This window comes from Ranitomeya imitator, chromosome 2 (assembly GCF_032444005.1).
Source record: "Ranitomeya imitator isolate aRanImi1 chromosome 2, aRanImi1.pri, whole genome shotgun sequence".
NCBI classification, from domain to species: domain Eukaryota; kingdom Metazoa; phylum Chordata; class Amphibia; order Anura; family Dendrobatidae; genus Ranitomeya; species Ranitomeya imitator.
In genome coordinates this window covers 630,130,178-630,202,266 of record NC_091283.1, presented here as the reverse complement: position 1 = coordinate 630,202,266, position 72,089 = coordinate 630,130,178, and the positions used below count along the sequence as shown (strand labels likewise).

Sequence of the window (72,089 nt, the reverse complement as noted above, 5' to 3'; positions counted from 1 at the left end):
GGGGGGGGGGGGGGGAAGAGGAACCACCGTTTGGATGCATGGGAGGGCTCGGAAGGGAAGGAGCGCCATTTGGAATGCAGACTTAGATGGAATGGTCTGCAGGCGTCACATTGCGTTTGCAGAGCCCCTAATGTACCTAAACAGTAGAAACCCCCCACAAGTGACCCCATATTGGAAACTAGACCCCCCCAAGGAACTTATCTAGATGTGTTGTGAGAACTTTGAGCCCCCAAGTGTTTCACTACAGTTTATAACTCAGAGCCGTGCAAATAAAAAATATTTTTTTCTTCCACAAAATTTTTTTAGCCCCCAGTTTTGTATTTTTCCAAGGGTAACAGGAGAAATTGGACCCCAAAGTTGTTGTCCAATTTGTCCTGCGTACGCCGATATCCCATATGTTGGGGTAAACCCCTGTTTGGGCACACGGGAGAGCTCGGAAGGGAAGGAGCACTGTTTTACTTTTTCAACGCAGAATTGGCTGAAATTGAGATCGGACGCCATGTCGCGTTTGGAGAGCCCCTGATGTACCTAAACAGTGGAAACCCCCCAATTATAACTGAAACCCTAATCCAAACACACCCCTAACCTAATCCCAACAGTAACCCTAACCACACCTCTAACCCAGACACACCCCTAACCCTAATCCCAACCCTATTCTCAACCGTAAATGTAATCCAAACCCTAACCCTAACTTTAGCCCCAACCCCAACTGTAGCCTTAACCCTAGCCTTAACCCTAGCCCCAACCCTAACCCTAACCCTAGCCCGAAAGGGAAAATGGAAATAAATACATTTTTTTTTATTTTTCCCATAACTATGGGGGTGATTAAGGGGGGTTTGATTTACTTTTATAGCGGGTTTTTTTAGCGGATTTTTATGATTGGCAGCCGTCACACACATGCGTTACCACATTGAGAGCTATAATTTTTCCATATTTGAGTCCACAGAGTCATGTGAGGTCTTGTTTTTTGCGGGACGAGTTGACGTTTTTATTGGTAACATTTTCGGGCACATGACATTTTTTGATCGCTTTTTATTCCGATTTTTGTGAGGCAGAATGACCAAAAACCAGCTTTTCATGAATTTCTTTTGGGTGAGGTGTTTATACCGTTCCGCGTTTGGTAAAATTGATAAAGCAGTTTTATTCTTCTGGTCAGTACGATTACAGCGATACCTCATTTATCATGTTTTGGCGCTTTTATACGATAAAAACTATTTTATAAAAAGAAATATTTTTGCATCGCTTTATTCTCAGGACTATAATTTTTTTATATTTTTACTGATGATGCTATATGGCGGCTCGTTTTTTGCGGGACAAGATGACGTTTTCAGCGGTACCATGGTTATTTATATCTGTCTTTTTGATCGTGTGTTATTCCACTTTTTGTTCGGCGGTATGATAAAGCGTTGTTTTTTGCCTCTTATCTTACGGTGTTTACTGAAGGGGTTAACTAGTGGAACAGTTTTATAGGTTGGGTCGTTACGGACGCGGCGATACTAAATATGCGTACTTTTATGGTTTGTTTTTTTATTTTGATACATTTCTTCATTTATGGGAATATTTTTTTTTCTTTATTTAGGAATTTATTTATTTTTTTACACATGTGGAAATTTTTTTTTTTAAACTTTTTTACTTTGTCCCAGGGGGGGGGACATCACAGATCGCTGATCTGACAGTTTGCACAGCACTCTGTCAGATCAGCGATCTGACTTTGCAGTGCTGCTGGCTTACCAAGCGCCTGCTCGCTGATAATCCACCTCCTTCCCTGCAGGACCCGGATGCCGCGGCCATTTTGGATCCGGGGCTGCTGCAGGGAGGAAGGTAAGAGACCCTCGCAGCAACGCGATCACATCGCGTTGCTGCGGGGGTCTCAGGGAAGCACGCAGGTAGCCCCCTCCCTCTGTGATGCTTCCCTATACCACCGGCACACCGCGATCATGTTTGATCGCGGTGTGCCGGGGGTTAATGTGCCGGGGGCGGTCCGTGACCGCTCCTGGCACATAGTGCCGGATGTCAGCTGCGATAGGCAGCTGACACCCGGCCGCGATCAGCCGAGCTCCCCCCGTGAGCGCGGCCGACCCCTCTGGACGTACTATTCCGTTCGTGGGAATTAAGGCCCACCCCACATGGACGGAATAATACGTCCAATGACAAAGGGGTCAAAAACGTCAGCTCGGCACGCAAAAAAATAAGCCTTCAACTGACCCCAGACCATAGAAAAATGGCACAATTTTTTTTTTTGTTTTAGCAAAGTTCGGAATTTTTTAAAAATAAACCTAGACATTTTGGTGTCTATGAACTGGTAATGACCTGGAGAATCATAATGGCAGGTCAGTTTTGTATAAATCAGGTTTATTGAAGCAAATAAACAATACAGCAATGAAACAACGCTGAAACACAGTTGGTTAAAACATTAGGGTACAACCCGTAATTCAGACAGTCCCAGCGGTTTCCGGGTGCTATTGGCCAATGCCAATGTAATCACTTTCGATATAATAATAATAACTTTCAACATTGTATCAAGTAAACAATGAAGAAAACTAATCATTACTCACTATGTAGTAATTTATTTTAATAGAAAACGTCACTAAATAGAAAAGGCGATTAGAAAGAGAAAGTTAAAGAAAAGAAGAAGAGGGGAATGCGGGTAAAAAAAATAGAAGGGTGTGATAATAACAGGGAACGTGGCCCCTCCCACGGGTGGGTCCCAGTCCCCATGCAGCAGTGGATAAGCCAATATATCGTTGACATTGATTTAAAGCCATGGTGGCAGGTTGGGGCAAAGGGGCAGCATTCATATCATGGACGCGACCTGAGCGGTATCGGATGTATGTTAAGATCTGGATAGCCATGTGTCCAGTTCTGGGGTCTCCCTGAATACAATCCATGGAGCCCAAACGTTGTAAAATTTATCGGAATCCCCAGTGGACTGGTTTATCAATTGTTCCATTCTGTAGATATCATTCAGTTCCGCAACAAAATCGGAGCCCGAGGGGTATCAATCCTGCTTCCAATATCGGGGGATCAAGTTCCTAACTCCCGTGAGAAAATGTCTAAGACTCCTCTTGAACCCAGAGATCGACACGTCGCACAGAGATAAAAGGGCCAGCTCTACCGTGGGCAGTATTTTGCGAATGGATAATTTATTAAAGAGATCAAAGATTAACGTCCACAGCTTTTTTATAGGTGGGTATTCCCACCAGGTATGGACATATGTCCCCTTCTCTGCTCTACGTCTCCAGCAGACATCTGGTATCACCGGAAACATAGCATGAACCTGGTAAGGACATCTATACCAACTCGACAGAATCTTGTAGCTCCTCTCCTGACACAGCAGACAATGAGGTCCTAGAAGTAAATAGTAGAATCTTGTCCCTCTCCTCCCGAGACAAGGATATCCCTAAGTCACTTTCCCATCTTGAAAAAAACGTTGGAAAATCATGTGTTGGGGTTTGACTCTCCTGAAAAAGATTATATAACAGGGATACCTTGCGGACCGGGGGCTCCCCCGCCAAATTTTTTCAAAAGGGGTCAACACTCCCATTGACTTGTTGTGTTTGAATGTCGCGCCTATAAACCTTTTTAACTGCTCATAAAAAAACCAGGAGCCCTCAGGAGGATCCTTCCCCTGGTATATTTCATGTAGGGGCTTGATGCCAGTCTGATTGATAAAGTCATGTATGATAGGCCTTGAAGCCCTGTTCTTACTCAGATAGGTCTCCCCACGAAGTCCTGCAGGAAAGTGAGGATTGTCATATATTGGGGTTAACGGTCCCGGGGATGTAGAGGTTTTTATGTTCCTGCCACTCTGTCGGATGAACAAGAGCATGTTCCTAGTCATGAAGGGTAGGCTAGACCCCCCCCCCCCCCTCCTCCCGCGTTCCATAATATTGTCTGAGGATCCCCACCAATAAGGTCACCCTCCAGGTTGACCCACTTTTTATTATTTCTGCTGTGATATAGATCTAAAATGCAGGTTCCGATTTAGGCGCGACTATAAACCAGGAAGCTCTGCTCTCTGTAACACCATTTTGAAGTTTGCATCATACAAACCGGAGATTTTGGCTGTTATCCTGACCCCTAGATACGTAAGTGAATCAAAACACCACCCAAATGGGAAGGAGGCGCGCAACTGGCCCACCTCAGATAGTGGTAATGATATATTTAAAATCACAGATTTATGGGAATTAATTTTAAAATTGCTTAGATGTCCAAATTTTGTTAATTCTGATACAATGTTTGGTATACGTGTTATAGGGGAAGTAATATATAAAAGAACATAGTCGGCAAAAAGCGCTAACTTATGTTCCTCCGATCTTAGTTTAACTCCCCTAATAGAGGGATTATTACGTATTGCGGTGGCCAGATATTCCATCGACAAGATGTACAAGAGAGGGGAAAGCGGGCACCCCTGCCTCATGCCATTCCTAATTGCAAATGCATCCGAAAGGATTGTCATATGTTGGGGTTAACGGTCCCGGGGATGTAGAGGTTTATATGTTCCTGCCACTCTGTCAGATGAACAAGAGCATGTTCTTAGTCATGAAGGGTAGGCTAGACCCCCCCCCTCCTCCCGTGTTCCATAATATTGTCTACCAATTCCCCCTTCCTTCTTGGATCTGCTTAAAACAAAATATGATGTTCGTGGTTTAGTGTGGGACCAGACTAATCGGATGACCGCCTTCTTAAGTCGCGAGAAAAAGGAGGCAGGAAGGTATAATGGGATTGTCTGGAAGTAATATAAAAGACGTAGCAATAAGTCCATCTTAATTACGTTAACTCTACCAAACCAGGACAATTGAAGCTTATGCCACCTCTCCAGATCCAGCTCTGCGCTCTGTAACACCGTTTTGAAGTTTGCATCATACAAACCAGAGATTTTGGCTGTTATCCTGACCCCTAGATACGTAAGTGAATCAAAGCACCACCCAAACGGGAAGGAGGCGCGCAACTGGCCCACCTCAGATAGTGGTAATGATATATTTAAAATCACAGATTTATGGGAATTAATTTTAAAATTGCTTAGATGTCCAAATTTTGTTAATTCTGATACAATGTTTGGTATACGTGTTATAGGGGAAGGAATATATAAAAGAACATAGTCGGCAAAAAGCACTAACTTATGTTCCTCCGATCTTAGTTTAACTCCCCTAATGGAGGGAATATTACGTATTGCGGTGGCCAGATATTCCATCGACAAGATGTACAAGAGAGGGGAAAGCGGGCACCCCTGCCTCGTGCCATTCCTAATTGCAAACGCATCCGAAAGGGCGCCGTTTACCTTTACCTGGGCACTAGGAGAGGCGTACAGGGCCTTAATTCTATGCAGCATATTTTCTCCCAAACCAATCCCCCTCAGAGCCTGGAATAAAAACTCCCAGTGCACCCGGTTGAAGGCCTTTTCGGCACCAATCGACAGGATGCACATAGGATCTCCTCCCTCCCGCCCCATCTATTAAAGAGATGGTCCACATGGTATTATCCCGCGCCTCCCTACCCGGGACAAAGCCCACCTGGTCCTGGTTTATCACGTCCAGAAGGAGAGGACCCAGTCTATTTGCAATCATTTTTGCATCTAGATTTATTAGGGATATTGGACGGAAGTTATTACACACCGAGGGATCACAGGTAAGACCGTGATGTGAGCGGCCAGAGCCTGAGGAGGAAAGGAACCGCCGGAGGAAATAGAATTGCACATTGCGAGAAAGACTGGGCTCAATGGTGTGGAGAATAGTTTATAAAAGCCAGCTGAATACCCATCTGGACCTGGGCTTTTCCCCTGCTTCAAATCTTTAATAGTTTCCAAAACCTCCTCCAGTGTAAAGTCCCTTTCTAGATCCAGTACCTTGTCTTCCGATAGGAGGGGTATATTATTTTGGCGTAAATACGTATTAATTTTATTATGGAGTGAGGATGTGGATATATCTTTGTAGTGACCCTCTATGTTGTATATGTCTTTATAATAGTCACTGAAGACCAAAATGATGTCCCTGGTGTTGTGTACCTTCTCCCCTCTCCTATTTTTAATAAAGGGAATAAATGTATTTGGGCTAATATATCTAGCCAAAATCTTGCCGCTTTTATTTCCAAATTGATAAAAGCGATTTCGGAGCCTGTCCCTGAGGCGTCGCGATTTTTGATCCAATAAGGCGAGCAACTTTTGCCTTGCTGTAGACAGGTGAGCAAACGTAACATCATCAAGATCTCTTTTATGTTGAGTTTCTAATTTATAAATTTGGTCTGATAGTTTGATTATTTCCGCAACCCTCTCCCTCTTCAGGCGCGCACCTTGCGAAATGAGAACTCCCCGTATTACGCTTTTTAGAGCCTCCCATCTCACAGGAGGAGATGTGGTATCCCCCTCGTGGTCTGTTACAAAGTTAGAAATCATTTTCACTACATCGGCTTTGCATAGTGTATCCTGAAGTAAATTCTCATTTAAGCGCCATGAAAATCCCGGTTTAATGTTAGAATGAAGCCGAATTGAGAAATAAATCGCGGCATGATCTGACCACAGGATCGAACCCACCTCTGCCTCCACTGGAAGATCCAATAAGTTATGTGAGATAAAGAAATAATCAATTCTGCTATATGTGTTGTGTACTTGTGAAAAAAAGCTGTAATCCCTTGTGTCAGGATGGAGAACCCTCCATACGTCTACTAGCCTCATGTTACGCATTTGCCCTCGGATCCGACTAAGGGTATGTGCACACGATGCAGAGTTAGTGCAGAATTGGTGCAGAACTGCAGCAGATTTTTCTGCTGCAGAAACGCTGCAGAACTGTACTGTGATTTACAGTACAATGTAAATCAATGTGAAAAAAAAAGCTGTGCACATGGTGCAGAAAAATCTGCGCAGAAACGCTGCAGATTTCAAAGAAGTGCAGGTCACTTCTTTTGTGCGTTTCTGCAGCGTTTCTGCACCCCTCCATTAATAGAAATCTGCAGTGGTAAAATCCGCACTAAAAACGCACCTGCGGATTCTGCCAGGAGATGCAGATTTAGTGCAGAAAATTCTGCACCACATTTCCTACGTGTGCACATAGCCTAATGGAAGAAAGTGAGTAAGAAGTCTTACCCGAGGAGACGTCTACCGCTGGATTCATGGGAATGTTGAAATCGCCCCCCAGTATCACAGGAGAGGAGCCAGCAAACTCCGCAAGGCGCCTCCCACACTCCGCACCGAAACTCTGCTGACCTTGATTCGGAAAATAAACATTAGCTAAGACCAACTGGCGAGCATCACAAGAGATTTTTAAAAACACATATCGACCATCTGGGTCCATTAAGGAATCCAGCACCTCAGGCATAAATTTTTTGTGAAAGGCTATCGAAACCCCCTTGGACTTGGCATATGGATTGGAACGGTGATACCTTTTGGGATAGTATTTTGAGATACATATAGGAACGACCCCAGTTTTAAAATGGGTCTCCTTGAGCATTAAGACCGAAACTAGCTGTTTGTGGCTTGTATACAGAACCTGCCTTCTTTTTTCAGGGATATTTAGCCCCTTTACATTAAAGGAGCAAAACTTTATTTTACCCATAGTCCGAATACTTCATACTGCAACAAATTTTCAACGATCCACCCGAGAGAGGCACCCGCATGGTTGAGAGACATTTAGGAAGGAGAAGAAAAGGGAAGAGCACAGAGTAGAAAAAGAGAGAAACAGAGAAAAAACTAAATACATCCATAGTCAATGGAGCCAAGGCTCAGCAATTCTTGCAACGCTAAGATGCGTTCTGGTAGCGTACTATCCGAGAACCCAGCCAAAGGGAAGGAAGCCCAAAAAGGAGCCATGAACCCCCCTCCCCCGATCCAAGAAAACATGAAGGATAACAATTAGACACATGTCAACACTACTAATTGTAAATATTGTATATGAAAACAAGGCGATTAACTAACTGTGCAGATATCAAGGAATAAAGTCGAGGCTGTCTTATATGCTATAGAAAATATTAATATAAGCCTATTTATGCAGGCAAATCTCCCGTATGGATGAGAAAAGGAGAGGGGGGGGGGGGGAGGGGAGGGAGAGGAGGGAGGGGGAGAAAAAAAAAAAGGGGGGGGGGGGAGTAGAGGGGTGAACGAGGGAAAAACCTGGGGGGGGGGGGGGGGTGAGATGGTTTGGAGGGAGAACTCCTGCTGCGATCCTATGACTTCCCATGGTCCGCAATAGGCAGGTCAGTTTTAACATTTAGTGGACCTAGCAAAAACGCCAAACCAAAAAACAAGTGTGGGAGTACACTTTTTTTTGCAATTTCACCGCACTTGGAATTTTTTTCCCATCTTCTGTTACACAAAATGGTAAAACCAATGGTATCGTTCAAAAGTACAACTCGTACCGCAAAAAAAATAAGCCCTCACATGGCCATATTGATGGAAAAAAAAAAAAATTTTTAAAAAGTTGTTATGGCTCTGGAAAGAAGGGGGAACGAAAAACGAACGTGTAAAACCGAAAACCGCTCCGGTCATGAAGGGGTTAAACTTCCATTTTCACACCACATTAATTCGATTAATTAACATATGCAATAGTTCTTTTTCTTCATGGCTATCGTCTGTTTTACCCCGCATTACTAGCTATCATTAGGATGCAGCTACCAAGTTGAAATACATGCTCATCCTGCATTCAGAGACTGCTGCGCATGATCTATCTGCACAACAGCACCCTGACTACAAGCCGATTGCTACTGCGCATACACCGATCTGCCTCACCATCATGCAAGCGCCGACCTGACCAGGAGCCAAGCCTTCTCCTGGCCCTGCACACCAGCACATTCCCAAACGCTATTGCGCATGCGCTGGTCTTTCCACCCACTAAACCCCACTCTGGACATCACTGCGCAAGCGCCCAATTTTCTAACAACGAAGCCTCACTTTGGCTCTGCTCCACAGTTCATATGAACATATGGCAATACCTCACCTGACAAATTAAGTTATCAGAATTTTCTACATAGAATGAACACATGTAGCCCTTGCTTGTCATGTTGACTCAATGATCACTTCCCAGTGCGTTTGCACGGGTATTAAGTTGCTATCCAGATAGTAGATCATGCATTCATTAGGTCTAAACTTATGCTCCTATTGTTTTTCATGTGTTCGTTTACGTCACTATGAACTTCGAGCATATAATTTTGTCTGATTTTACAGGATTTTATATTCTTGGTTCTATTTTTGGATGTGATCAATTGTATATATTTGTACAGCACAGTATTACTTTATAGGTTTGGGGTTTTGTTTTTTTTACCAGTAAGGCTTGTAAAAGACCCAGTCCAAGTCAAAACGTTACCTATACCTAAGCTACCGTAATACACATCACCAACTATTCACTGTGGTGTAAAAACTTGTATTATAATAATATAAAAATAAATAAAATTATTTTGCACTAATCAAATGAGTGCGGCTGATTACTTACTTCGCATATCCATATATCGACACTGGCAAGTCATTTTAACCAGAAATGCTACACTATAAAGACTTTTAGTAATTGTAGAACCAAGGGCATTAGCTATAAAGCCATGTGTGCGAATGTGGCAAGGCATATGTTAGAATAACTATACAGGAAAAAGTTGGTGCAACATATTGGGGACACCAATAATAGTCATGATACATCCACTGCAAAACACATCAATAGTATACATGGTGGGGACACCTCACTCTTGAGGTTTACTGGGATCAATTTGGTCAGACCTCGTAAAAGATGTTGCAATTATGACAGACTCCTTCTCAAAAGGAAGACTAAATGGATCTATGGACTATAAACCTGCAGCCCCCAGGGGCTCAAAGAACAGCTGAACGTCAGCGGTTTTGTGTAATTTCCTTCTTGTCCGTCTCCCTTCCCTCCCTGCCTCCCCTTTGTCCCTAATTTTTTGGATTTCACGTCATTTTACTATTTTTTTTTCAGGCAGTCAATTATGTTTTATAGTCAGGTTATTTTACCCGGCATGAACAATGTTACTTGACAATGTACCGTACCTTCTTTCCATTTCAGTTTTTTTTTTTCAGACCGCATTCCAACTGTGAGGTTTAACAAGTGTCCCAACATAGCTAGGAATGGATTTATTTCCATGTTCATTGCAACCATTTCACTAGTGAGTGGTGTCTCCCTGCAGCAGGCATAGAAGCTGGGGAGAATATTCATTACCCATACCAGCGCGCCTCCCTAAATGTCCTATGGGCATTTACAACACCCTCTTAGGGGCGGGAGTTTCCTTGAGATAATGGAACTTATTTTGTGGTCATGCCCATCCTTTGAGCACGCCCCCGGCCACACGTTCTTACAGTGGGTAAGCTGGTTCATGCTTTCTTCGCTTCACTATCTGGTTTTGTTACCATGCACACTATCAGTTATTTGGGTTTTTTTTTCCAGACATGCAATTTTTGTAACAGCAGCATCAATTTTCGGGCTTGTGGTATTTTTCATTATTTAAAACCAGGAAGGCCGATGGTATACTTGACAGGCAGCGCAAAGCAGCACAAGTGTTTTCACTTAATTTGGACATTAACCCCTTCACCCTGAAACCTGTTTTCAACTTCCTGACCAGGCCATTTTTTTCAATTCTGACCACTGTCACTTTATGAGGATATAACTCTGAAACGCTTCAACAGATCCTAGTGATTCTGAGACGGTTTTCTCGTAGCATATTGTACTTTCTATGATAGTGGTAAAATTTCTCCGATATGACTTATAGTCATTTGTGAAAATAAATGGAACTTTGGCGAAAATTTGGAAAATTTAGCAATTTTTGAACTTTTAATTTTTATGCCCTTAAATCAGAGAGATATGTCACAAAAATTAGTTCATAAATAACATTTCTCACATGTGTACTATACATCAGCACAATTTTGGAACCAAAATATTTTTTATTCAGGAAGTTACAAGGGTTAAAAGTTGACCTGCGATTTTTCATTTTTTCAATAAAGTTTAGGAAACCATTTTTTAGGGACCACCTCACACTTGAAGTCACTTTGAGGGGTCTATATAACAGAAAATACCCAAAAGTGACACCATTCCAAAACCTGCACCCCTCAACGTACTCAAAACCACATTCAAGAAGTTTATTAACCCTTCGGGTGCCTCACAGGAGGATGGAAAAAATGAACATTTAACTTTTTAGTCACAAAAATGATCATTCGGCAACAATTTGTTTATTTTCACAAGGGTAAAAGGAGAAAATGAGCCACTAAAGTTGGTGAGCAATCTCTCCTGAATACGCCGATACCCCATATGTGGGTGAAAACCACTGTTTGGGCGCACAGCAGGGCTCGGAAGGGAAGGAGCGCCTTTTGACTTTTTGAACGCAAAATTGGCTGCGTATTGAGAGTGCATGCCATGTTGCGTTTGAAAGGCCCTGATTTGCCTAAACATTGAAAAACCCCCACAAGTGACCCCATTTTGGAAACTAGACCCTTTAAAGAACTTATGTAGCTGTGTGAGCACTTTGAACCCCCAGGTGCTTCACAGAAGTTTATAACGTAGAGCTGTAAAAAAAAAAAAACAAAACAAAACATTTTTCCACAAAAATGATCTTTCAGCCCCAATTTTTTTATTTTCACAAAGTAACGGGGCAAATTTCTGTGTGGGGAATTTTCCGTGTGGGGAATTATCCGTGTGGGCAATTTTCTGGTCACCAGAAAATAGACCACTTAAGTTGTTGCACATTTTCTCCTGAATACGCAGATACCCCATATGTGGGGGAACCACTATTTGCGCGCACGGCAGGGCTCAGAATGGAAGTAGTGCTGTTTTGGATTGCAGAATTTGATGGAATAGTCTGCGGGTGTCATGTTGCATTTGCAGAGTCCCTGATGTGCCTAAACAGTGGAAATCTCCCAAAAGTGACCCCATTTTGGAAAGTAGACCTCCCATGGAATTTTAGATATGTGGTGAGCACCGTAAACCTCCAAGTGCCTCACAGAAAATTATAACGTTGAGTCATGAAAATAAAAAAATTCCACAAAAATGATCTTTTAGTCCCAATTTTTTTTTAATTTTCACAAAGGTAACGGGAGAAAATAGACCACTAGAGTTGTTGCACATTTTCTCCCGAGTACGCAGATACCCCATATGCTATAGAATGCTGTAGATAAGTCCCTGATGCCAGTGGGCTTAGCTCATCTTCGATTGTGGGGGTGACCGGTTCCCTTTAAAATCCCTCAGTCTGCAGCAGTTCAGGAATTGAAGCAGATGTCTGAAATAACTATTAAAATGTCTGACAAAAGGTGGTCTTGTCGTGGTTATGGACACTGACACATACAGAGGTCAGATCAATTCTCTTTTGCAGGATGAAACAATTTATAGGAAACTTTCTATTGATTCTACTAAAAAAAATTCAGGTGGAAGTGCATAAATTGGTGGATGAGGGATTTTCATTGGGTGTACTTTCCAAGGCACAGGCGGATTTCCTGAAAGTTGATCACCCAGTGCTTCCTATTATGCATGCACTACCAAAAGTCCACAAGAATGTGTCACCACCACCAATGAGACCGATAATCTCTGGCATTGAGTCCATCACTGAACATTTGAGTGAATGGCTGGACTCACTTCTTCAACCATTATGTTTGAGAACTCAAGAGATGTCTTGGATCAATTTACCAACATCATCTGGAGTGATGATTTTTCATGGTTAAATTGTGATGTCACGGCTCTGTATACGTCCATTCCTCAAAATGTGACTATCGAGGCACTTGAATATCATTTTAAAAAAAATTGTTTTTTTTTCATCTGTTTTGTGCATGTATATGATCCAGGCTACATACTTCCTGATGAACCACAATTTTTGCTTTGACAGCCTGTGCTATTTACAATGCAGAGGAGTGTTGATGGGTGGGAAACACTCACCCTCACTTGCCAGTTTAGTGATGGCTTATTGGGAGGAGAAATTTTTGTACAAGATTGACAATCATTTTTTGTCACACATTTTCTAGTATGGCAGATACATTGATGACACATTGATCATTTGGTCTGATGTACCTGCCATACCAGAATTCATACGGTACCTTAATTGTAACCAATGCAAACCTTTTCCTTTACACGCACACACTGCTCATTTTTCTATTTCATTTTTGGATTTACAATTGGAAGGTGTGCATGGAAGGAATATTACCACATCTACATTTTCCAAGCCCTTATCGGGCAATACCATTTTACATGCAAAGAGTAGTCATCCCCAACATACAATTAAATCTATACCAGTAGGGGAATTAACTCACATTACTAGAAATTGTAATGAGGATGCCATTCTGGAGGAATAAGTTAAAAAATGCTGTGATAAATTAAAAAGAAGGGGTTATCCTCGATGGTTTTGTATAGAGCAGTGGATACAGAGCATAGACAAGACAGGCGAGATCTTGTTACACATAAGCATAGGACAAAGTCCCCAACGGGTAACAAGGCAGTTCTTTGTATTCAGTATAGCCCTCAATTTTCTAAAATTAGGCCAGGGTCAGACTAGCATATGGCATCCGATGGATGCAAGAGCATCGACTGCGATATGCTAATGACCCTCGGCTCCTGCTCTGCTGCGAACGGGAGCCGAGTGTTGCGAGTCTGTGCTCCGAGCCTCTCGCACAGACAGACAATCAGAGCACAGCTGCGGAGGAGGCGGAGAAATGAATTTCTCCATCTCCTCCACTGCAGACATCATCATATATCGCACATCACTTGGATGATATCCAAGTGATGTGCGTTGTCTCACTCACACCCATAGGCTTATATGGGTGCGAGTGAGCAGAGACTCGGCCAAGTGTCGGTGACAGTCTCAAAATGCTGCGATTTCACTCGCACGTTGAAAACGGCCGAGAACAAAAACGCTAATGTGAGCTGCCCCTTAGATGAATACTGGTCGGAGTGCAATGCGATGTTTTATCGCATAGCACTTGTCCGTCTTCATCGCTAGTGTGACCCCAGCCTTAAATCGCTAATTCAGAAACATTTTCCTATTTTAGATGAGGCTTCTACTTTATCTACTATTTTAGAATCGGGTTGTCACATAGTTGCCAAGAAAGCTGCGACATTGGGAAATATTATTTCACCCAGCTTCTTTAATCCCACAGCCAGACAAAAGACATGGTTAAACCATCCAGGTTTCTTTGCCTGCGGAGGATCTAGATGTAGAACATGTAAACATTCTGCAACAACTCGCACATTCTCCAATTTCAATAACACCCAACAATTCAAAATTCAGCAATATATAAACTGCAACTCACAATGTTGTATACATGATTAAGTGCACTGAATGCAATCTGATGTATATACTGTAGGGTGCACCATCCACAATTTAGACGGTCAGAATTTCTGAACACAAAACGGACATTGTTTCTCTTTCCAATTCACATCACACCATTTCATACGCATCCAGGCATTTTATTCATAGTCATCGAAGACGTACTGCTTCATTTAGGATTTCTGGAATAGAACGCATTGCACATCCATTATGAGGAGGAAACATCAAGAGACTTAGAATGACCAGAGAGGCATTTTGGATTTTTTTATTTTTTTATTTGGGAACATGCCATTCTGCAGATCTGAGTGGTCGCAAGGAACTTATGTTCCATTATTATTATTTTTTTCTCTCTTTATGTGTCTAAGTATATTCATGTAATGACATGATTTTATTTCGCTTTTTCTCTTTTCATCCCCCCCCCCCCCTCCTCTTCCTTTTTTGCACATGGAATTTTAATGTGATTAGCATGTTTGTCATGTGATTTGAGAGCGGTCTTTTATTGGTAACATTTTGTATAAAAGTTGTATAGGACCTGTTCATGTATAGCTTGATAAAGAACGCCTCAAGCGTTTGAAACAGGTAACTATATCTTGCCATGTGAACTTTGCCATAGTTTTTTAAGAAGCATTTTCTAATACATTTTTGGATTCAATGATGCTGGAACACATCTCCTTTCTCGCACACGTTCTTACTCCCTTCTGTGATTGGCTGATGTTATCACTGACTCAGGTATTAGCCGCACCTTGCACACACGCCCGACATTACGCACCACATCATTACGTTTCTGGCTGTAGTTTTAGATCTCTTTGGGACCCCCCCCCCCTTGGCCCTGGTACTTATACATGTGCCTCCAGTATTTATAATGTTAATTCTCCCACCCACACCCATCCTTAAACTTCAGATTCCCCAGATGAAGCCTATACATAGACGCTGAAATGCAGGGGGACTTTGGGGGTCATTTACAGTAGGACCACTCATGGGCAGGAGTCTATGCATGGGGCACGACAGGGGATATTAAGTTCAACTGATTACCTTCTCTCCTTCCTCCAGCACGTTCTTCTATGGGCTACATCCGCTACTAAGGATATGGGTGAGACCCTTATGTTTTGGTTTTTTTTTTACTTGCACCGTTGTGGTGATGTATATATTTGCACCATTTCATTTTAGCATTCCTACTTCTACACATTATGTGTGTGTGTTCATGAGCATGGCTGTGCTTCCGATCATTTAGTAAAGGGAAGGTTTTATTGGTACTCATTGCTTGATATATAGTAGAGTAAAATGAACTTAATCGTGTCCTAAACTGGGAATATGTCTAATTAGTTAAGTACTGGACGCTGCACTCCACCACAGAACCAACTTCTAGAGTACCATGTTATCAGACTCAACTTACCGAGATGGCACAACCCCTTTATAACCAATCCACAGGCTATATCAGCTCTAAAATGGCCTGTTAGAATGGACCAGTATCTGCATATGCATACCACTGCTACATTCAATGTCAATTAGCCTTCTAAAGAACTCTGCTCTCGAATTAGGACAAAGCTGTCTTTAAAACATTTTATAACATTAAAAGGGCTCTCTTCGATAACTAAGATATTCTGTTTACAAAAAGCATTTCCATTGTCTATGAGATGTTACAAACAAGATCAACCCCATTTAAACAGAGAAGCAAAATCTGTCCATGGACAGGAGAGGCACTGCTGCTGGAAACCAAGCAGATGTTTTCGTAATCTTAGACAAATATCTTCTGCCAAATTTTAAAGTATAAAGTCCAAGATCTTGAAGACTTCTAGGATTAGATAGGATGGAAGGATGATATATCTATACTGTGCCAGTTTTTATAGAAGAGCAATCATCTCCATCCATCGACTGTAGACCTATATAGGGGGCCTGTACCTGCATGAAATTGCACGGTTTCTTGTTGTTAAGAAAATATCATAATTAGCATTTCAGGGAATCCATGACTAATTTTCAAGTAACGCTATAATGCCATCTGTTGCGGTTGTCATATGTGATTTTCTTGATGTAGAATAAGTTCTGACAGTTGTGTAAAACATTTCCCACAGTCAGAACATGACAGTGGGTGCTCACCTAAATGAGTTTCCTGATGTTTGAGGAACATTGATCTCTTTGCAAACAGTTTACCACACAGTGGACATGAGAATTGCTTTTCCCCAGTGTGAACTGTCCAATGTTCTGAAAGACTTGATTTTCGTGTAAAACACTTCCCACATTCAGAACACACAAATGGCTTCTTTCCCGTGTGACTCCTTTGGTGATTAATGAGAGTAGATTTATGTTTAAAGCTGTTCCCACAAACAGAACATGAGAAAGGCCTATCTCCTTTATGAATAACTTGATGTTCAAAAAGACTCGATTTCCTGCTAAAACACTTTCCACATTCTGGACAAGAGAATGGCTTCTCTCCAGTGTGGCGTCTTTGATGGTTAATGAGTACAGACTTCTGACTAAATCCTCTCCCACATTCTATGCACAAAAATGGCTTCTCCCCTGTGTGGATTCGCAAGTGTTTCTCAAGCTGTGATCTCAATGTACAGGGTTTATTGCATTCTGGACAAGTAAAAATGTTCTTTCCCGTATGAAGTCTCTGGTGATTGCTTAGATGAGATTTCTGGGTAAAACATTTTCCACATTCCAAACAAGGAAATGATTTTAACCCTGTGTGACTTCTGTAATGTCTACTAAGTAGGGACTTCTGACTAAAACATCTTCCACATTCTGAGCATTTAAAAGCATCTACACTTGTATAGGTTTGTTGGTGGTTTAGAAAAGTTGCTTTAGTTGAAAAACATTTTTTACATGAAGAACATGTATATGGCTTCTCTTCCAAGTGGATTTGCTGATTGTCATGAAATTGATCAATGGCAGAAAAATAATTCCCACATTTATGACACGTGAAAATATTAAAGCTTTTATCAACTGAATGTGGGTTATGAGAAGATTCTGTGGGAAGGGGAAGATCAGAGGATTTTTCTATACTGTGACATACCGGGGAGCAATCTGAACTACATGTTTTTTTAAGTGTGTAATCTTGTGTTTCAAAGCTTGGAGAAGAAAAGAGATGTTCCTCTGAACTAGTACTTATCATGGTTCCATCTGCTGGGAGAACAATAAAAACAGTTCATAAGCGTTAAAGTCTTTATGACATAATCAATACAAGAGTTCAACAACATTCATTTTAAAGAGAACCTCAAAAAAAAAAAAAATTATAATATATATACATCATTGAATGAAATTTTCCAGTTGTAAATCTTTATTCATTACATAGTGGAATGTGTTGAGAACAATAAAACCTAAAAATGATCAATCACAACTAATATCCCACGGAGGTCTAGAGTTGGAATGATGCTCAAAATCAAAGTACAAAATGAAGTTATAGGCTGACCCAAATTCAGTGGAAATGCCTCAATACAAGAAAATTATGCTCAGTGTGTGTGGCCTCCACGTGCCTGTATGACCGCCCTACAACGCCTAGGCATGCTCCTGATGAGGCGGCGGATGGCCTCCTGAGGGATCTCCTCCCACACCTGGACTAAAGCATCCGTCAACTCCTGGACAGGTGCAATGCAACGTTGGTGGATGTGTGAGACATGATGTCCCAGGTGTGTTCAATCGTATTCAGGTCTGAGGAACAGGCTGGCCAGACCATAGCTTCAATGTCTTCATCTTGCAGGAACTGCTGACACACTACAGCCACATGAGGTATGGCATTGTCCTTCACTAGGGGGAATCCAGGGCCAACCGCACCAGCGTATGGGCTCACAGGGGGTCTAAAGATCTCATCTCGGTACCTAATGGCAGTCAGGCTACCTCTGGCGAGCACATGGAGGGCTGTGCAGCCCTCCAAAGAAATGCTACCCATGGCGTCTCCAGACTGTCACATGTGCTCAGTGTGAACCTGCTTTCATCTGTGATGAGCACAGGGCGCCGGTTGCAAATTTGCCAATCCTGGTGTTCTGTGGCAAATGCAAAGCGTCCTGCACGGTGTTGGGCTGTGAGCACAACCCCCATCTGTGGACGTCGGGCACTCAGACCATCCTCATGGAGTCGGTTTCTAACCGTTCGTGCAGACATAAGCACATTTGTGGCCTGCTGGAGGTCATTTTGCAGGGCTCTGGCAATGCTCCTCCTTGCACAAAGGCTGAGCTAGCGGTCCTGCTGCTGGGTTGTTGCCCTTCTACGGCCCCCTCCACGTATCCTGGTGTACTGATCTGTCTCCTGGTAGCGCCTCCAGCTTCTGGACACTACGCTGACAGACACAGCAAACCTTCTTGCCACAGCTCGCATTGATGTGCCATCCTGCATGAGCTGCACTACCTGAGCCACTTGTGTGGGTTGTAGAGTCCGCCTAATGCTATCCCGAGTGTGAAAGCACAACCAACATTCAAAAGTGACCAAATCAGCCAGAAAGCATTGGTACCGAGATGTGGTCTGTGGTCCCCACCTGCAGAACCACTCCTTGAGTGTGTCTTAAGTCTTGATAATTGCCAATATTTTCCATCTGTTGTCTATTCCATTTGCATAACAGCATGTGAAATTGATTGTCAAACAGTGTTGCTTCCTAAGTGGACAGTTTGATTTCACAGAAGTTTGATTTACTTGGAGTTGTGTGGTTTAAGTGATCCCTTTATTTTTTTGAGCAGTGTACTTAGCCAGCCACATGGCGAGACTAGAGAGGGAAAGAACATCACTTAACTCTTGAAGAACAAATTTTCTTAGACGTTTGCAGACTCCATATACAGAGCCCTAAGTGTTAAAAGAGCAGAATCCCCACTCAAGTGACCCCATTTTGGAAATTATATTTATCTACAGGTGTAGTGACTATTTCACTCTACAGGTGTTTTCCAGAACCAAGAGTCGTAAATGTTGCTGAGTGAAAATTGCAAAGCTGCCATTATAGTGTTCAGTACATTACGCCAAGCTTGTGCTTCTGGAGAAACACACACACCTGTAAATTAGGCTGGCATGACAATTGGGCCCTCGCAATACGCCGATGGGAAGAGGCTCACTCTACCATACTTCTGCAAGCCTCCTAAATGTTGTGATCAATATAGGCATTTAGGGGGTTAAACAGATGGGGGCGGTGCAGGAATCACTCCTGGCGGTGTTAAATGCTGGAACTTGGCCATCACCCAAACCGAGCACCCAGCTGTGATCACGCAGGCACAGCTCCTTTGCAGCGCATGATCGCCATAACGTACCTACAAGTCATGGTGGAATAGTTGGTTCTCGACCAATGACATATAGGTATATCAAGTGTTGTGAAGGGGAAAACAGCATTTATGCCTATTAGGGGGATACAGATTAAAGAAAGCCACTGTAAAAAAAACAACATGGGCCCTTAGCAGTCCATTTATTTTATCATACACAATTTCATCCGCTTTAGAAGTAGAAGTTGGTGTCCCCATCTCTTGGACCCCTTTGTGGCTGCAACGACAGGATTTTTTGTTGCTTACCGTAAAATCTGTTTCTTGGAGCCTCCATTGGGGGACACAGGAACCATGGGGTGTATGCTGCTGCCACTAGGAGGCTGACACTATGCAAATAAAAAAGATAGCTCCTCCTCTGCAGTGTACACCCCACCGACTGGCATTATACTCAGTAAGTGAGAAAGCAGTAGGAGATAATGAACAAGGTTGAAAACCATAAACACAAACTTGAGAACTGTAAACGTGAGAACAGTTATAGAACATAAAACAGAAAAATTGGGAGGGAGCGATGTCCCCCAATGGAGGCTCCAAGAGACAGATTTTACGGTAAGCAACCAAAAATCCTGTTTTCTCTATCACCTCATTGGGGGACACAGGAACCATGGGACGTCCCAAAGCAGTCCCACGGGCGGGAAAAACAGACTTCCATCAGGTCAGAGGACTCACCACTGCCACCTGCAAGATCCTTCTGCCTAGGCTGGCGTCCGCCGAAGCGTAGGTATGGATCTTGTAAAATTTGGCGAACGTGTGGATGGAAGACCACGTTGCCGCTTTGCAAAGCTGTAGGGCGGAAGCCCTGTGGTGTACCGCCCAGAAGGCGCCGACTGCCCGGGTAGAGTGATCCTTAATCCCAGGAGGGGGCACTCTGTTTTTGACCCGGTAAGCCTCCAAAATTGCCATTCTGATCCAGCGAGCAATAGTCGCCTTAGAAGCCGGTTGGCCTCTGTGCGTGCCATCAGGAATGACAAAAAAGAATCAGTCTTCCGGAAAGTGGACGTTCTATATACAGGTAGATCCTCACTGCCCTGACGAGGTCCAGCTTGTTCAACGATCGCTCCAGAGGATGAGTCGGAGATGGACAAAAGGAAGGTAGAACGATGTCCTCGTTGAGGTGGAAGGTGGAAACCACCTTAGGAAGAAGGTGGAGGCCAGAAGACCACCTTGTCCTGGTGAATGACCAAGAACGGAGGGCGGCAAGATAGGGCCGCCAACTCGGAAACGCGGCGAATAGACGTGATGGCCACAAGAAAGGGAGATTCCTCTATCAGTTCTATCTGGCCTAAGAGGCTCAAAAGGGGGAAACCCTCAGAACGTCCAGTACCAGGTTTAAATCCCATGCATCCACAGGGGCCCTGCACGGCGGGACAGCGTGGGCTACTCCTTGAAGGAAGGTCTTAACCTGTGGCCGAGAAGCTAAAGTCTTCTGAAAGAGGATGGAAAGCACAGAGACCTGGCCCTTCAGGGAGCCAAGAGCCAGGCCCGAATCCAGTCCTGCCTGAAGGAAGGCCAAAATAGAAGGCAGGGAAAAGGACATAGATGGAACGCGGTTGGACTCGCACCAACGGAAGTAAGCCTTCCAGGTACGGTAGTAGATCCTGGAAGACGAAGGCTTCCGAGCCTGAATCATTGTGTGAATCACCCGGTCGGAAAGGCCGGACACTTAGAACAGCGGTCTCAACGGTCACGCCGTTAAACTGAGCGACCGAAAATTCGGGTGGCAGATCGGACCCCGAGACAGCAGATCGGGCCTGTCTGGAAGGCACCAGGGAGCGTCCGTGAGAAGATTGACAAGCTCCACGAACCAAGCTCTCCTGGGCCAATCCGGGGCGATCAGAATGACCAGCACCCCTTCCACTTTGATCTTTTTCAACAGTTTGGGAAGTAATGGAAGGGGTGGGAACAGGTAGGGCAGCACGAACTGTGACCAAGGAATGGCCAGAGCGTCGACGCCCACTGCAAGAGGATCGCGAGACCTGGAGACGAACTGCGGAACCTTCCTGTTCAGTCGAGACGCCGTAAGATCCACGTCCGGAGTCCCCCATCAAAGACAAATCTGATGGAAGACCTCCGGATGGAAGGACCATTCCCCTGCCGCGAGGCCCTCGCGGCTAAGGATGTCAGCGGCCCAGTTGTCCATGCCGGGGATATGCATCGCAGATATCACCAGAACCGTTGCCTCTGCCCAAAGGAGGATCTTGGATACCTCGGCAAGGGCCAAGGAGCTCCGGGTCCCCCGCTGATGGTTGACATATGCCACAGCCGTGGCGTTGTCCATCTGGATCCGGATTGGCAGGCCCCCGAGAATCCTTTCCCAGTGGCGGAGGGACAGAAAGATGGCCCGAATCTCGAGGACATTGATTGGCAGAGATGACTCTTGCATCGACCATCGGCCCTGAACCGTCAGGTGGCGAAAAACCACACCCCAGCCGAGGAGGCTGGCGTCCGTCGTCACCACCTGCCAGTGAACTGGAAGGAAGGACCTGCCTTGGGAGATGAGAGGTGACATCAGCCACCAGTTGAGAGACCGTTGGACCCGAGAAGAGAGTCGGATCGGACGATCCAGGGAGAAGGCAGACCTGTCCCAAGGAGACAGAATGGCTTGCTGAAGGGGTCGCGAATGAAATTGGGCGAAGGGAATCGCTTCCAATGTTGCTACCATCCTCCCCAGAACCCTAATGGTCGATCAGAGGGAGAAAGGCAGAGGACCCTGGAGCAAGCCTATGTCCCGACAAAGAGTGGATCTCTTGTCTTTGGGAACGAAGACTCTGGTCTGACGAGTGTTGAAGAGCATACCCAGAAAGATGATGCGCTGAGAAAGAATAAGGCAGGACTTCTTCCGGTTGACCAGCCACCCGAAACAGGCTAAGGTGTCGAGGACGATGGACAGACTTTCGTGAGCCTGAGAAAAGGACAGAGCCTTGAGGATGTCGTCGAGGTATGGAAATAGGACCAGGCCTCTGACTCAAGATGGCCATCAGCACCGCCATGATCTTCTTGAACACCCTTGGAGTGGTTGCGAGACCGAACGGCAAGGCGACGAACTGAAAATGTTCCCGGAGCACCGCAAAGCGCAGGAATCTGTGATGTCCGGGAAATATCGGGACATGGAGGTAGGCATCCTGGATGTCTATGGAGCACAGAAATTCCTGAGCCTCCATGGAAGCAATTACTTAACGAAGGGATTCCATCCTGAAGTGTCTCAGACGAACTCTCCTGTTCAGCAATTTGAGGTCCAGAATGGGGCGAACCTTGCCGTCTTTTTCGGTACCCCAAAAAGGTTCGAGTAGAAACCCGTGAACCGTTCTTTTTCTGGGATGAGAACGATTACCCCGGCTTTGAGAAGAGAAGCGATGGCTGCGAAGAAACCCGGAACTGGAGCGGAATCTCTTGAAGGACGGGATACGAAGAAACGATCCGGGGGTCGTGAAACGAACTCTATCTTGTATCCCGAGGATACAACTTCCCTGACCCATGCGTCCTCTACTGCGGAAATCCAGACGTCCCTGAAAAAGAGAAGACGGCCGCCCAACCTGGGAGGTGAGAGTAGCAAGGACGCCAGGAAGGAGTGGCCCTAAAGCAGGGGTGTCAAACTGCATTCCTAGAGGGCTGCAAACAGGTCATGTTTTCAGGATTTCCTTGCATTGCACAGGTGATAATTTAATCACCTGCAGAGAATGATTCCAGCACCTTGTACAATGCTAAGGAAATCTTAAAAACACGCATGGTTTGAGGCCCTCGAGGAATGCAGTTTGACACCCCTGGCCTAAAGAACACCGCCATCTTCTCTTGACGTGCCTGTGGCCTCTGTTGCTGCTGGGAAAAGGAGTTTGATGCCGCGAAGAGACGAAAAGGCCGAAAGGACCGAAATTGCCGTCTAGGAGGAGGGCGACGAGGCTTAGCCTTGGGGGAGAAGAGAACTTGTACCCCCGGTGGCGTCCTTAATGATTTGGTCCAGCTGGGAACCAAAGAGACGAGAGCCCTGGAAGGGCAGACGGGTAAGGGACTTTTTGGAAGATAAGTCCGTCTGCCAGGCCTTGAGCCAAACAGTCCAGCGGATGGCAACAGCATTGCTGGAAGCCTAAGCCGCACAAGACGCAGCATCCAGGGAGGCGGAGACCAAGTATTCACCAGCGTGGGAAATCTGGTTGGCAAGCTCGCTAGTTGCACGGGAGGCGCCCCGTCCAGGATACCTCGACGGAGATCTTTGGCCCATTTGGAAATGGATTTTGAGACCCAAGTGGAAGCAAAAGCTGGGCATAGAGCCGCTGCAGCCGCTTCAAAGGCTGACTTCGCAAAGGATTCTATAACTATCGTTAGAATACTTCAGAGATTCTGCGCCGGACAGTGGAAGCACAGTGTTGGTGGACAGCCTGGAAACAGGGGGATCCACCGAGGGAGAGACAGTCCAATTGGCGGTAAGTTCTGGAGAAAAGGGATATAACACACCCAGGCGGTTTCCCCTCTGAAAACGTCTGGTCGGGTTCTCTCTCTCTCTCTCTCTCTCTGGACAAGATTTCCTCAAATTCAGGATGCGGAGCAAAAAACTTGGAAGGTGGTTTGGCCCGTCTAAACGAAACTGCCTGATCTGCGGGTTCCGTAGAGGGATCCTTGATGCCACAGGTTTGGTTTATAGCTCCAATGAGATTCTGGACAATATCCCTCATGGTGGCGATTTGGTTAGAATCCAGCTCTGAAATATCCTCCGAGGGCGCATCAGAGAATGCCTCGCCTGACTCAGGGGAGGAGGATCGGGTTCGGGGAGGGGGACGCCGACCGCAGAGGAGGGCCGTGAGGCGAGATGGAGTGAGAAGAGGACTCAGACCGACGTTCCTGTCTGGACCTTTTGTGGCTTATCAAGGAGGGCTCGGGCGGCGGCTCCTGCGACCCGCTGGCCACTGCGGAGGCCTGCAGGGGTAATCAATCCAGCACGGACACCAGGGTTTCAGACACCTGTGTTAAAATCGGCCGCTGATTGTGACAGAGGAGGCCCAGCCTGGGATGGGGGTATCACTCTCGGGCGGACCGGCCGGGTGATCCTGGGCGGTGGGAAGAATCGAGTTGCTGCAGGCCTGACATAGCGGAGAGGGCTGACCTGAGGGAAGTTTGCTGTTACAGGACGAACATTCTAAGTACTTGACTAAAGCAGAAGATGAAGATGAAGAAGTAGGGGGAGGAGAGCAGCCTCCTTTAGAGTTAGACATTTTGAGAGGTCCCTGAAGAAATGCCAGCGGGTTAGGGGACAGTGGGGCAGAGGGGGGTGTCAGTCTGCAGTGCAGAGCTACTCACGGCAGACAAAAAACGGAATCCGTAGGAAGCTGTCCGGCTTGATGGGATGGACCTCCGGCGAGAAGTAGTCCCTTAGGCAAGAGAGGTATGGGCTCCTGCCGCAATCTGGAACAGTGGAAGGACTGTGCCGAACTGCGGATGTGACCGCTTAAATGTGGCGACAGGTGTCTGTAGAGGGGAACTCGTGTTCAGGAGTACCAAGATGGCGCCGGTGGGCGGAGAAAAGGCGGAACTTGTGCCCCTGCCACAGTGAGATTGTCGGGCGGGAGAAAAGCCCGCCCGATGAAAGTGGAAAAGGGGCGGAGTCCGGCTTCTGCCGGGGCCTAGATTAGAGATAGGTGCCGGAGAAGGCCGCGGCGTCGGAGGGAGGAAGCGGTGCGGCAGCTGAGCAGCCGCATACAGCGGCAGACCCAAAGCGGTGTGGCCTGGCAAGCCTGTTATGAACAGGTAATTCAGAACCACAATGGACCTTGAAGTTCAGAGCACACAATGACCTGACAATTACCAAAAACGTAGGACGAGCTCTGAGACGTGGGAACTCTGCTGACCGCAATCCCTAATCCTATCACACCACACTAGAGGCAGCCGTGGATTGCGCCTAACGCTCCCTATGCAACTCGGCACAGCCTGAGAAACTAACTAGCCCTGAAGATAGAAAAATAAGCCTACCTTGCCTCAGAGAAATTCCCCAAAGGAAAAGGCAGCCCCCCACATATAATGACTGAGTAAAGATGAAATACAAACACAGAGATGAAATAGATTTAGCAAAGTGAGGCCCGACTTACTGAATAGACCGAGGATAGGAAAGATAGCTTTGCGGTCAACACAAAAACCTACAAACAACCACGCAGAGGGGCAAAAAGACCCTCCGCACCGACTAACGGTACGGAGGTGCTCCCTCTGCGTCTCAGAGCTTCCAGCAAGCAAGAAAAACCAATATAGCAAGCTGGACAGAAAATATAGGAAACAAAAGTAACACGCAGAACTTCGCTTATGCAGGCCACAGGAACGATCCAGGAGGAAGCAAGACCAATACTAGAACATTGACTGGAGGCCAGGATCAAAGCACCAGGTGGAGTTAAATAGAGCAGCACCTAACGACTTAACCTCATCACCTGAGGAAGTAAACTCAGAAGCCGCAGTACCACTCATCCACCAAAGGAAGCTCATAGACAGAACCAGCCGAAGTACCACTCTTGACCACAGGAGGGAGCTTGGCCACAGAATTCACAACACAAGCCGCCGTGCTGAAGACAGGCTGAACAGCCGCTTACAGCGGCCGGGGGAGCGCAGCTGCAGGGACCCGCAGCGATGCGGCAGCTTGGCAGAGCCACCGCACTGAAGAAAATAATGAACGGCCGCTTTGTTGTGAATTCTGTGGCAGAGCTCCCTCCTGTGGTCACAAGTGGTACTTCGGCTGATTCTCTCTGGGAGCTTCCGTTTGTGGAGGAAAGTGGTACTGCGGCTTCTGAGTTTCCTCCCTCAGGTGATCTGGTGAGGTCGTTAGGTGCTTCTCTACTTAACTCCACCTAATGCTTTGATCCATGCTTCCTGTCAATGTTCCAGTGTTGGACTTGTTTTTCCCTGGATCATTCCTGTGGCCTGCTGCTCTGCATAGCTAAGTTCTTCTTTGCTATTTGTTTGCTATTTTTTCTGTCCAGCTTGTCTAATTGTTTTGCTGGAAGCTCTGGGACGCAAAGGGTGTACCTCCGTGCCGTTAGTTCGGTACGGAGGGTCTTTTGGCTCCCTTTGCGTGGTTTTCTTTAGGGTTTTGTGTAGACCGCAAAGTTATCTTTCCTATCCTCGCTCTGTTAAGAAAGTCGGGCCTCACTTTGCTGAATCTATTTCATCCCTACGTTTGTCTTTTCATCTTAACTCACAGTCATTATATGTGGGGGGCTGCCTTTTCCTTTGGGGTATTTCTCTGAGGCAAGGTAGGCTTATTTTCTATCTTCAGGCTAGTTAGTTTCTCAGGCTGTGCCGAGTTGCATAGGCAGAGTTAGGCGCAATCCACGGCTGCCTCTAGTGTTGTTTGGAGAGGATTAGGGATTGCGGTCTGCAGAGTTCCCACGTCTCAGAGCTCGTTCTATTATTTTGGGTTATTGTCAGATCACTGTATGTGCTCTGACCGCTATCTCCATTGTGATACTGAATTGCCTATCACAACACCGCTTACAGCGGCCGGAGCAGGGTAGCCGCAGGCGGTGCGGCGGCTAGAGAAGGCCGCGCTGGTGGCAAGGAGGCCGCTGAGAGCGGCCGGAACAGCGCGGGCACGGTTTTAGAAGCGGCACGGTAATCAGTAAGGCAGCCGCGCCGGGAACAGGGGCAAGGCGGCCGCAGCCACGGAAGCAGTGCGGCGGCTAAAAGATGGGACCAAGCTTGGGAAAAGACCCCTTACCTCTGCCCAGCAGGTAAGGTGACCTGCACCTGAAACCCCTTAAATAAGGCACCTCCTTTGAGGATCTGAGTTGGGAGACAGTTAGGGAAAATACTCACCTTAAACATCCCACGCCGGTACTAACCTGGAAGGTATCAGACGTCCAGGGAGCTGATGGACGTCGTCTCCGCAACCGACAGGCTCTGGTGGGCGAGTGGCTAGGGGATGGATGCAGGACCGGACTTCTAAGCACGCTGGTGTGCTAGGCTCTTGGTCCTGCAGAAGGATCTATGAGCATACGGGGTGGCAGTACACACCGTACTCATAGTCCGCATTGTGGGAGTACAGGTGTGACTGTTCACCCTGTATCCCTCCGGAAAAACCTGAAAAGTAACTACGCACATTGAGGTAGATAAGGGTCTAATGAAAGACCCGTGTCCACCTCCTACTGACACTAAGCTAAACTGAAGAGTATAATGCCAGTCGGTGGGGTGTACACTGCAGAGGAGGAGCTAACTTTTTTGTTTGCATAGTGTCAGCCTCCTAGTGGCAGCAGCATACACCCCATGGTTCCTGTGTCCCCCAATGAGAGGCGATGAAGAAAATGGTACGTCCGCCTCTGGAGCCCATATACCACATTATCATAACGCTAACAGTCCTGTTATTAGACCCAACCTTTGGTCTAATAGCAGGACTAAAATGGCAGTGTGGAAGCCACTGTTAGCCCCTTCCTACCCCCCCCCCAGGGTAATATGGAGACCATTGTACCTTAACCCCTTAATGACCGCCAATACGTCTTAACTGACTTGCGATATAAGAGACTAGCATCCCCCATACAGGTGACAATCCAGCAGCTGTCGACTGTACACTATAGCTGACAACTTGCTGTAGCAGCCACGATCAGTGTTTGCACCGTCCATATCTTTTTAACCCCTTAGATGCTGCTGTCAATAGTGACTACATCATTATAAATGGTTAACAGTGTGGGGGCTCCCTCTTTATCCCAATTAGTGCCCTCAAATCATGATTGTGTGGTCCTGATGTTTGGGATGGCAATTCACGACCAAATAGAGGCTTTAGATTCTGACAGCTGTTGTAACCTGTTCTGAAGTTACCGACATTTAGGTGGTAAATATAAACATTTTCATTCCCGTCATGCCACTTTGCATCAATTCCTGTAAAGCACCTGAAGGGTTAATAAACTACCTGACAGCAATTTTCAATATGTCAGGGGGTGCTGTTTTTAAAATGGTATCACGTTTGAGGGTTTCCCACTATACGAGACCCCTAAAGTCACTTCAAACCTGGAAAGCTCCCTAAAAAAAATAAATGTTTTAAATTTCCTTGAAAAAATGAAAAATTGCTGCTACATTTTTTAACCTCCTAAAATTCTAACAAAATAAAATAACGTTTTACAAATAGTGCTGATGTAAAGCCGACAAGTGGGAAATGTTATTTATTAATGGTTTGCTGTGGTATGACTATCTGGATTAAAGGGATAATCATTCAAAGTTTGAAAATTGCAAATTTTTTAACATTTTTCTCAAATTTTTGATATTTTTTATAAATAAACACAAAACATATTGACCTAAATTTACCATTATCATAAAGTATAGTGTGTCACGAAAAAACAATCTCAAAATCACTGGGATTTGTTGAAGTGTTGCAGAGTTATTACCACAGAAAGTGACACTGGTCAGATTTCAAAAATTTGGCTCCGTCACTAAGGGGTTAAATTGTCACTAGCTAAGACAGATGTGGCCTTTTCAGTATGGTAAAAATTCGAGGTCAAATTTATAGTTTTCATTTTTGGTTTGCTGTAGGACAGAGAATGTCAACAATAATTGCCATGGCACAGTACACACAATGTTTACTAGCGATTACATACCTGCACTGACATTTGTAGAAATGTCCGCCTTTGCACAATAATGATTATCAGTCCAATTCGTCTCATTTTCTTCTGCTGTAGCATTAACATCACCGAGTTGTTCATCCTAACAGAGCAGAAATGGATAAAATAAGAGTGATGAACATCCTTACAAACTACGTTATGTGGCGCAAATATTACATGTGATAATGCTATGTACCTGCTGATCTGCAGTGTTAGTGGGATCTTCTTGCACATAACTCTGGTAATACAATGGACTCGGACATCTCTCTGAAGAATTTCTTTTATCGAATTGATCTGAAAAAAAAACAAACAAAAAAAACACAATGACAGAATACAATAAGAGGTAAAGTTAGGAGGACACCAACAAAACTATTCTCTCATTTACAATCAACTAAAAGGGGTTGTTGGAATTAATTTTTGCATTTGGGTTTAATAAAAATGAGCACAGATTATACTTTATAGGTTCTTTGATTTGCTACACATTCAACGTCAAAGTGGCCGGTGGTCATAAAATAGCTAGAAATTACCGTATATACTCGAGTATAAGCCGAGATTTTCAGCCCAAATTTTTGGGCTGAAAGTGCCCCTCTTGGCTTATACTCGAGTCACAGTGGGCGGCAGGGTCGGCGGGTGAGGGGGAGAGGGCGCCGAGGCATACTCACCTAGTCCCGGCGATCCTGACGCTGCCCCTGCCTGTCACACTGTCTCTGGGTGCTGCAGCTCTCCCCCTCTTCAGCGGTCACGTGGGACCGCTCATTAGAGAAATGAATATGGACTCCACTCCCATAGGGGTGGAGCCGCATATTCATTCCTCTGAGCGGTGCCAGTGACCGCTGACAGGAAGAGCTGCGGCACCCGGAGACAGTGTGACAGGCAAGGGCAGCGTCAGGAGCGCCGGGACTAGGTAAGTATTTTATATTCACCTGTCCGCGTTCCACACGCCGGGCGCAGCTCTGTCTTCTCGTCCTCTTGCACTGACTATTCAGGTCAGAGGGCGCGATGACGCATATAGTGTGCGCGCCGCCCTCTGCCTGATCAGTCAGTGCAGAGAGACGCTGGGACGAGACGCCGGGAGCTGCAAGCAAGAGAGGAGAGTATGGCATTTTTTTTTTTTATTATTGCAGCAGCAGCAATGGCACAGATATATACGGAGCATCTATGGGGCAAAAATGAACGGTGCAGAGCACTATATGGCACAGCTATGGGGCAATAATGAACTGTGCAGAGCACTATATGGCACAGTTATGGGGCAAGAATGAACGGTGCAGAGCACTATATGGCACAGCTATGGGGCAATAATGAACGGTGCAGAGTACTATATGGCACAGTTATGGGGCAATAATGAACGGTGCAGAGCACTATATGGCACACCTTTCTATGGTACACCTTTCTATGGTACATCTATGGGGCAATAATGAACGGTGCAGAGTACTATATGGCACAGCTATGGGGCCATAATGAACGGTATGGAGCATCTATTTTTATTTTTTAAATTCACCGGTAGCTGCTGCATTTTCCACCCTAGGCTTATACTCGAGTCAATAAGTTTTCCCAGTTTTTTGTGGCAAAATTAGGGGGGGGGGGGGGTCGGCTTATACTCGAGTATATACGGTAGCTCAGAAAAACACGTGGAAAAAAAAAAAGAAAAAAAATGCACCCAAAATCTATTCTTACCTTTTGATATTGGGGGCTTTTGGTCCTCCATCATGAGGTCCTTGTACAGATTCTTGTGTCCTTCTACATACTCCCACTCCTCCATGGAGAAATGGACAGTGACATCCTGACACCTTATAGGAACCTGACGCACAATGATACAGTCATCATCCAGACACATCATCCCTTGTGTTAGTGTATAATGCCCCAGTATTCCCAGCAGCGCTCACCTCTCCAGTCAGCAGCTCAATCATCTTGTTGGTGAGGTCCAGGATCATCTGATCATTGCATATCTCAGGTATCAGTGAGTGAGGTGGAGGCTCCATGATGGGGCTGTGGGTCTTGCTCCATGCTTTGGTCTTAGGAATACTGCAGGCTGTCAAAACTTCACCAGTAATCTTTTTAACTACTACGTATTCCTGCAAGTGTGAAAACAAGAATAATCACCACTAAACACAATGTGCAACGGATCTTGTCTATGGTCTGCCTTGCATATCTTTATTTAGTAAAGATAAAAATGGACAAAATTAGAATTAGAAAGAAAATGTAATAAGTGTTGCAGACTATGATAGGGCTATATAAGCATAATAAATGTTAGAATGCAGGCAAATAAATTTTCTTAAAAGAAAATGAGGCCTATAGACACTAAAAGGTGTCCATATACGGTACTTCAAATAACTTATCCATCTATCTCAAATTCATTTTCCCAAGGAGCCACATGAAACCCTGACTGTTGAGGAAGGCAGAAATGAATTCTCATTATTATTATTTATAAGTTTATCATTCAATATTGAGCAGAATTAAGTATGCTGAGCAGCAGCTACTGTTAAAACATGTTACAATAGGGCTTCTTTTAACAGGTTCTCTTACCTGTAGCATCTAACCAACAAAATATAATCTGCTGTTTATAAATCATACTGTTCCATTATTCAGCCCATTTAATAAGTATAGATGTACCTTGTTTAACAGCTTGGGGGCTCCATGCAGTATGATCCTCACACAGCTCCCTCCACACACACAGCATGATGTTCAAACAGCCAACCCACTCTCCTTCAACATGCATGATGTCTCTGTGCACAAGTATGCTGTCCCCACAAAACCCCACACACAGTACTATGGCCCCACAAACTCCCCCCCCACCACCCCCCCCCCCCCCCCCCCCAAAAAAAAAGAATGGCCCATTACAAAAATGTGAAGAATATGGGGGATATAATTTCATGTCCATCGACTGCATCATATCTGGTCCAAGATTATAGACCTCCTTCAAAATGTGAAGTTGAGACAGTGCACTTGGCTGAGTGGTCCAGTTTCCAAAGCTCCAAGTCGAAAAACCCACACCCCTAGCAGCCTAGCTGAGACCAAGGCCTTTCTGGCAGCCCAAGCTGCTTAACTGCTTCAAACCTCCCCCCCCCTCCCCCCCCCCCGCCTCCCACCCAAACGGATGGGAGCCATATTTTCATAAGAAATTTTATGTCCTAGCCAAATACCGGTTACATTTTCGAGATCTTGGGAATGGAAAGAACACCTGACGGGGTCTCAGCCCGTTGTAGCACCCAGGGGTGGGGCGATATGTAGAATGGCTAATAGAAGACAGGAAGCAAAGCAGTGTTAGGTCTCGAAATCTAACGGTGGCCCGGTCAAATCCGGTGGCACCAAAACCGCCTCCCTATGACTTTCTGTTGAGAAGTTAGGATCCATCGTAGGTTTTGGAGTTTCAGCTTCCAGACCCAAAGGGAGGGAAACTAGGACCGTCCCGGGGGCGGAAAAGGGAGTTACCGACCAATAGATTTATTGCTAGTGAAAGGCAGTGGCTCACTGTTCCCTTCTAAGGGAGGTCACGCCATCATATTGTGTTTGAAAAAAAAAAATGGAAACTGTTGACACCCCCACACCTCCCATGTGGCTGTGCAGCACCAAGGCCTAACATTCAACTGCTAACTGACTTTTGTAACACCTGCTTATACTTATTGTACTACCACCTGTATTTGCATATTTGATCATCGTATATGTGTATCCATGGTGTATATAGTGTTTTGTTTATTGTGCCCTTAAGGCGATTAAATATACAATTTAACCTTGAGCTGCTCTTTTACCTCGATCCCCGAATCCACACATGCCAAGGTCACATGCTACCTGGGCTGGTTTCTGGCCCAACATAATCCTGTTATCTATAGACGAATCCACACATTCATGTTCTCAGTTTAACCTCACATGCTGCTAAAGCTAGTTTCTGACCCAATATAATCCAGTTAACAGACCGAGAGTATATCCAACAAGGAACTTGTGGAAGTCCTACCAGGCTCTGTTTCCCTGGTGCTAGTGAAAGGAGTCTCTCAGCCAGTCAGGGTTGTGATCGAATGTTGAGCAATGCCAGCTGTCACGTGGGCCACCTTCTCTCACTGCCCATGCGGACATGGGATGTGCCAAGCAGACATTACTTATTAAAAAGGGGTGCGGAACGTCACATTGGTGGAAGTGGGGGGATTGTACCGTGTGACCACTGACATATTAGTGATGTCAGGCGGAAAAGTGACGTGCAGTTCTTCACACACAAGTACATAACTTCCAATTTTTGAAGAGCAGAAAGAGGGACAAATTATGCGTCACACACAGTGCCTGCAGAAAATATTGGCGACGCCACTAAATCCACAAACATTTACCATTTCTTTCTCCCCAGACAGGCGAAGATGTCAGAAGGGCGGTGGTAATGAGGGGAGGTGGAGCAGCATATTCATTACTGTAATGAGCAGTACCATGTGACCGCTCAGTACAGGAAGAAGCTGGGACGCCGGGGAGCCAAGGACCTGCAGGGACCGCTCCAGGAGCAGGTGAGTATAATTAGATAGCCCCCGCTTCCTCTCCCCTGCCGACCCCTGGGTATGACTCGAGTATAAGCCGAGAGGGGGACTTTCAGCCCCCCCAAAAAAATGGGCTGAAAATCTCGGCTTATACTTGAATATATACGGTAACTGCTGTTTTTAAGATGCATCTTTTTTAGGCTCCACATAGAAGCCTCCAGAGAAAAAAAAAAGCACCAAAACCGCACAGTTCAGCACATTCTCTTGATGCACAGATTTCATGAAATCTTTGCTTGAACAGTTAAAGGGAACCTGTCAGCAGGATTAAGCATAATAACCTACACACAGTGTCAGGTCGGTGCCGTTATCTACTATATAATTGTCTAAGGGTCACTTCCGTTTTTGTCTGTCCTTCTGTCACGGATATTCATTGGTCGCGGCCTCTGTCTGTTATGGAATCCAAGTCGCTGATTGGTCGTGGCAAAACGCCCACGACCATTGCCACGACCAATCAGCGACGGGCGCAGTCCCGCGGCAACATGGCCGCTCCTTCCTCCCAGCAGTCAGTGCCCGCTCCGTACTCTCTCCAGTCAGCCCTCACACAGGGTTAATGGCAGCGCTAATGGACCGCATTATGCCGCGGTGTAACGCTCTCCATTAACGCTGCTATTAACCTTGTGTGACCAACTTTTTTTTTTTTTTTTTACTATTGAGGCTGCCTATGCAGCCTCAATAGTAAAAAGATCTAATGTTATAAATACTAAAAAAAAAATATGAAAAAAATCATATACACTTACCTTCCGGCGCCTTTCCCGCTCCTCGCGATGCTCCGGTGGCCGCTCCATTCAAGCGGCAGGTTCCGGTGCTAAGGGTGGTATGAGACAAGGACCTGCCATGAAGTCACGGTCATGTGACCGCGACGTCATCACAGGTCCTGTGCCCATACCAACACTGGGACCATACGCTGCCGCGTGCACCGCACACAGGGCCAGAACTTCAACGGAGGGTGAGTATATGTTTATTTTTTATTTTAAGTCTGTATACTACGCGGGCTGGGCAATATACTACGCGGGCATGCATATTCTAGAATACCCGATGCGTTAGAATCGTGCCACCATCTAGTACTAAGTAAAATGATACCTTGGTTGATGAAATCTGTCTTGAGGTTGTTGTGCAATCTTTATTTTCAGTTTTGTGTTAATGATATGCTCGTGTCCTAAGGCGGGGTTGGTGCATGTGGTGCTCTGATTAGCTATCCATAATGCAGACTGCTGACAGGTCACTGATCCCTCACTGACCCACCCACTAGTTTGCGTAACGTGTACATAGTGGGGGAAAAAAAAAAAAAAAAACAAAAAAAAAAAAAACACGCTTCTACAGGCAGGTGCTGGCCGTATCATCTGCTCTGCAGCATTATCGCATGTGTACCTTGCACTGTATCCCTCTTGCTGATTTAATTGAGCGAGGACGGAGAAAAAAAAAAGGAATTTGAAAATGACGCCTGCAGCGTCTGCGCAGTAGTAGCCATCGGTGTGTATAGAGATCCGATAGCTGCTACTGGAGGCGAGGCAGGCGTCATTTTCAAATTGCCTTTTTTTTTCCCGTCCTCGCTCAATTAAAATCAGCAAAAGGTATTAAGTGAGGTATTAAGTGCAATGTAAATATGCGATTATGCTGAAGCGCAGGTGCAATGGCTGGCACCTGCCTGCAGAAGCGTTGTCTCTCCCTTCAGTATTGTTAGGTATTAATTATGCAAACTAGGGGGCAGGTCAGTGAGGGATCAGTGACCTGTCAGCAGTCTGCATTTTGAAAATATATTCAGAGCACCACATACCTCAGCCCCGCCTTTAGCTAGGTTCACATTGCGTTAGGACAATCCGTTTAACGGATCCATTTGTAAGCAGCACCAACGCAATGTAACGGACATGTAAGCGCACCCATAGACTTCCATTAGTGTAACGGATCCAAACGCATGTCAAAATCGGCATGCGTTTGCAATGGTCCGATAGTTTGTGACACACCTTCCAATGTGGACTACCACGTTTTCGGATCCGGTACGACGAACGCACAGTGAACGATAGCGTTCGTTCTGCCATAGAACTCTATTGCAAACGCAGGCAGATGCAATTCAACCAATTTGTACAAATTTTAGCCCTGCGTTGGATTGCGTTCATAAGAGCTTGCTTTGAACTAACTTTATTGACAATGTCTGAACGCATACAAACAGACACTTCTGGAACGGACACCATAAATTACCCAACGCAGCCACATGCGTTAACGCGATGGCAAAAATGCACCACAAAGAATTTTGGGCTCATTTTTAGCACATACGTACATTTAACAGATCCGTTAAGCAGACTGCCCTAACGCAATGTGAACCAAGCTTTAGAGCATGAGAATCTAATTAACTGCAAACTGAAAATAAAGATCAAACAACAACCACACGATGGATTTCATCACCCAGATATAATTTTAATCAGTATAACAGTGTCAACCTGACAGTGTGTAGGTTACTGTGCACAATCATGCTGACAAGTTCCCTTTAACCCCTTCATCACCCAGCCTATTTTGACCTTATTGACCTGGCCATTTTTTGCAATTCTGACCAGCGTCCCTTTATGAGGTAACAACTCAGGAACGCTTCAACGGATCCTAGCGGTTCGGAAAATATTTTCTTGTGACATATTGGGCTTCATCTTAGTGGTAAATTTAGGGCGATAATTTTATTTTGTGAAAAAAAAAAAAAAAAAAAAAAAAAAAAAAAAGGAGATTTGGCGAAAATTTTGCAATTTTCAAATTTTTCATTTTTATTCTGTTAAATCAGAGTTATGTGACACAAAATGGTTAATAAATAACATTACAACAGCACAATTTTGGAAGCTTTTTTTTTTTGCTAGGAAGTTATAGGGATTTTGACCAGCGATTTCTCATCTTAAAATTAAAAAAAAAAAAAAAAAAAAAGTTTTGTAAAAGGACCACCTCACATTTGAGGGGTCTATACGACTGAAAATACCCAAAAGTGACACCATTCTAAAAACTGCACCCCTCAAGGTGCTCAAAACCACATTCAAGAAGTTTATTAACCTTTCAGGTGCTTCACAGCAGCAGAAACAACATGGAAGGAAAAAAAAAAAATGAACATTTAACTTTAGTCACAAAAATGATCTTTTAGCAACAATTTTCTCATTTTCTCAAGAGTAAAAGGAGAAACTGGACCCCGAAAGTTATTGTACAATTTGTCCTGAGCACGCCGATACCCCATACGTGGGGGGGAAGCACTGTTTGGGCGCACGACAGGGCTCGGAAGGGAAGGAGTACCATTTGACTTTTTGAATTAAAAATTGGCTTCAATCTTTAGCGGACACCATGTCGCATTTGGAGAGCCCCCGTGTGTCTAAACATTGGAGCTCCCCCACAAGTGACCCCATTTTGGAAACTAGACCCCCAAGGAACTTCTCTAGGTGCATAGTGAGCACTTTCAACCGCAAAGTGCTTCAGAAATTGATCCATAAAAATGAAAAAGTACTTTTTTTTCCCCACAAAACATTTCTTTTAGGCTATGTGCACACGTTCAGGATTTCTCGCAGAAAATTCCTGAGAAAAACTGGACATTTTCTGCAAGAAATCCGCATGCGGTTTAGCGGCGTTTTTTTCCGGATATTTCCCAATGCATTTTGTAGTGGGAAATCCGCAAATAGCATAGTTACTTACCGATAACAGTATTTCTCAGAGCCCATGACAGCACTACCAGAGAGGGAATCCGCCCTTCAGGGACAGGAAACCTACAGGATAAAAAGTGCGGTACCTCTCTCCTGCGTCAGTTTGGTTTACAGAGCATCAGAGGTCCTCCAGGTTAGTGACAACAGGAAAATATACAATTTTAACAAAATACTTATCAGGATTACACCGTGTCTAAATCAGAAACACACATTTCGTATAATAAGGTGCTCACCGCACACGTGACAGGGAGGGGGAATAAGCAGGTGCTGTCATGGGCTCTGAGAAATACCGTTATCGGCAAGTAACTATGCTATTCTCAGTCGCCCATGACAGCACCAGAGAGAGAATTGCAGAGATTGTTTTTAGTGAGGGACCACAGCCTGCAAGACCCTTCTTCCGAAGGTTAAGTCAGACGAAGAGGCCAGGTCTAAGCGGTAGTGCCTAAAAAAGGTTGAAGGTGATGACCAGGTGGCCGCCTTACAGATTTTGTCTATTGGTACCTCCGACCTTTTGGCCCAGGAGGTCGCCATAGCTCTTGTAGAGTGCGCTTTGAGCCCCTCAGGAACTGCGTTTCCCGTGGATGAGTACGCCAAGGCTATCGCATCAGTTACCCAGCGAGCTATAGTGCTTTTGGAGGCTGAGTCCTTTCCTAGGTCCCTGAAAACAGATAAAGAGAGACCCTTCCTTCCTATACTGTCAGGAGGATTCTAAGTAATGTATTAAACACCTTCTCACATCTAATGTATGGAACCTTTCCTCTTTCTTATTTTTAGGGTTTGGGCAGAAGGAAGGAAGGAAGGATTATTTCCTGGGACCTGTGGAAATTGGAAGCAACCTTGGGTAGATAAGCGGGGTCTGTTTTTAGTATTACCCCATCATCCATGATTTGCGTGAAGGGAGGATTCGCAGATAGAGCCTGGAGGTCACTTATTCTACGTGCAGATGTCAAAGCTGTGAGAAGGGCCGTTTTGAGAGATAAAATTTTAAGTGGTATTGAATCCATGGGCTCGAACGGAGGTTCTGTCAGAGCTGATAAGACTAAATTTAAAGTCCCAGATTGGAAGACTTGATTTTTATGGGTTTAGACCGTACCGCAGCTTTAATAAACCTTCTTACCCATGGGTTAGTGGCAATATTCTCACTGTATAATGCACCTAAAGCCGCTATTTGCACTTTTAAAGGTGCTCACCGAGAGGCCCATATCCAGGCCTTTCTGTAGAAATTCTAATATTTTGACCACTGGGACCCCATCTTGTAGTTTTACCCCAGAGGTGGACAGAAACTTTTTCCAGGTCTTACCGTAGATTTTAGTTGTTACTGTTTTTCTACTTTTTAATAGCGTAGACATTAAAGGGAACCTGTCACCCCGTTTTTTCAAGAAGAGCTAAAAATAGCATTAAATAGGGGCAGAGCTGGGCTTTACATTAGTGTATTTTGGAGCCTTTATTCCCCACCTACGCTGCCGAAATACCTTTGTAAAGTCGCCGTTTTGGGCTGTCACTCACGCTGGTCAGGTCATATGGGCGTGGTGACAGCGCGGTTTCTCCTCCAGATCTCCGTTGGGGGCGTAGTAGTGTGCGCATGTCCAAGTGGCGAATCCACTGTGCAGCTTCAAGGAAAATAGCGCGATCTGTGCTATTCAGGCGTTTATCGGTGGGCGCGGCCATCTTTGTGAGGCTGCGCGTGCGCAGATGGTTCTTCTCGGCATCCCGGGGCTTCAGGAAAATGGCCGCAGGATGCTGCGCAGATGGCGATCTCGACGGCCATTTTCCTGAAGCAGAGTTCGCATCTCGGCTGCAGGAAAATGGCCGCCGCGATATGTCCATTACCCACGGAACCCCCTTTGACAGGTTGTTGGAATCTAACCACCAGGCTAGGGAACGAATATTGTTTGAACTTAAGAGTCATGTGTCCTTCTAGGTGTCCCCCCAGTGTAACCTGATTCCTCAGAATATCCCACTGGAGGTCCCTCGTGTGAATTTGTGCCCACTGTATTGCTGGGAGACAAGCAGAAAGGGACCCCAGCATTGACAGCGCCCCTCTCAGGGTCATATGAGGGATTGAGCGAGCTCTGGACACAAGATTTGATTTTTTTTGTTTTTCTGGTCTGGAAGATGACATTCCTGTGTTATCGAGTCCAAAGTTAGGCCCAAAAACTCTTGAACCCTGGTCGGTTCTAGTTTTGACTTTGAGATTTAGGAGCCAACCTAACTCCGTTAGAATTTTTATTACTCTGTCGCATTGTTGGCGACAGTGTTGGGCTGAGTTGCTGACAATTAGAGAGTCGTCCAGATATGGTATTATTAGAATGTCTTTTTCTCTTATGTGGGCCATCATTTCCGCTACCAATTTGGTAAATATATGGGGTGCTACTGAAATGCCAAATGGAAGGGTCTTGTACTGGTATTCTCTTATTTCTCCTCCCATGACTACTGCTAGTCTGAGGTATTTCTGGGAGTTTTTGTGGATGGGGACGTGATAGTGTTGGATCTCAGCGATGCGTACTATCATGAAGCAATTCGGAAACAGGTTTTTGATTGTTGATTTTATTGATTCCATTTTGAAGGTCTGATTTTTTACATAACTGTTTAGTTTTCGTAAATATATTATTGTGCGGACAGAAATAGTGGGGAAAAGAACCCTTTCCCTCTTCCCAGTAGGGGAACTTCTTGGATCACGTCTTTGATTATGAGCTTTGAGATTTCTTGTTCCAAGGCCTGTTGTTGCTGAGGTGAGGGTTTTAATGGGGTGACCACATAGTTTTGGGGAGGAAGGGAGGTAAAGTATATTTGAAGTCCCATCTTTATCAAGTTTAAAATCCAAGTACTGGTTGAGATTTTTTCCCAGGCCGGAAGGTATTGAAATAATCTCCCTCCCACCCTGGGGGAGGTGTCACTTAGGGGTCTTTTTATTTCTTGGGGAATTACCAAAGAGGAAGCCCCTATCTCTACCTTTCCCATCATCCCATCTGTTCTGTTCCCTTGGGGGATGTCTCCAGAAAAACTTCCTACTCTGAAAGGGCCGCTTAACAAATGGTGTGGCCAGGTTAGGGAACCCCTTCTTCTTATCCCCGGCTTTTTGTAAAATGTCATCTAGTGTTTCCCCAAACAAAAATTTCCCCTCACATAGGATTGAACAGAGTTTTTGTTGTTTAGTCTGTAGGTCGCCCGGCCAACTTTTTAGCCATAGCGTCCTACGAGCTGCATTAGATAAGGCTGCCGATTTTGAAGTAAGTTTGATTGAATCGGCTGACGAGTCTGCCAAAAAGGCTGCCGCTCCTCTAATCATGGGAATTGATTCAATCATTTTATGTCTGGATACCCCATCTCTTTTTAGTTGTTTCTCTAAGTTATCTATCCAAATCATTAAAGATCTGGAAGTACACGCAGCTGCTATTGCAGGCCTTAAACATCCCCCTGCCGATTCCCAGGCCCCTTTAAGGAAGGTATCGGCTCTTTTATCGAGGGGATCTTTCAGAGTTCCCATGTCCTCAAAGGGCAATGCAAATTTTTTTGACGCTTTGGCTACTGCTACGTCAAGTTTAGGGGCCTTGTCCCATGACGTAGAAGCCTCTTCCTCGAAGGGATATTTCCTTTTAAGGGAGGGCACAGATGAATTTTTTCTTTCTGGTTTCTCCCACTCCTTTTTAATTAAGGCTTGAACATTTTCGTTAAGTGGAAAGACTACACCTTTTCTGGCCCAGGCCTCCAAACATAATGTCCTGTACTGTTTTGTTAGGACGTGGATCTAGGACCCCCATGGTCGATCTTACGGCCTTCACAAGGGCATCTACTTCGTCTAAGAGGAAGCAGTGGCGGCCTCCGCTCTCAGAATCCGAGGAGGAGGAGGAACCCCGTCTGTCTGAAGCACCATCCTCAGAACTAGAAGAATTGGAGTGAGAATAGGGTGCAGGTGTTTTCTCCTTAACCCCTTCCCCTTTAAGGGATTTAAATGCTGTGTCTACCTCTGATCTTATTACAGATCGTAATTCAGAGGCGAAACTAGGGGTTTCTTCACAAAGGACTTGTCCTATACAGGAACCGCACAATTCTTATCCCAGTTTTGCAACAGGGGTTCTCTGCATAAGGGGCTGGCTCTATGCTTAGTTTTCTCCTTTCTTTTCCTTGCCTAAAAATAAACGGAAAAGGGGACCCCAATTATTTGGTGAACTTTCACGAAGATCACTCACCCATCTTGCGCAGCCAAAGGTACCGGTTCTGGAGGAGGTATAGGATCCTGTATGAGATCTGAAGTCGATGGTGTCGGCTGGTTAGCCATATTGGAGGCTTTACTCTGCGGCGTGGAATGGCTGCTTGAGCGGGTACTGCGTGTGCCTGCAGAGGACCTTTTCTTTTGCGCATCTGGCTTGCGCTGGTGGTGACGCTGCTGCTGCGGCTGTAAGGGCTGCGCCGGCTGGAGCTGCTGATCGCTGTCCTCCATTATTAGGGCTCCTTCTCACTTGCGTAAAATACGGCCGAGCCTCGCAGGTTAAAACCCGGCTCTGCCACCGGCACTCCAGAGCGGAGCGTGCGGCCACACAGCAATACATGGAGCTGCACGCTCCTCTCTGGAGTGCCGGCGGCAGAGCCGGGTTTCAACCTGCGAGACTCGGCCGTATTTTACGCAAGTGAGAAGGAGCCCTTAGGACTGCATGCAGCAAAGAGCGACTCCACAGCGGTCTTTAAATAATATACTTTTGGCGCCGATTGACCCCCTCCTTCAGGGCTGCGTTCCAGGGAAGCGCTGATCCCCTTGTTCCAACTGCGCATGTGCGCTCTGCCCGGGACCCGGAAGTAGTCACATCTATGTCCGGTGCGGCGGCCATCTTGGTGCTCTCACACACCGTGCCAGCGCTCCGAATCAAGAAGTGCCTCCCCATGGCGCTGAGGCACACCGGGTCCCTGAAGCCCCTACCCCAATCCGGGGAGGCGGCCGCGCTTCCCTCTGCGCACTCTGCAGCCCCATCGGACCCAGAAGTGGCGGCGTCGGACACCGCACCAGCCATGACAGGGGCCTCCCCGCCGTCATAGGTCGACTGGTCGGCTCGGGATCTTCAGGTACCGATCCTAGAGGGTTCCCTGTCAGGGACAGGAAACCAAACTGACGCAGGAGAGAGGTACCGCCCTTTTTATCCTGTAGGTTTCCTGTCCCTGAAGGGCGGATTCCCTCTCTCTGGTAGTGCTGTCATGGGCGACTGAGAAAAAAACCGCAAAATTAATAAACATGCTGCGATTTTTACCGCAATGCGTTTTTTTCGCGGAAAAAAAAACGCATCATGTGCACAAAACATGCGGAATTCATTCTAAATTATGGGATGCTTATTGTATGCGGTTTTTTTTTTTTTTGCGATTTTAACCGCGAAAAAAACGCAACGTGTGCACACAGCCTTAGCCTCAATTTTTTCATTTTCACATGGGCAACAGGATAAAATGGGTACTAAAATTTGTTGGGCAATCTCTCCTGAGTACACCGATACCTCATATGTGGGGGTAAACCACTGTTTGTGCACACGGCAAGGCTCGGAAGGGAAGGAGCGCCATTTGACTTTTTGAATGAAAAATTAGCTCCAATCGTTAGCGGACACCATGTCGCGTTTGGACAGCCCCTGTGTACCTAAACATTGGAGCTCCCCCACAAGTGACCCCATTTTGGAAACTAGACCTCCCAAGGAACTAATCTAGATGTGCGGAGAGCACTTTGAGCCCCCAAGTGCTTCACAGATGTTTCTAACGCAGAGCGGTGAAAATAAAAAAATAATTTTTCTTTGCTCAAAAATTATTTTTTTAGCCCAAAATTTATATTTTCACAAGGGTAACAGGAGAAATTGAACCCCAAAAGTTGTTGTCCAGTTTGTCCTGAGTACGCTGATACCCCATATGTGGGGTGGAACCACTGTTTGGGCACACCATGGGGCTCGGAATGGAAGTAGTGACGTATTGGAATGGAATGCAGACTTTGATGGAATGGTCTGCGGGCATCATGTTACGTTTGCAGAGTTCCTGTGTGCCTAAACAGTAGAAAGCCCCCCCCCCTTCCACACAAGTGACCCCATTTTGGAAACTAGTCCCCCCCCAAGGAACTTATCTAGATGTGTGGTGAACACTTTGAACCCCCAAGTGCTTCACAGAAGTATATAACGCAGAGCCGTGAAAATAAAACATCATTTTTCATTCCTCAAAAATTATTTTTTAGCAAGCAATTTTATTTTCACAAGGGTAACAGGAGAAATTAGACCCCCAAAGTTGTTCTGCAATTTTTCCAGAGTACGCTTATGCTCCATATGTTTGGGTAAACCACTGTTTGGGGGCACGTCGGGGCAGCACCATTTGACTTTTTGAACGCAACATTGGCTGGAATCCATGGTGGCGCCATGTCGCGTTTGGAGACCCCTGATGTGCCTAAACAGTGGAAACCCCTCAATTCTAACTCCAATACACCCCTAACCCCAACCCACTCCTAATCACAACCCTAACCCGAACACACCCCTAACCCTAATCTTAACCCCATTTCCAACCCTAAGCCTAATTCCAACCCTAACCCTAAGGCTATGTGCCCACGTTGCAGATTCGTGTGAGGTTTTTTCCGCACCGTTTTTTAAAAATCCGCAGGTAAAACGCAGTGCGTTTTACCTGCGGATTTAACATGGATTTCCAGTGTTTTTTGTGGAGATTTCACCTACGGATTCCTATTGAAGAACAGGTGTAATTCACTGCGCAATCCACACAAAGAATTGACATGCTGCGGAAAATACAACGCAGCGTTTCCGCGCGGTGTTTTCAGCACCATGGGCACAGCGGATATGATTTTCCATGGTACTGTAAATGTTGGAAAACTGGTACGAATCAGCAGCTGCCAATCCGCTGCGGATCCGCAGCCAAATCCGCACCGTGTGCACATAGCCAAATTCTATCTGCAACCCTAACCCCAACTGCAACCCTTACCCAAGTGCAAAAATAAAAATCCGGATTACGTACCGGTAATGCTCTTTTAAGGAGTCACGACAGCACCCCACATGAGAGAGAGGGATCCGCCCATAGGAACAGGAAACCTACAGAATAAAAGGAGGCGGTCCCCTCTCCTCCTCAGTTTAGTTTACAGAGTATAAAAAGGGAACCGCAAAAGTGTTAGTATTCATTCTAATTCAATAACATAAAAATTTCTTAACCCTATACAACCATTACTTCTCTGAACTTAAAGAAAAGTGCTGTGCATAATTTAGGGAGGGTAATACATGGGTGCTGTCGTGACTCATTAAAAGAGCATTACCGGTACGTAATCCGGATTTTTACTCTTCGTCACGACAGCACCCCACATGAGAGATTTTCAGAGATTCATTATTTGGGTGGGATTACTGTACTGAGCACAGCTCTACCAAAGGTCAAATCAGAGGAAGCAGAAAGATCAAGTCTGTAATGGTTGTAAAAGGTAGAAGGTGAGGACCAGGTTGCGGCCTTACATATCATATGGATCGGTACATCTGCATGTTCCGCCCAAGAAGAAGCCATGGCCCGCGTGGAATGCGCTTTAATCCCCACTGGTGGGATTTCGCCCCTTGATGTGTAGGCTAGACAGATGGCTTCTCTAATCCATCGAGAAATGGTAGCCTTTGTGATCCCATATCCTTTCCTCAGGCCCTGAAAGGAGATAAGCAGAGCCCTACTCTGCCTCCATGTTTGAGATCTCTCTATATACGTCAGGATAGCTCTTCTGACATCTAAGGTGTGCAACCTATGTTGTTCTGGGTTTACAGGTGTATTAAAAAAGGAAGGCAGAATTATCTCCTGAGATCTGTGATAGGTGGATGCTACTTTAGGGAGGTATGAGGGATCAGGTTTTAGGACAATTCTATCCTGAAATATCACTAAGAAAGGCGGGTCTACTGATAGAGCCTGGATATCACTAACCCTTCTAGCTGAGGTAAGGGCTACCAATAAGGCGACCTTGTATGTTAGGACCTTTAGAGGTATGGTATCTAGTGGCTCAAATGGGGAGTCAGTTAAGGCCTCTAAGACTAAATTCAAATCCCACGGAGGTAGACGGGGAATATGGACCGGATTGGAACGTTCACAGGATTTGATAAACCTGGAGACCCATTTGTTGGCTGCTATGTTGTCCCCATACAAGGCTCCTAAAGCTGAGATCTGAACCCTTAAGGTGTTCACCGATAAACCTAATTCTCTTCCTCTGTAGGAATTCTAGAATCGGAACTGTCGGAATCTGCTTAGAGAATGGTTTTGTATGAAAATCTAAGAATTTCTTCCATACCCTGCTGTACAATACGGTGGTAGATCTTTTCCTACTCAACAATAGGGTGTTAACTAGTTGTTCCGAGAACCCTCTAGATCTTAACTGCCTCTCAAATTCCACGCCGTCAAGTGAAGACCTTTCACTTGCGGGTGGAAAAATGGGCCCTGAGACAGCAGTTCCCTGTGTGAAGGAAGGATCCATGGATCGCAAAGAGACATGCTCTGGAGACACGAGAACCATGGTCTTTTTGGCCAGAAGGGCGCAATCAGGATTACTCTGGCTTGGTCCCTCCTGATCTTCCTGATCACTAGAGGTATCAGAGACATTGGAGGAAAGGCGTATGCCAGTTTGAAGCTCCAAGGATGGTGAAGAGAGTCCAACATATCTGGGTGATCCATGAGGTTCAGGGAAGCGAATGTCTTTACCTGTCTGTTGTCTCTTGTGGCGAACAGATCTATTTGGGGTACGCCCCATGCTTCTGTTATCATGTTGAATATGTCCTTGTTTAATGACCATTCCCCTTGTCGTAGCCTGTTTCGGCTGAGGTAGTCCGCCTTGGTGTTTTCTGCTCCTTTGATGTGCAGGGCTGTTAAGGATGGAAGATGAACCTCTGCCAACTGGAGGATGTTTGCTGCTACATTCATCAGGGTTCCTGATCGTGTACCTCCCTGACGGTTTATGTACGCCACTGCGGTGGAATTGTCTGACAGAACTCTCACATGCTTTCCCTGAACCTGTGGAAGAAAATGATTTAGGGCATATTCAACTGCTTTTAACTCCTTCCAATTTGAAGAACACTCCTGCTCCGCCTGATTCCAGGTGTCTTGGATCAGACTATCTTCCATATGTGCGCCCCAACCCACAGGGCTGGCGTCAGTGATAATTGTTTTGGAGGGAATTATCATCCATGGTACACCCCCTGAAAGGTGATCCATGTCTAACCACCAGCTCAGGGATTCAATTACGTCACTGGAGAGAGTGATTTTACCCTCTAAATGTACTTCCTTCTGAATGGATAATATTTCATACTGCAATTGACGGGTATGATATTGAGCCCACAGTACGGCTGGTATACATGAGGACAGTGATCCTAGTAAGGACATGGCCTTCCTCAGGGTCATACGGGGCTTTGATACTGCCTCTGACACCTTTGTTTGAATAATTATTTTCTTTGACTGTGGCAAAAAACTCCTCTGACTTACAGAATCTAGTTGAATTCCCAGAAATATCTGGATGGTGTCTGGATTCAACCTGGATTTTTCGTAATTCACGATCCAACCTAGACCCTGCAAGGATGAGATCGCATTAGATAACCGCATTTCACATTGGTATCTGGAATTTCCGATAACAAGAAAATCATCCAGGTAGGGTATTATAAGAGTGTTTTGCTGGCGTAAGTGAGCCATCACTTCTAGGATCACCTTTGTAAAGATGCGGGGAGCCATAGAAAGCCCAAAGGGCATTGCTACATACTGGAAGTGACGAACCTGTCCTGCCAGGATGACTGCTACCCTTAGATACTGCTGATGTTCGGCATGTATAGGAAGATGATAATAGGCATCTTTTAGGTCGATTCCGGCCATGACACACCTAGGAAACAAGAGCTTGATGGTAGAACTAATAGACTCCATTTTAAAAGTTCGATTATATAGAAAGGAATTTAATTTCTTGAGATTAATGATGGTTCTGAATGAACCATCTGGTTTTTTGATCAAAAACAAAGGGGAGCAAAATCCCCTTCCTCTTTGATCTTGGGGAACCTCTACCAACACTTTTTTAGATAGGAGAGAAATAATCTCGGACTCTAGAGCCTCTTGTTGTTCTTGTCCCTTTGGAGATGTTATTATAAAAGAATCCCAAGGGATTCTAAAAAAATTCTAATTTAAGACCATCTTTTATAATGTCCAGGATCCAACGGTTGGATGTTATATGTTCCCACTTGGATAGAAAAAATTTGAATCTGCCGCCTACTTCAGGGTTAGCGGTACTTGCCACGTTTTGCGTTGTAAGACCCGGTAAACAGGGCTCCTTTTTGCTTAGGGTCTTTCGCCTCCCAGCGATCCCTTTGCTCAAATGGTTTCCTGGAAAAGGGTCGTCTCCTGAATGCTCTCCTGTAAGACGGAAGATACTGATTAGGAAAACCTTTCTTCCGTTCTCCTGCTTTCTTTAAGATCTCATCCAGAGTCTTCCCGAAAAGGAACTCACCCTGGCAGGGGAGCGCACAAAGCTTTGCCTTTGCCTGTGCGTCCCCTTTCCAGTTCTTCAACCAGAGTGCTCGCCGGGCTGTGTTTGTTAAGCCGGCTGACCTGGCTGCTAGGCGTAGCGAATCTACTGAGGCGTCTGCCAGGAATGCTACAGCCTCCTTCATCAGAGGGATCTTTGGTAGAATGGAGTCTCTTGCAGTTCTACCTCTGATCTGCTCCTCCAGTTGTTCCATCCAAACCAGCAGAGATCTCGCCGTACAGGTAGCAAAGATGGCTGGTCGGAATGCCCCTGTATTGGCCTCCCAAGATTTTTTAAGCAGGGCCTCTGCTTTACGGTCCAACGGATCCGTTAGCATCCCTGAATCCTCTACAGGCAAGACTGACTGTTTTGAGGTTGAGGCTACAGCTGCGTCCACTTTTGGCACTTTCGACCAAGTATTCAGCTCCTCGTCGCTAAAGGGATATCGCCTTTTAGAGGAAGATGGTAGAAAACCTCTGGCGCTCTGTTTGTCCCACTCTTTTTTAATTAATTCTTTAACGGTTGCGACAACGGGAAAGGATCTGCGCTTCCTTTGTCCTAACCCCGCGAACATAATGTCCTGAGCTGATTTTTTCCCTTTCTCATCAGGGCACCCCATCGTGTTTCTGACTGCTTTTACCAGGCTGTCCACGCTGCTGTTAGGCAGACATAACCCCCCCTTCATCTTCGGATGAACTCGGCCGAGTTTCCGACTCATCTGAGGACTTATGCACCTCCTCCGATTCTGGATTTTCCGGAGATGGGGATCTGCTAGGTTGGCGGGAGCTAGAGATACTAGCCTGTGACAGTCCCTGCATCTCTTCTCGAATCATGGCTCTAACATCAGATGGAGTCATAATGTTTTCCTGACGCAAGGTCAGTATGATGCAATCTGAGCATAACTTCTTCATATAGGAGTCTGGAAGGGGCTGTGAACATAAAGCACATTCTTTGTGCTTGGACTTGTGTGCCTTTTTCCTGGACTAAAGGAAGGGGACATAGGAGGAACATACATCAGCATATAGGTAGAGAAGTCTTTAAACTCACCCAGAGAAGCTGACAGGTACCGGATCTGGAGGCGGATTCTTTGAGGGATCTTTTTGCTTGGTGGAAGATCGCTCCTGACGACCACCATCTTTAATGCTGCTCCTGGCGCTTTTCTCCTTACTAGGAGAGCGCTCTGATACTACAAGGTGCGTTTCGTCGGCCGGTGAAGCCATACTCACATCCACACACCGGCCGACAGTAGCGCTGCAGCTTTTAAAAGTGGCGCCGAATCTCCTGCCTCCCCGGCCCGAACCCGGAAGTGCTCCAGCGACTTCCGGGTCAGACGCGCCGCTCATTCCTCCATGCGGCAGCGGCTGCTTATTTAGCCGGCCGCTTTGAGCGCGCGCGCCCTCATGGAGCCGGGCGGACCAGCGGTGACCGGACCCGGACCATGGCCATCCATCAGACGAGGGGGGAGGCTGTACACAGTGGCTCCCCCGCCGCTGCTACTGGAACCGCAGCCCCTGCCGTTCCTTACAGAGACCGACGCAGGCGGGTGCATGGCCCAGGATCTTCTGTAGGTACGTCCTGGGATTCCCATAGGAACAGGAAACCTAAACTGAGGAGGAGAGGGGACCGCCTCCATTTATTCTGTAGGTTTCCTGTTCCTATGGGCGGATCCCTCTCTCTCATGTGGGGTGCTGTCGTGACGAAGAGTAAAAGTAAAAATATTTTATTTCATTATTTTCCCTACCTATGGGGGTGATAAAGGGGGTTATTTTCTTTTTTTTTTTTTTTTTTTTTTTTTTTTTTAAATTTGATCACCGTGATAGAACCTATCACAGTGATCAAAATGCACAGTATCTTTTGGACTATAAGACGCACCGGACCATAAGACGCACCCCAAATTTGGGGTGAAAATTACAGAAAAAAAAAGTTTTATAAGATGGGGGTCCGTCTTATTGTCCGAATTTACAGTATCTTACCCGAGGGCTGGCGGTGGTAAAGCAGGGTCACAGGAGGCATGGTGTCGGCAGAGGTGGGGTGATGCGGTACGGCGTGAACCTGAGCCGAGTTCGTAGATTTAGATCTCGGCTTCAGGAAAATGGCCACCACGATCTCCATCTGCACACGCGCGGCCATTTTACTGAAGCCCCGGGAAGCAGAGCACTCCATCTGCGCACGCGTGGCCTCAGGAGGATGGCCGCCACCACCGAGAAATCGGTGATTAACCCGGCTCTGCTGCTCACATTGGATACCAGGCCGCTGCGTCACCTCACCTGTGGAAGGGACCCTGCTCACACCATACCGCTCATCATACCCGCACCTCTGCCGCCGCCACCACCACACCACTGCCGGTAAGCCTGCATTACGACTATAAGACACTGCTGCCCCCCATTTTCCGCACATTTTTTGGGGGAAAAAAGTGCGTGTTATAGTCCGAAAAATACGGTACCAGGAATGAATCTGCCAGCCGATTCGGCGGGCGCACTGCGCTTGCCATTTTGGAAGATGGCGGCGCCCATGGAGAAGACGGACGGACACCGGAGCTCGGCAAGTATGGGGAGGAGGGGGGCAGACCACGGGGGGGAGAGATCGAACTGCGGGGGGAGCAGAGGACAGGACAGGAGATCGGTGACAGATCGCGGTCTCCAGCCATGGCTGATGTTATTGCAGCATCGGCCATGGCTGGAATGATATCTCACCAATTTTCATTGGTGAAACCTTACGATTGCTCTAATTGAAAGTGAAACCACCCCTCAGGGCTCAAGTAACACTCCCCCCTGTCCTTGCAGGTCAAGGTTAAGTTTGAGGTAACCCTTTCACCCGACCTGGAGCACGATCATTCTGTGACGCAGCATATGCATCACAGGTCGGATTGGCACTAACTTTCATGATGCATACGCTGTGTCACAGGTCGGAAAGGGGTTAAACACAGCAGATTTTTTGTGCAAAAAAAAAAAAAAATGCGACATTTACGCTACATGTGAGCACAGCCTAAATGTCCAAGAAAATTGGTTGTGATTTTTTGAAATCTCCACCCTCGAGGCATCCCAAGATGCTGCTAACTCTGTGGCTTTGCTGCGTTTTTTTCTCTATAGGCGCCTATGTGTAGCCTTAAAAAAAATGCAAACAGATAAATGCTGTTCCTTTTTTAACTGCAGAATCAAAACTCTTCTGTACTATTAAAAAAAGCAATTGGTCTGCGGGATGCACCAGAGTAGTCAGAGATCCACATGTGCCCTGCGGGCCACTCTTTGCCAGAGTTTGTAAAAGATCGCTGGCTAATCCCATTAAAATTAGGTTCAAATGACTTTCCTTCAAGGTGTACTGGGGCTGCAACAGTGGTGGAATGGGAATGTCGTGTTGTCACTCACCTCTCCAGTTAGCAGGTAGACCATCTTGAGGGTGAGGGTTAATATCTTCTCAGACAAGTGACTTTCACCCATGTCCTTCATGAAGGCCAGATCACCTAAAGAAATGTGAGAAAGTAAGAATAATAAAGATTATATGAGAAAAACAGTTTGTGAAGGTAAATGACAAACAAGACAACAGCCTGGATTATAGGCGCCAGATATGTACAGCACACAAAAGTCTGCTTCCCCTGTATTATAATCAGACATATGCTGAAATCATCCCCCGTATTGTAATGTCCGAAGAGACCAATATCTGAACCTTATGACTAATGATAACTTGGTAGAGAACTAAACTCCACTCCTACTGAATAATAATAACAGACAGGACACTACAGTCTGCTCCTCCTGTATACCCACTGCACCCCAAACTCTCATGTACTCCTCTTCCTCTGTTCTAACTGGTACGCTACTGCTTTTTCCATGACTTTAATGCTATGTATCATACTTCAAATTTACTGAATGCATATTAATATGTCCACGCGCGGCGCCTCACACCAACACCATCTTTCCGCCTTATTCTGCCTCTTTCTTCAGCTTTGATGCTAGTCCAATGTTCTATTAAATGCAATCTGTTAAATGCTCCCTGCTGTGAACTGTCCTCCTGCTCCCTCCTCCTCCCCTCTCCCACTTGGCTTCATTTCATGGACACTTGTTGGATGGAGCAGGTCAGATATGACCTTGGTTAGATGTGACATAAATAATAATATTTTTATATAGCGCCAACATTCACCAGGGTTTACAGTTTGCACACATTATCATGGCTGTCCCCCATGGGGCTCACAATCTAAATTCCCTATCAGTCTGTCTTTGAAGTGTGACATTTGAAGTGTGACATCAGAAATAGTCCAGAAATCGGTCAGAGGGTAAGACTAATCACTGTCTTCTAATTTTACTTACCTTTTATTTTCTTACCCTGCTCTTTAACCATGCACACATTTGCCCTCACCATTTTTGCTCCACTAATCCTCACTCTCCTTCGCTATCCCCAAACCCCTGCACCCTCGAACCAAATAACTATCTCCCCCTCTCTCTTACCCCCTACATCGCTTCATCTGCAGACCTGCTCCTTAACCTCAAACCTCTCCTACAAAAATATAAACCGATCACTCTCCTTCACCCACCTGCTTTCCCATTCTCTGCTTCTTCTCACTGCTGGCGACTTATCCCCCAATCCTGGACCCACCCGCCTCATACATCCCACTAATCCTCACACTAAGGCCAGTCTCACACGTCCAGATAATTCCGGTACCGGAAAAATCGGTACAGGAATTATCCGTGTCCGTGTGCTCACGTAGGCCATCCGTGTGGCACACATGCTCCCCCCCATGTTCAGCCACTAGCACATCCTCACAGAAACCTCACACACCTAGACATTCAGACTCTGGACTCTTCCACCTCTGTCCTCCATATCTTCACTCCATGACACAGACAGCACCAACACTTTCAATAACGCTACCCTCACATCAGCCATAGACTCAGTCGCCCCTCTCATGCATGGCAAAGTGCGACAAATCAATAGGCAACCCTGGCACAACAAACTCACCAAAAAACTTCAACAAGCATTCAGGGTCGCGAAGCAGCGTTGGAAGTAAACACGACTGCCAGACGAATTCACTGCTTTCAAACAAGCTACACTTGCCTTCAAATTAGCCCTCACCTCTGCTAAACAGACCTATTTCAAAAACCTTCTTTCTTCACTATCCTACAACCCAAAACAACTGTTCAGCACATTCAACTCTCTCCTCTGCCCACCACTGCCGCCTCCCCTTATCTGTGCCGAGGACTTAGCCACCTACATCAAAAATAAGATTGACCAAACAAGGCAAACCTTTACTGTTCCACGACCCCAACCACTCCATATACCAGACCTCTGCCTTCCCTAATAAACTCCCTCTACAACATCACTGAAGGAGAGCTTACTTACCTCCTTTCCAAATCACACCACCACCTGTGCACTTGACCCCATCCATTCCCACCTGCTTCCCAACAGGCTCATTCCAGCCCTAACCCATCTCTTCAACCTATCGCTATTTTCTGGTACTTTCCCCTCTGCCTTCAAACATGCCACCATCACACCCATCCTCAAAAACGCTAACCTTGACCCAACTGCTATGCCCAGCTATCGCCCCATATCACTGCTCCATTTTGCTTCAAAACTCCATGCTCAACTTTGCTCCCACCTCTCATCTAACTCTCTCCTGGACAACCTCCAATCCCACCGAAACTGCCCTGACCAAAATTACTAATGACTTACTCACAGCCAAAGCTAACAAACCATTCTCAATCCTCCTCCTTCTCGACCTGTTCTCTGCCTTCGACACAGTCGACCACTGCATACTGCTACAGATTCTTTCTTGCCTCGGCATCAAAGGCCTTGCCCTGTCCAGGATTGTCGCATACCTTTCCGACCACATATTTAGCGTTTCCCACGCACACTCTTACCTCCTCATCCCGCCCTCTCTCTGTTGGGAGTCCCTCAGGGCTCTGTCCTGGGGCCCCATCTATACCCTTGGCCTAGGACAACTCGAAGTCCCATGGCTTCCAGTAACACCTGTATGCGGAAGACACTCTGATCTACCTCTCAGGCCCAGATGTCACCTCTCTGCTGTCAAGAATCCCGGAGTGTCCATCAGCCATATCCTTCTTCACCTCTCGCTTCCTAAAGCTCAATGTAGACAAAACCGAACTCATTATCTTTTCTCCATCTTGCGTATCTCCCCTACCCGACCAATCTATTAAGATAAACGGCATCACGCTCTCTCCCACACCTGAAATCCACTGCCTCGGAGTAACTCAACTCTGTTCTGTCCTTCAAACTGCACATCCAAACTCTTGCCACGTCCTGTCGTCTCCAGCTCAAAAATATTTCCAGAATCCGTCCATTCCTCAATCTACTAAAACTCTTGTGCATACCCTCATCTCCCGCCTCGATTACTGCAACATCCTCCTCTGTGGCATCCCCGCTAACTCTCCTGCACCACTCAAGTCTGTCCTCAACTCTGCTGCCCGACTAATCCACCTCTCCCCTCGCTACTCCCGTTTCTCCCCTCTGCAAATCCCTCCACTGGCTCCCAATTACCCAATGAATCAAGTTCAAACTACTAACACTGATCTTCAAAACCATCCACAACCTGTCCCCTCCCTATATCTCTGAACTAATCTCCCAATATTTTCCCTCACGTAATCTTCGATCCTCCCAAGACCTCCTACTCTCCTCCTCAGTTATTCGTTCCTCACACAACCGCCTCCAAGATTTCTCCCGAATATCCCCCATCCTCTGGAATTCCACGCCTCAGCACATCCGATTATCCACCACCCTCGGATCCTTCAGACGGAACCTGAAAACCCATCTCTTCAGGAAAGCTTACAGCCTGCAATAATGATTCTGCTGCATCACCACCACTCGAGCTGCCGCCTCACCACCACCAGAGCCGCCGCTTCGCCATCGCCAGAGCTGCTGCACCTTCGACCTTCTGTCTCTGTAGAATGTAAGTCCGCAAAAACAGGGTCCTCTCCTCTCTGTACCAGTCTGTCATCGTAAATTTGTTAACTGTAAACGATATCTACAATTTTGTATATAACCCCCTCCTCAAGTACAGCACCATGGAATTAATGGTGCTATATAAACAAACAACAACAGACAGGACACCACAGTCTGCTCCTCCTGTACAACAACAACAACAACAGACAGGACACCACAGTCTGCTCCTCCTGTATAATAATAACAGACAGGACACCACAGTCTGCTCCTCCTGTATAATAATAATAACAGACAGGACACCACAGTCTGCTCCTCCTGTATAATAATAATAATAACAGACAGGACACCACAGTCTGCTCCTCCTGTATAATAATAATAATAATAACAGACAGGACACCACAGTCTGCTCCTCCTGTATAATAATAATAATAACAGACAGGACACCACAGTCTGCTCCTCCTGTATGATAATAATAACAGACAGGACACCACAGTCTGCTCCTCCTGTATAATACTAATAACAGACAGGACACCACAGTCTGCTCCTCCTGTATAATAATAATAATAACAGACAGGACACCACAGTCTGCTCCTCCTGTATAATAATAATAATAACAGACAGGATACCACAGTCTGCTCCCCCTGTATAATAATAATAATAACAGACAGGACACCACAGTCTGCTCCTCCTGTATAATACTAATAACAGACAGGACACCACAGTCTGCTCCTCCTGTATGATAATAATAACAGACAGGACACCACAGTCTGCTCCTCCTGTATAATAATAATAACAGACAGGACACCACAGTCTGCTCCTCCTGTATGATAATAATAACAGACAGGACACCACAGTCTGCTCCTCCTGTATAATAATAATAACAGGCAGGACACCACAGTCTGCTCCTCCTGTATAATAATAATAATAACAGACAGGACACCACAGTCTGCTCCTCCTGTATAATAACAGACAGGACACCACAGTCTGCTCCTCCTGTATGATAATAATAACAGACAGGACACCACAGTCTGCTCCTCCTGTATAATACTAATAACAGACAGGACACCACAGTCTGCTCCTCCTGTATGATAATAATAACAGACAGGACACCACAGTCTGCTCCTCCTGTATGATAATAATAACAGACAGGACACCACAGTCTGCTCCTCCTGTATAATAATAATAATAATAATAATAATAATAATAATAATAATAATAATAATAATAATAATAGACAGGACACCACAGTCTGCTCCTCCTGTATAATAATAATAACAGACAGGACACCACAGTCTACTCCTCCTGTATAATAATAATAATAACAGACAGGACACCACAGTCTGCTCCTCCTGTATAATAACAGACAGGACACCACAGTCTGCTCCTCCTGTATAATAATAATAATAGACAGGACACCACAGTCTGCTCCTCCTGTATAATAATAATAATAACAGACAGGACACCACAGTCTGCTCCTCCTGTATAATAATAATAATAACAGACAGGACACCACAGTCTACTCCTCCTGTATAATAATAATAACAGAGAGGACACCACAGTCTGCTCCTCCTGTATAATAATAATAATAATAATAACAGACAGGACACCACAGTCTACTCCTCCTGTATAATAATAATAATAACAGACAGGACACCACAGTCTGCTCCTCCTGTATAATAATAATAATAGACAGGACACCACAGTCTGCTCCTCCTGTATAATAATAACAACAGACAGGACACCACAGTCTGCTCCTCCTGTATAATAATAATAACAGACAGGACACCACAGTCTGCTCCTCCTGTATAATAATAATAATAACAGACAGGACACCACAGTCTGCTCCTCCTGTATAATAATAATAATAACAGACAGGACACCACAGTCTGCTCCTCCTGTATAATAATAATAATAACTGACAGGACACCACAGTCTGCTCCTCCTGTATAATAATAATAACAGACAGGACACCACAGTCTGCTCCTCCTGTATAATAATAATAACAGACAGGACACCACAGTCTGCTCCTCCTGTATAATAATAATAATAATAACAGACAGAACACCACAGTCTGCTCCTCCTGTATAATAATAATAACAGACAGGACACCACAGTCTGCTCCTCCTGTATAATAATAATAATAACAGACAGGACACCACAGTCTGCTCCTCCTGTATAATAATAATAACAGACAGGACACCACAGTCTGCTCCTCCTGTATAATAATAATAACAGACAGGACACCACAGTCTGCTCCTCCTGTATAATAATAATAATAACAGACAGAACACCACAGTCTGCTCCTCCTGTATAATAATAATAACAGACAGGACACCACAGTCTGCTCCTCCTGTATAATAATAATAATAATAATAACAGACAGAACACCACAGTCTGCTCCTCCTGTATAATAATAATAACAGACAGGACACCACAGTCTGCTCCTCCTGTATAATAATAATAATAACAGACAGGACACCACAGTCTGCTCCTCCTGTATAATAATAATAATAACAGACAGGACATCACAGTCTGCTCCTCCTGTATAATAATAATAATAATAGACAGGACACCACAGTCTGCTCCTCCTGTATAATAATAATAATAATAATAATAACAGACAGGACACCACAGTCTGCTCCTCCTGTATAATAATAATAACAGACAGGACACCACAGTCTGCTCCTCCTGTATAATAATAATAATAACAGACAGGACATCACAGTCTGCTCCTCCTGTATAATAATAATAATAGACAGGACATCACAGTCTGCTCCTCCTGTATAATAATAATAATAATAATAACAGACAGGACACCACAGTCTGCTCCTCCTGTATAATAATAATAACAGACAGGACACCACAGTCTGCTCCTCCTGTATAATAATAATAACAGACAGGACACCACAGTCTGCTCCTCCTGTATAATAATAATAATAACAGACAGGACACCACAGTCTGCTCCTCCTGTATAATAATAATAACAGACAGGACACCACAGTCTGCTCCTCCTGTATAATAATAATAACAGACAGGACACCACAGTCTGCTCCTCCTGTATAATAATAATAATAACAGACAGGACACCACAGTCTGCTCCTCCTGTATAATAATAATAACAGACAGGACACCACAGTCTGCTCCTCCTGTATAATAATAATAATAATAATAACAGACAGGACACCACAGTCTGCTCCTCCTGTATAATAATAATAATAATAGACAGGACACCACAGTCTGCTCCTCCTGTATAATAATAATAATAATAGACAGGACACCACAGTCTGCTCCTCCTGTATAATAATAATAACAGACAGGACACCACAGTCTGCTCCTCCTGTATAATAATAATAATAACAGACAGGACACCACAGTCTGCTCCTCCTGTATAATAATAATAATAGACAGGACACCACAGTCTGCTCCTCCTGTATAATAATAATAATAATAATAACAGACAGGACACCACAGTCTGCTCCTCCTGTATAATAATAATAACAGACAGGACACCACAGTCTGCTCCTCCTGTATAATAATAATAATAACAGACAGGACATCACAGTCTGCTCCTCCTGTATAATAATAATAACAGACAGGACACCACAGTCTGCTCCTCCTGTATAATAATAATAACAGACAGGACACCACAGTCTGCTCCTCCTGTATAATAATAATAATAATAACAGACAGGACACCACAGTCTGCTCCTCCTGTATAATAATAATAACAGACAGGACACCACAGTCTGCTCCTCCTGTATAATAATAATAATAGACAGGACACCACAGTCTGCTCCTCCTGTATAATAATAATAATAATAATAATAATAACAGACAGGACACCACAGTCTGCTCCTCCTGTATAATAATAATAATAATAGACAGGACACCACAGTCTGCTCCTCCTGTATAATAATAATAATAATAGACAGGACACCACAGTCTGCTCCTCCTGTATAATAATAATAACAGACAGGACACCACAGTCTGCTCCTCCTGTATAATAATAATAATAACAGACAGGACACCACAGTCTGCTCCTCCTGTATAATAATAATAATAACAGACAGGACACCACAGTCTGCTCCTCCTGTATAATAATAATAATAACAGACAGGACACCACAGTCTGCTCCTCCTGTATAATAATAATAATAATAGACAGGACACCACAGTCTGCTCCTCCTGTATAATAATAATAATAACAGACAGGACACCACAGTCTGCTCCTCCTGTATAATAATAATAACAGACAGGACACCACAGTCTGCTCCTCCTGTATAATAATAATAACAGACAGGACACCACAGTCTGCTCCTCCTGTATAATAATAATAATAATAATAACAGACAGAACACCACAGTCTGCTCCTCCTGTATAATAATAATAATAATAATAACAGACAGGACACCACAGTCTGCTCCTCCTGTATAATAATAATAACAGACAGGACACCACAGTCTGCTCCTCCTGTATAATAATAATAATAACAGACAGGACATCACAGTCTGCTCCTCCTGTATAATAATAATAACAGACAGGACACCACAGTCTGCTCCTCCTGTATAATAATAATAACAGACAGGACACCACAGTCTGCTCCTCCTGTATAATAATAATAATAACAGACAGGACACCACAGTCTGCTCCTCCTGTATAATAATAATAATAACAGACAGGACACCACAGTCTGCTCCTCCTGTATAATAATAATAACAGACAGGACACCACAGTCTGCTCCTCCTGTATAATAATAATAATAACAGACAGGACATCACAGTCTGCTCCTCCTGTATAATAATAATAACAGACAGGACACCACAGTCTGCTCCTCCTGTATAATAATAATAACAGACAGGACACCACAGTCTGCTCCTCCTGTATAATAATAATAATAACAGACAGGACACCACAGTCTGCTCCTCCTGTATAATAATAATAACAGACAGGACACCACAGTCTGCTCCTCCTGTATAATAATAATAATAGACAGGACACCACAGTCTGCTCCTCCTGTATAATAATAATAATAATAATAACAGACAGGACACCACAGTCTGCTCCTCCTGTATAATAATAATAACAGACAGGACACCACAGTCTGCTCCTCCTGTATAATAATAATAATAATAGACAGGACACCACAGTCTGCTCCTCCTGTATAATAATAATAACAGACAGGACACCACAGTCTGCTCCTCCTGTATAATAATAATAATAACAGACAGGACACCACAGTCTGCTCCTCCTGTATAATAATAATAACAGACAGGACACCACAGTCTGCTCCTCCTGTATAATAATAATAACAGACAGGACACCACAGTCTGCTCCTCCTGTATAATAATAATAATAACAGACAGGACACCACAGTCTGCTCCTCCTGTATAATAATAATAATAATAGACAGGACACCACAGTCTGCTCCTCCTGTATAATAATAATAATAACAGACAGGACACCACAGTCTGCTCCTCCTGTATAATAATAATAACAGACAGGACACCACAGTCTGCTCCTCCTGTATAATAATAATAACAGACAGGACACCACAGTCTGCTCCTCCTGTATAATAATAATAATAACAGACAGGACACCACAGTCTGCTCCTCCTGTATAATAATAATAATAACAGACAGGACACCACAGTCTGCTCCTCCTGTATAATAATAATAATAACAGACAGGACACCACAGTCTGCTCCTCCTATATAATAATAATAATAACAGACAGGACACCACAGTCTGCTCCTCCTGTATAATAATAATAACAGACAGGACACTACAGTCTGCTCCTCCTGTATAATAATAATAATAACAGACAGGACACCACAGTCTGCTCCTCCTGTATAATAATAATAATAGACAGGACACCACAGTCTGCTCCTCCTGTATAATAATAATAATAACAGACAGGACACCACAGTCTGCTCCTCCTGTATAATAATAATAACAGACAGGACACCACAGTCTGCTCCTCCTGTATAATAATAATAACAGACAGGACACCACAGTCTGCTCCTCCTGTATAATAATAATAACAGACAGGACACCACAGTCTGCTCCTCCTGTATAATAATAATAATAACAGACAGGACACCACAGTCTGCTCCTCCTGTATAATAATAATAATAATAACAGACAGGACACCACAGTCTGCTCCTCCTGTATAATAATAATAACAGACAGGACACCACAGTCTGCTCCTCCTGTATAATAATAATAATAATAATAATAACAGACAGGACACCACAGTCTGCTCCTCCTGTATAATAATAATAATAACAGACAGGACACCACAGTCTGCTCCTCCTGTATAATAATAATAATAACAGACAGGACACCACAGTCTGCTCCTCCTATATAATAATAATAATAACAGACAGGACACCACAGTCTGCTCCTCCTGTATAATAATAACAGACAGGACACTACAGTCTGCTCCTCCTGTATAATAATAATAATAACAGACAGGACACCACAGTCTGCTCCTCCTGTAGTACCAGTATTTAGGATAGGGTCAGTGCTGTTACCAATGGCTGCAGTGCAGTGTGTCCATGTGCATAAAATACCTTACTTCTGCCAGAAGCATCAATGTGTCCTCTATCGCGGTCACCTCTCACCCGGAGGATATCACGTCCACCACCCTGCCGGACCGCACGCCTCCCATGTGACCGTACACTACCTGAGCAGCACACTTACGTCTTCCGGCTTTGAAGCTTGTGGAGGCTCCGCCCCTTCCTCCATAGACCTCTCTCCATGGCAACTTTAGTGTGATTCTAACGTGTTAAGTCACGCCCCTCCACACGAGGCAGAGGTTTCAGTGAGTGTGTTGTGTAGGAAATGACTGAGGACCGGGGAATATATATATATATATATATATATATATATAAATATATAATGCAGTGCACGTGTCATACATTCTGTGTTTGCATGCATTGTGGCCCCTACACATGCATAGTGCTGCTGTGCTCATTATTGTACATTGTGCAGCCATTGAAGCTGAACGTTGTGAGGAAATTAATTCCTCCCAGCAGCCTCCGGTTGTCAGTCATGGTGGTCGGGCAGGCTTCAGTCACTGCTAAATACACAGTGAGTGGCTGCTGTAGCTGGGCCCAGAAACTGACTGACAGCCAGCTCAGCATTAGCCCCCTATACGACCTATGACGTATAGCTGCGTCATAGGTCTCCTCCCCCTGGTTGTGGCGGGCTCCGGTGATGAGCCCGCAACTTTTTCACCATCTGACGTGCCCCTAACAACCGCGAATGGAATGGCGATCCACACGCAGCTGTTGACATGTTAAATGCCGCTGTCGATCTCTGACAGGGGACGTACTGAAAAGAATGAAGAAAAGGAATAAATAAAAAGAATGAACATAATAACTTATAGGTCCAAAGAGATGGAGAGGAGTTATAGATTTCTTATGCAGCTTGGATATGAACTGAACATAAATTATATGTAAAAAAAATTGGGAAATCAACATAGATCCCGTAAAAAAGGTGTATATTATATTCCCTGAGCTTTATAGGTGGGGAATGAACATGAAATATATGTAGAGAATAGGAGAATGAACACATATCCCATATAAACAGGTGTATATTATATTCCCTGAGCTTTATAGGTGGGGAATGAACATGGAATATATGTAGATAATAGGAGAATGAACACAGATCCCATATAAACAGGTGTATATTATATTCCCTGAGCTTTATATGTGGGGAATGAACATGGAATATATGTAGATAATAGGAGAATGAACACATATCCCATATAAACAGGTGTATATTATATTCCCTGAGCTTTATAGGTGGGGAATGAACATGAAATATATGTAGATAATAGGAGAATGAACACATATCCCATATAAACAGGTGTATATTATATTCCCTGAGCCTGATAGGTGGGGAATGAACATGGAATATATGTAGATAATAGGAGAATGAACACATATCCCATATAAACAGGTGTATATTATATTCCCTGAGCCTGATAGGTGGGGAATGAACATGGAATATATGTAGATAATAGGAGAATGAACACATATCCCATATAAACAGGTGTATATTATATTCCCTGAGCCTGATAGGTGGGGAATGAACATGAAATATATGTAGAGAATAGAGGAATGAACACACATCCCATATAAACAGGTGTATATTATATTCCCTGAGCCTGATAGGTGGGGAATGAACATGAAATATATGTAGAGAATAGGAGAATGAACACATATCCCATATAAACAGGTGTATATTATATTCCCTGAGCTTTATAGGTGGGGAATGAAGATGAAATGTATGTAGAGAATAGAAGAATGAACACATATCCCATATAAACAGGTGTATATTATATTCCCTGTGCCTGATAGGTGGGGAATGAACATGAAATATATGTAGAGAATAGAGGAATGAACACATATCCCATATAAACAGGGGTATATTATATTCCCTGAGCTTTATAGGTGGGGAATGAACATGAAATATGTGTAGGTAATAGAGGAATGAACACATATCCTATATAAACAGGTGTATATTATATTCCCTGAGCTTTATAGGTGGGGAATGAACATGAAATATGTGTAGATAATAGAGGAATTAACACATATCCCATATAAACAGGTGTATATTATATTCCCTGAGCCTGATAGGTGGGGAATGAACATGAAATATGTGTAGAGAATAGAGGAATGAACACATATACCATATAAACAGGTGTATATTTTATTCCCTGAGCTTTATAGGTGGGGAATGAACATGAAATATGTGTAGATAATAGAGGAATGAACACATATCCCATATAAACAGGTGTATATTATATTCCCTGAGCCTGATAGGTGGGGAATGAAGATGGAATATATGTAGAGAATAGGAGAATGAACACATATCCCATATAAACAGGTGTATATTATATTCCCTGAGCCTGATAGGTGGGGAATGAACATGAAATATATGTAGAGAATAGAGGAATGAACACATATCCCATATAAACAGGTGTATATTATATTCCCTGAGCTTTATAGGTGGGGAATGAACATGAAATATGTGTAGATAATAGAGGAATGAACACATATCCCATATAAACAGGTGTATATTATATTCCCTGAGCCTGATAGGTGGGGAATGAACATGAAATATGTGTAGAGAATAGAGGAATGAACACATATACCATATAAACAGGTGTATATTTTATTCCCTGAGCTTTATAGGTGGGGAATGAACATGAAATATGTGTAGATAATAGAGGAATTAACACATATACCATATAAACAGGTGTATATTATATTCCCTGAGCTTTATAGGTGGGGAATGAAAATGAAATATGTGTAGATAATAGAGGAATGAACACATATCCCATATAAACAGGTGTATATTATATTCCCTGAGCCTGATAGGTGGGGAATGAACGTGAAATATATGTAGATAATAGGAGAATGAACACATATCTCATATAAACAGGTGCATATTATATTCCCTGAGCCTGATAGGTGGGGAATGAACGTGAAATATATGTAGATAATAGGAGAATGAACACATATCTCATATAAACAGGTGCATATTATATTCCCTGAGCCTGATAGGTGGGGAATGAACGTGAAATATATGTAGATAATAGGAGAATGAACACATATCTCATATAAACAGGTGTATATTATATTCCCTGAGCCTGATAGGTGGGGAATGAACATGATATATGTGTAGATAATATGAGAATGAACACATATCTCATATAAACAGGTGCATATTATATTCCCAGAGCTTTATATGTGGGGAATGAACATGAAATATATGTAGATAATAAGAGAATGAACACATATCCCATATAAACAGGTGTATATTATATTCCCTGAGCCTGATAGGTGGGGAATGAACATGAAATATATGTAAAGAATAGAGGAATGAACACATATCCCATATAAACAGGTGTATATTATTTTCCCTGAGCTTTATAGGTGGGGAATGAACATGAAATATATGTAGATAATAGGAGAATGAACATGATATATGTGTAGATAATAGGAGAATGAACACATATCTCATATAAATAGGTGTATATTATATTCCCAGAGCTTTATATGTGGGGAATGAACATGAAATATATGTAGATAATAAGAGAATGAACACATATCCCATATAAACAGGTGTATATTATATTCCCTGAGCCTGATAGGTGGGGAATGAACATGAAATATATGTAAAGAATAGAGGAATGAACACATATCCCATATAAACAGGTGTATATTATTTTCCCTGAGCTTTATAGGTGGGGAATGAACATGAAATATATGTAGATAATAGGAGAATGAACATGATATATGTGTAGATAATAGGAGAATGAACACATATCTCATATAAATAGGTGTATATTATATTCCCTGAGCCTAATAGGTGGGGAATGAACATGAAATATATGTAGATAATAGGAGAATCAACACATATCCCATATAAACAGGTGTATATTATATTCCCTGTGCCTGATAGGTGGGGAATGAACATGGAATATATGTAGATAAACATTGCAGACAGGAAAACAATTTAACCCCTTTCGTTACCCCCAAGGGTGGTTTTCACGTTAATGACCGGGCCAATTTTTACAATTCTGACCACTGTCCCTTCATGAGGTTATAACTCTGGAACGCTTCAACGGATCCCAGTGATTATGATATACTTTTCTCGGGACATATTGTACTTCATGTTAGTGGTAACATTTCTTTGATATTACCTGTGTTTATTTGTGAAAAAAAGAAATTTGGCAAAAAATTTTGAAAATTTCGCAATTTTCCAAATTTAAATTTTCATGCCCTTTAATCATACTGATTTATCACACAAAATACATAATAAGTAACATTTCTCACATGTCTACTTTACAGCAGCACAATTTTGGAACAACATCTTTTTGTTAGGAAGTTATAAGGGCTAAAAGTTCACCAGCGATTTCTCATTTTTACAACACCATTTTTTTAGGGACCACATCACATTTGAAGTCACTTTGAGGGGTCTATATGATAGAAAATAACCAAGTGTGACACCATTCTAAAAACTGCACCCCTCAAGGTGCTCAAAACCATATTCAAGAAGTTTATTAACCCTTCAGGTGCTTCACAGGAATTTTTGGAACGTTTAAAAAAAATGAACATTTAACTTTTTTTCAATTTTTTTTATTTCAGATCCAATATGTTTTATTTTACCAAAGGTAACAGGAGAAATTGGACCCCAACAGTTGTTGTACATTTTGTCCTCAGTAGCATATACCCCATATGTGGGGATAAACCACTGTTGGGGCGCATGGAAGAGCTCGGAAGGCAAGAAGTGCCGTTTGACTTTTTAATGCAAAATTGGATGGAATTGAGATAGGAGGCCATGTCGTGTTTGGAGAGCCCCTGATTTACCTAAACAGTAGAAACCCCCCACAAGTGACCCCATATTGGAAACTAGACCCCCCCAAGGAACTTACCTAGATGTGTTGTGAGAACTTTGAACCCCCAAGTGTTTCACTAGAGTTTATAACGCAGAGCCGTGAAAATAAAAAATCATTTTTTTCCACAAAAATATTTTAGCCCCCAGTTTTGTATTTTCCCAAGGGTAACAGGAGAAATTAGACAGCAAAAGTTGTTGTGCAATTTGTCCTGAGTACGCTGATACCCCATATGTGGGAGAAAACTACTGTTTGGGAACATGTCGGGTCTCGGAAGGGAAGTAGTGGTGTTTTTTAACTCAAACTTTGATGGAATGGTCTGCTGGCGTCATATTGCGTTTGCAGAGCCACTGATGTGCCTAAACAGTAGAAACCCCCACAAGTGACCCTATTTTGGAAACTAGATCCCCCAAGGAGCTTATCTAGATGTGTTGTGAGAACTATGAACCCCCAAGCACTTCACTAAAGATTATAACACAGAGCTGTGAAAACAAAGAATAATTTGATTTTTTTAGCCCTCAAATTTTTATTTTCCCAAGGGTAACAGGAGAAATTGCACCAAAAAACGTGTCCAATTTGTCTTGAGTACGCTGAGACCCTATATGTGGGGGTAAACCACTGTCTGGGCGCATGGCAGAGCTCGGAAGTGAAGGAGCACAGTTTTACTTTTTCAACGCAGAATTGGCTGGAATTGAGATTGGATGCCATGTCGCGTTTGGAGAGCTCCTGGTGTGCCTAAACATTGAAACCGCCAATTCTAACTCCAACCTGAACACACCCCTAACCACACCCCTAACCCGAACTGGCCCCTAACCCTAATTCCAACCCTAATCACACCCCTAACCCCAACACAGTCCTATCCCCAACACATCCCTAATCCCTACCCTAACCATAACATTAACCACCTTCCTAACCCTAATCCCAACACTATTCCCAACCATAAACATAATCCAAACCCTAACCTCATCTCTAGCCCCAACCCTAACCCAAACTTTAGCCCCAACCCTAACCCGAACTTTAGCCCCAACCCTAACTTTAACCCTAGCCCTAACCCTAATGGGAAAATAGAAATAAATACTTTTTTATTTTATTATTTTTCCCTAACTAAGGGGGATTATAAAGGGGGGTTTGATTTACTATTTATAGTGGGTTTTATAGCGTTGTTTTGCTTGGCAGCTGTCACACACTAAAAGACGCTTTTTGCATCACCACATTTTGAGAACTATAATTTTTCCATATTTTGTCCCACAGAGTCATTTGATGTCTTGTTTTTTGCAGGACAAGTTGATGTTTTTATTGGTAACATTTTCGGGCACCTAACTTTTTTTTATCACTTTTTATTACGATTTATGGGAGGCAGAATGAACAAAAAACAGCAATTTATTAATTTCTTTTGCGGGGGGCTTTTATACCGTTCCACGTTTGGTGAAATTGATAAGGCAGTTTTATTCTTCAGGTTAGTACAATTACAGCGATACCTCATTTATATTTGTTTTATGTTTTGGCGCTTTTATACAATAAAAACTATTTTATATTTAAAAAAATTATTATTTTTGCATTTTGCATCGCTTTATTCTGAGAGCTATAACTTTTTCATTTTTTTGCTGATGATGCTGTATGGTGGCTTGTTTTATGCGGGACAAGATTACGTTTTCAGCGATACCATGTTTAATTATATCCGTCTTTTTGATTGCGTGTTATTCCACTTTTTGTTCGGCGTTATGATGATAAATCATTGTTTTTTGCCTCGTTTTTTATTTTATTTTCACTGAAGGGGTTAACAGGTGGAACAGTTTTATAGGTCGGGTCATTACGGACGCGGCGATACTAAATATGTCTAATTTTATTGTTTTTTTTCTTTTTATTTACATAAAGAAATGTATTTTTTGGAAAAATATTTATTCATTTTTTCCCTTTATTTAGGAATTTTTGTAAAAATATTTTTACACATGTTAATTTTGTTTGTTTTTTACTTTTTTACTTTGTCCCAGTGTGGGACATCACTGTATAAAGTCAGATCGCTGCTCTGACACTTTGCAGAGCACTGTGTCAGAACAGCAATCTGACAGGCAGTGCTGGAGGCTTGCCGGTGCTTGCTCTCAGCAGGCACTGACAAACCACCTCCCTACAGGACCCAAAAAGACCCCTCTGCCATCTTGGTTCCGGGGCCCGCAGGGAGGAGACCCTCGGAACAACGCAATCACATTGTGTTGTTCTGAGAGTCCCAAGGAAACACATTGGGAGCCCCCTCCCTGCGCGATACTTCCCTATGCCACCGCAATGCTGCGATCTTGTTTGATCGCAGTGTTTCTGGGGTTAGAGTGCCAGGAACGGTCCGTAACCGCTCCTGGCACATAGTGCCGGATGTCTGCTGTGATAATCAGCTGACACCCGACCGCGCTTCCTCCGTGAGCACAGCTGATGGGTGGTGACGTACTATCCCGTGCATGGCAATTAGGTCCCAGGTCACACAAACGGCATAGTGCATCTGATGGTAGAAAGGGGTTAAACAAATGTCCCTTGCAGAGAATAGATGGATATTTGAACTAGACACTCTAATACCTAGAGGTCTCAAAAGTGAAGTAGAACTCTTAGCCTTCACTGACTAAATTCTATGTCACATGACACACTCTGAAGATAAAAGACAGCTCCGTCAATCAATGGACCATTCCTGACGAAGGAATTTGAGCATTCCGAAAGACTTAGGAATTAGTCCACATAGAGCTCTGTACATTGTCACGTGCCTGGTCACGTGATTTCTGACATCACGCTAGGTCCTGCACGCTCACCGCGCGCTGCCGGCTTCTAACACGAGTGCTCCATGCTTGCGCAAGGGCCTACCAGAGAAGCAAGAGGGCATCTGTCACCGGCCGGGACAGCGCTCCAGAAGACTTCCTGAACTCCAACCACTAACGCGTCTGCGAAACCCCCTCCCTTCTCCGGGACTATCTAGAGATCGAACACTGGATTACTCCCTAATCGCTGCTATATAAGGTAACCCATGAATCACTAACTGGAGATTTGTTACCTTAGTATAACTTCATGTGCATAACTCTATGAATGAACTCTATGATTTTTATTTTCGAATACAATATACACCTGTTTTTATGGGATATGTATTCATTCTCCTATTCTCTACATATATTTCATGTTCATTCCCCACCTATCAGGCTCAGGGAATATAATATACAACTGTTTATATGAAATATGTGTTCATTCCTCTATTATCTACATATATTTCATGTTCATTCCCCACCTATCAGGCTCAGGGAATATAATATACACCTGTTCATATGGGATACGTGTTCATTCCTCTATTCTCTACATATACTTCATGTTCATTCCCCACCTATAAAGCTCAGGGAATATAATATACACCTGTTTATATGGGATATATGTTCATTCTCCTATTATCTACATATATTTCATCTTCATTCCCCACCTATCAGGCTCAGGGAATATAATATACACATGTTCATATGGGATATGTGTTCATTCCCCTATTATCTACATATATTCCATGTTCATTCCCCACCTATCAGGCTCAGGGAATACGATATACACCTGTTTATATGGGATATGTGTTCATTCTCCTATTCTCTACACATATTTCATGTTCATTCCCCACCTATAAAGCTCAGGGAATATTATATACACCTGTTTATATGGGATATGTGTTCATTCTCCTATTATCTACATATATTTCATGTTCATTCCCCACCTATCAGGCTCAGGGAATATAATATACCCCTGTTTATATGGGATATGTGTTCATTCCTCTATTATCTACATATATTTCATCTTCATTCCCCACCTATCAGGCTCAGGGAATATAATATACACCTGTTTATATGGGATATGTGTTCATTCTCCTATTCTCTACATATATTTCATGTTCATTCCCCACCTATCAGGCTCAGGGAATATAATATACACCTGTTGATATGCGATATGTGTTCATTCTCCTATTCTCTACATATATTTCATCTTCATTCCCCACCTATCAGGCTCAGGGAATATAATATACACCTGTTTATATGGGATATGTGTTCATTCTCCTATCATCTACATATATTTCATGTTCATTCCCCACCTATCAGGCTCAGGGAATATAATATACACCTGTTCATATGGGATACGTGTTCATTCCTCTATTCTCTACATATATTTCATGTTCATTCCCCACCTATAAAGCTCAGGGAATATAATATACACCTGTTTATATGGGATATATGTTCATTCTCCTATTATCTACATATATTTCATCTTCATTCCCCACCTATCAGGCTCAGGGAATATAATATACACATGTTCATATGGGATATGTGTTCATTCCCCTATTATCTACATATATTCCATGTTCATTCCCCACCTATCAGGCTCAGGGAATACAATATACACCTGTTTATATGGGATATGTGTTCATTCTCCTATTCTCTACACATATTTCATGTTCATTCCCCACCTATAAAGCTCAGGGAATATAATATACACCTGTTTATATGGGATATGTGTTCATTCTCCTATTATCTACATATATTTCATGTTCATTCCCCACCTATCAGGCTCAGGGAATATAATATACCCCTGTTTATATGGGATATGTGTTCATTCCTCTATTATCTACATATATTTCATCTTCATTCCCCACCTATCAGGCTCAGGGAATATAATATACACCTGTTTATATGGGATATGTGTTCATTCTCCTATTCTCTACATATATTTCATGTTCATTCTCCACCTATCAGGCTCAGGGAATATAATATACACCTGTTTATATGCGATATGTGTTCATTCTCCTATTCTCTACATATATTTCATCTTCATTCCCCACCTATCAGGCTCAGGGAATATAATATACACCTGTTTATATGGGATATGTGTTCATTCTCCTATCATCTACATATATTTCATGTTCATTCCCCACCTATCAGGCTCAGGGAATATAATATACACCTGTTTATATGGGATATGTGTCCATTCCTCTATTCTCTACATATATTCCATGTTCATTCCCCACCTATCAGGCTCAGGGAATATAATATACACCTGTTTATATGGGATATGTGTTCATTCTCCTATTCTCTGCATATATTCCATGTTCATTCCCCACCTATCAGGCTCAGGGAATATAATATACACCTGTTTATATGGGATATGTGTTCATTCTCCTATTATCTACATATATTCCATGTTCATTCCCCACCTATCAGGCTCAGGGAATACAATATACACCTGTTTATATGGGATATGTGTTCATTCTCCTATTCTCTACACATATTTCATGTTCATTCCCCACCTATAAAGCTCAGGGAATATAATATACACCTGTTTATATGGGATATGTGTTCATTCTCCTATTATCTACATATATTTCATGTTCATTCCCCACCTATCAGGCTCAGGGAATATAATATACCCCTGTTTATATGGGATATGTGTTCATTCCTCTATTATCTACATATATTTCATCTTCATTCCCCACCTATCAGGCTCAGGGAATATAATATACACCTGTTTATATGGGATATGTGTTCATTCTCCTATTCTCTACATATATTTCATGTTCATTCTCCACCTATCAGGCTCAGGGAATATAATATACACCTGTTTATATGCGATATGTGTTCATTCTCCTATTCTCTACATATATTTCATCTTCATTCCCCACCTATCAGGCTCAGGGAATATAATATACACCTGTTTATATGGGATATGTGTTCATTCTCCTATCATCTACATATATTTCATCTTCATTCCCCACCTATCAGGCTCAGGGAATATAATATACACCTGTTTATATGGGATGTGTGTTCATTCTCCTATCATCTACATATATTTCATGTTCATTCCCCACCTATCAGGCTCAGGGAATATAATATACACCTGTTTATATGGGATATGTGTCCATTCCTCTATTCTCTACATATATTCCATGTTCATTCCCCACCTATCAGGCTCAGGGAATATAATATACACCTGTTTATATGGGATATGTGTTCATTCTCCTATTCTCTGCATATATTCCATGTTCATTCCCCACCTATCAGGCTCAGGGAATATAATATACACCTGTTTATATGGGATATGTGTTCATTCTCCTATTATCTACATATATTCCATGTTCATTCCCCACCTA

The 72,089-nt window shown here is 44.0% G+C and overlaps 1 protein-coding gene across 1 annotated transcript; it reads right to left on the bottom strand.

Annotated features, from left to right (window-relative positions):
* Positions 1–15,772: 15,772 nt before the first annotated feature.
* LOC138665259 (gastrula zinc finger protein XlCGF26.1-like) lies at positions 15,773–61,235 on the bottom strand. The gene is made up of 7 exons (XM_069752575.1): positions 61,115–61,235; positions 51,021–51,115; positions 30,898–31,086; positions 30,689–30,812; positions 29,211–29,308; positions 29,012–29,117; positions 15,773–17,346 (listed from the first exon to the last, which is right to left on the bottom strand). Exons 2-7 carry the CDS (start codon positions 51,099–51,101, stop codon positions 16,235–16,237), a joined length of 1,710 nt encoding a protein of 569 aa, XP_069608676.1. The 5' UTR covers positions 51,102–51,115; positions 61,115–61,235; the 3' UTR covers positions 15,773–16,234.
* Between the last annotated feature and the right edge of the window lie 10,854 nt (positions 61,236–72,089).

What these genes read in the sequence shown, in the direction of transcription:
- LOC138665259 (XM_069752575.1), bottom strand. Translation starts at nt 51,101, where the DNA reads ATGAAGGACATGGGTGAAAGTCACTTGTCTGAGAAGATATTAACCCTC. An exon ending in TCTACCTGCTAACTGGAGAG is followed by an intron (nt 31,087 to 51,020) that starts GTGAGTGACAAC and finishes TCACACTTGCAG; the next exon opens with GAATACGTAGTAGTTAAAAA. An exon ending in CTAACACTGCAGATCAGCAG is followed by an intron (nt 29,118 to 29,210) that starts GTACATAGCATT and finishes CTGCTCTGTTAG; the next exon opens with GATGAACAACTCGGTGATGT.